We start from the raw sequence: 70,983 nt of genomic DNA, 5'->3' as shown, positions 1-70,983 counted from the left end.
AAAAACTCATTCTCTCCCTTTTAGTGGCAATAGCATCCCCCGGTGAGAGCTCAGTGCTGCGGTTCCCAGGCCCTTGTCAATGCAGGGGCATCAGAAACACAATGTGAGGCTCTTGTGAGGCTTCACATGATCCTCTTCTCAGCTGTTGCATTGGTCTCTTTAATTTCCTTCTTTTCATCCTCTCATGCCAGTATAAGAAGACGCACCATGTGTCTCTCCCTGGTTCCCCACCAATTTGCTCCTGGATATCAAGGGTTAGCACAGCAGCTCAGAGGCATTTCCAGCTGTGGGCCATGCGTGGTATGGTGCTGTCTCGGCCATCAGAGAACTGCCAGCATCATGCCAACAGCACTTTCTTCAAGCCAGGCTCATGCTGCCTGGATCAGCCTCTCCATTACACTCAGCAGAGCAGTGTTGGGACCCACCTCCACTGCAAGGCAGCATCTGTCCCACCTGCAGTACAGCAGGCAGCCTTCCCCAGCCATAGCCAACCTGACCACTTGCAGAGTCAGCTGCTTGCAGAGCTGAACAAACACTCAGGCTGGCACATTCCTGATAAGGCTCTTTTTTATTCTGCAAAACAATGTCGCACTTCTTATCTGACATAAATCCATAGTGTTGCTCCAGTAGTTTTCCAAAGCAGCAATTTAACCCCAGACGTGTTGGTGTGCACTTGGGTAACTATATCTGGAGCTGCCTCCAGCTCTGCAAGGTCTGTAGGTGTTACAGGTGCTCTGTCTCAGCAAGGTTAGTGGGATTAGATGCATCATCCTCCCATGAGATGGTAGCTCAGTCCTGGAATATAAATCAGCCTCTTCTCTAGGCTGATATGTCACTTTTTTCACATGACTCCCAGAGAATGGTGCATTGCTTTACACCACATTTCCCCTGTGACTGACCGAAGCATTAGCAGTTGCAGCTGGTCTTTGTAGCACTTCTGTTTGTGGCCAAATTATTACTGAGTATGGTGTCCAGATTATGACCACATGTCACATCAAGCCTGAGCAGCACCACCAACAGAGCCTGGAAATGGTGGGTCTTACGGTGGCTCCCCCTGCCTCTCCCCTACCTCTCAGCAAAATTGAAGAATGAAAGCCCAGGATTAACCCTTTCCACCCTGTCACTTTCCTGTAGAACCAGGCCAGGTAACGAAAAGGCCACTGCTAGATGACCAAAGCAGAGAGAAAGTGCCAGCCTTGAGGACAGTCCAGGGAGATGCTGTCCTGCCTGAATGCTTGCTCAGATCAGGAAACCCTTCTGAAGGACAGATCTTACAGTGGGGACCATTATGGCACTTCACAGGTGATTAATGAGCCTAATGCTTGTCCCACTTCTACACAGAGTGGAAACAACCTGGATGGCTGTGCTGTTTGTCCCCACCAGTCCCCCCATCCCTAAGCCTACAAGCATCATGGGCGAATACCTGGGCTGGGCACAGTGGAGAAGGTGAACAGTTTCACACCATGGTCACTGAGGTGAGCGTAAGGGGCAGTGACATCTGCAGTAGCATTGCCACACTTGGCCACCCAGCTCAGGGGAATGGGCAAGGGGAGCAGCGTGGGGCCACACTGGCTCTGCTCGTAGACCCATAGCCACTCAGGCACTGACTCCTGGCAGGGGCAGAGGGGGACATACCCAGGCTGGAGGAAAGGAAGTGATGACCATGATGCCATGGTCAACATTTGCAGACTAAGCCCAGGAACCTTCTCAAATCCTGACACATCCCATAGCAACCATCTGGAGGCAGACCTTGCTGCTGGAGAGAAAACCTGCTCATCCCCCAGGCTATGGTAGAGAAATGGGAATTTCCCAGGGTCGAGGACAAAAGGATGTATGAGGACCCTGAACATCAGCATTGTGCATAGGGCTGGGGCAAATCTCAGGCCTGATCTCTGCATGTCTAATGGAAAGAGATGCCTCCCCGCACAGGCTGTTCCACTGCAGCGGCAACAAACTCAAATGCACGCCGAGGGAGGCACGCAGATGCCAGCATAATTAGCCACAAAATAGACTTTTCAGTATCACACAATGACAAAGAAAAATAAAAAAGGCCTGCGTGCTGATAATTCCTCAGCGCGCCTCGGTGACAAGGAACTGGGACAGACCTGAGCTTCCATTGAGCCAGAGGAAAATGTATTTTTAAAAAGCAGATTATCTGGTTAAACAGAGGGCAGGGGGCTGAGCCAAGAGATAATGGGGGTGTCTGTGACAGCTTTATTAGGAAGTGCCTAATGTCGGAGTGATTTCACGGGGGATCTCAAAGCGGCAGGCTGACTCCGGGGGCTGCAGTCTCCACCACGGAGCCTCAGCGGCACTGTCAGATGGGCTTAGACTGCAACTGGCCCCAGCTTTTTGCTGCAGGAGACAATGGAAGCAGGAGGGATGCTTTGCAGCAGGTCGCCAGCCCGTGCATACTCCTGGGGTATCACCTGAGGGATGGTATGGGCAAGCTCTGTATTCGTTACCCGTTGTTATTGGTAGGATCAGCTTTGTTAACCTGAAAAGAGGGGCGTGCTTGGAAACACGGGGCAGTGCCATTGCCTCTACCATCAGTACTAGCAGCCCTGGCCCTGATAGCTCCTGTGCTCAGCAGACACAGGGTACAACCCTTCCCGTGCCTCACAGCTGCTTTCCAGGGTGTTCTCACGTCCCAGCTCTCCTTGTCTTTTTTTCAGGGTTTCCTCACTGCTCCTGTTTAATTCCTTGCCGTGTCATATTCTCATATGGTGCAAAGACCCCTGCAAAGCTGCCAGGGCATCCGTGCAGCCCATTCCAGCTGAGGATGGTCCCCATCACATCCCCAGGACATTCTGTATCCAGGCCCTGCAGAGAAATACCACCTCCAGCTCTCGGGGTTCTGATGCCCACTCTGGCAGCATAGCATGCCCCACATGAGCATCTTCTGGCACTGACCCCTGCGGTTCTGGGCTCCCAGAGGTTTGGGAATGCACGCCTCCAGGGTGCACAGGATACATGTGTGTGCACCGGGCATGTATTTTCGTTTTGCAGGCTCTTCTGCCAGGGCAAGGGCCCAACCTGGCATCAGTGTTGGGTGGAGCACTAGCGGGGTACTCACCACTAAGAAACCTGAACTGGGAGCATTCCATTCCCAGGGATGAGCGAGCAATGCGGGATGCCAGAGAGCATTCGCGAAACAAGGCTTTGCCAGTGTGACTCCTGGCCTAGGTCTCTGGGAGCAGCTGTAATCAGGTACAGGGGGCACATGAACCAGTCTCTAATCCCATATTTTACATGAGCTGAACAGGTCCTGATCAGCTTGCCTGGGGCTTATGGCAGGATTGACAGCTGCTCCCATGCTGGCTGGATGCCCCGGCCAGCCAGAGCAGCCCTAAGTGGCTCCTGTCATCCGGACCAGGGCTTCCCTGTGAGAGGAGGACAAGCTCAGATGCTGGGACTGGCGCTTAAATGCACCCGGCCATGGCTCTGTCCACGGGCATCAGACAGAGGATGTAAATCCGGGTCTCTGGGAACAAAAGGCTGTGGCGCCTCTGCCCCCAAAGCTGCCAGCTCAGCGTGAGAGGACTCCCCAAGGCGCAGGGGAGCCAGCAATGAAGCTGTCTCTGACAAGGGAAACTAAAGATGTAAGAGGGAGCATGAAATCACGGGTGACAACCATAACAGGGGCAGCTCCAGACATAAGAGGGGGAGCAGGAGCTGTGCTGCATCCACCCGGGAGGCTCTGCTGCCTTTGTACAGAGCAGTGCATGTGGTGGTGGGGTGGAGGGCCAGCGTATGAGATGAAGACAGTCCCTGCATTGGCCCTGCTGCCTGGTAGTGCTCTGTCCCCCGTCTTTCACCAGCACCAGGACTGGGTGACATCTTGCCCCAATCCTGGCCATGCTGCAGCTTGCAGACTCCAGCCACTGGAGCTCGCCATCTACTGCTGTGACCCCGAAGGAAATGCATTGAGCTACAAAGGGGATCGCAGCACCCAGGGTGCAGGATTGCAGGGGGGCAGTTGTTGATAGACAAGCCCAAAACCTGTCCGCCATTTTCCCATGCTGCAAGAGTTCATCTTCCCTGGGCTGCCGGCCTGGGCAGTCAACTTGGACAGAAAACGCTTGCTAATTTCCCCGTGAAAGTGTTTTCTGTACCATTATCAATTTAACCTGGATTGCCTGAGCCATTACACTGTTTTGTCAAAACCCCTGGAGCTGCGGCGTGCGCTGCTTGTGCTGGAAGGGATGCTGCCCCGCAGCCCCCCATCACCTCCTCCCACCTCCCAGCTCCACATTTCCCCTTTGTGCGCCTCTGCACAAGGGCGCCAGAATTTAGCCACCCTCTTTCAACTTTTCCCCTCTCTCCTTTCCCCCCCTCTGTAACAAATCAGTGAAAAGAGGGAAGAGAAGAGGCTCCAATGACAGATGGAGCTGGCGCTATCATCTCTCTTAACTGTCACCGAGAAAATCACACGGCAGCCACTGAAATTCAAATTAGAGTTTTGCTGAAGCTGCTAAAACTCATCAAAAGATATCTTTGAAGTCCACTGGCAGGCTGGTCATTTCTTTTAAATTAGTCCCTGTTGAAAATGAAATTGCAGGGAGTTGGTGTATTAGCATATTGGAGTGCGAGAGACAGCATAATACTGCCTTTCCAGGGAGCAGAGACAGTTTGCTCCTGCACAAAGACCGCACTCAATTCGGGCTCTTATTGCATTAGGATAAATGAACGAGTCATTTCAAAGCTCCCCATTAAGGGGGACGGGCTGGCACTCGGAGAGAACACGGCAAAGACAGGTCAGTGCTGTTTTGTGCCCTCAGAGCCAACCTCCTGGCCGCAGCATCTCAAGCCCATGCAAATGAGGAGCTGCCTTGTTAGCAGAGCCAGCTTGATGACGAGAGGAGAGGGGCTCTCTCCAGTTCCAGTCCAGGGACTGGTGGTTCCCAGAGTTGATGTGATGTTCAGGACGTGCAGCTCATCACAGCCCTCTGAGGTGGATGCAGAGCCAGGATCAGTCCCATGAAAGCAGGTCCAGTTCCCTGAACACTGGCTTTTTCCATGCTGTGCTTACTTCTAGCACCTTCCAGACAGACTGGAGTCAGCATCCCACTGCCCCAGAGGTAGCTGAGCCCCGAGGAAGGGTCCTGAAGACCCCCAGACCATCCTTGGGAAGCTGTAATGGAGCCAGCGGGAGCCCAGGACAGACCACCTCTGATCATTTGGCACTGGTCTGAAAAAGAGGGTCGGTCCTGGTAGTGGTTCCTCCTAACCTGAACCCCATGTCTCTTGCATCTCAAAGGTGCCTGTCAGAGATGAGCACAGGCATTCATGGCCTCCAAGGTCCTCATGAGCCAAAGAGCATGGTGGGACTAAGGGAAGTGCACTGAGATACTGGAAAGCAGTGGCTGGTCACAGTGGGGTGGTGGCCAGTGGCTCCAAGAACAGCTGTAGCATCTCCCATTAGTGAATATTTCTCCACATGGACAAAACTGGGTTGACATCCAGCTTCAGTTCAGTCTAACCCAGGCATTTGCCCAGAAATAATGCCCCTTAGGATGAATACCAAACCTCTTTTCTTCTCCCAGGCTTTGCACCACACCATCCTCCCCTCTTCTGAGGGGCTGAGCACAGCATTGCTGCCTACCCAGGAAGCAGGCAGCCCCTGTTGGCTCTTTCCCCAGCCATACTACCCCAGAGCATCCGGTTTCCTCTGCCTGCCCTGAATCTCTAAGTAGAGGTTTCCCTGTCAGCCCAAAACCTTGAGATGTCAGCTGCTTTTGGATAGAGCTGTTTCTTTCATTACCAAGCTGATGTGATGGGATTTTGAGTGGCACTAGTTACACTCCTGTGTCTTTACACATAACATCTTTGAGCCAAGAGCTATCAGCTGCAGATTTTGTATGGTTCTGAGAGGGGTTGGGAGTGGGTCAGAGACAGGAATTGTGGCCAGTTCCCCCCTTGAACTGCAGGAGAAGACAGAGCAGAACTTGCCCCAGAGCATGTAACCTGTGATGTTTTCCTGGACTAGTGCAAATTGCACCAGCACAGACGGAGAGATGAGCTCCCGCCATCGTCAGCACACATGGCACTTGCTGAGCAGAGACTTTTTGCTGCAGGTTTTGTTAGAAAGGTTGCTACAGTCCAGGGCTGAATGTCGCTTTCAAATTGTTAGCTGCTTACTGTGGATTTGCCCTGGATTTCTGACAAGAGGGCACTAGGAGTCACGGATCCAATCTAACAAATACACCCTCAAGCTTCATAGTGAGAAGGTTTTTTTCTCCACCATATTGGTTAGTTTGTGGCATTTAGCTGCATTTCCCAGCCTTGGTTGGGTCCAGCACCAAAGTGTCTGGATCGGGTGGGGACTCCCTGGGGGTCATGCAGACTGTGCTGTGTATAGCCCACCACCCCAATTTCCCAGGCAAGGGAAGCTGATGCCAGGGTTATGAGCACGTGTTTCTGCTGTGCAACTCAAAATGCACTGGGCAGGAGGAGAGTCTGAAGCAGCAACTGAAGTTTGCCAAGAGTCATCAGCCTCCATCTTGGAAGAAGAAGCAGTGCCCAGGGATCACTGGGCACATCCACCGCTGTTGCTTTTGGCAAGCAGGTGGCCAGCTGGTGGTATCACATCCTGGTCACCTTGGGCAAGGCACTGATGGAGCTGAAGCTTCAAACCTCTGATCCTGGTTTTCAGTGTTTCACCTCGTCCCCTTGCATTCCCCAGAAACCATTGCTTTGGCTGCCAGCAGCCTGGATGGGAAAGCAGTAGTACAGCCAGAAAACCATGCCAGAAACAAATTTTCTCACCCTCTCTTAGATGATGCCAGAGGCTGGGATGCTGCAGGCTCCGATTGCTTTGCTTTTCCCCTGGCAGCTCACCGTCCCTCTGCAGGCACTGGCAGTGCCAGTGGTGTGAGCCCTGGGCAAGGGCAGCAGCATCCTGCCCCAACTGGGGCATACACCTCCATCGCTCACCCCGAGCACCAAAACCCACCAGGCATCGATAACGATAGCTGCCATGCTCCTTATTACTGCCATTGTAACGCTCGGCTTCCAGGACACCAGCTGCAACAGGAGAGGAGGAGGCAATGCAGGGGCCTCTGTTCCTGTATCAAACACACAGAGGATTGCTCCTTTCATCTGCGGCATGCGATGAGAGAAGCACCTGGTGCCTCCTCTGATCCATCCCTGCCCTGCTGCCTTCTGTCTTGGCAAACACACCCTGGCCCGGCCATCCAGCCGGGGTGTTAATTGGAGAGTGGAGAGGACGGCAGGGAAAGGGAGAGCCCAGACTCGGCAAGGCACAGCCACCGTCATTAACTTTTCATTGCGTCTGCCACTTCCTCTTAGGGAAAAAGGCTTTAAACATCACCATTTTCTGCTTTAATGACCTAAGAGGCAGCCACGTGCCAAGCACTCCTTGCATTGCAAATCCAAGCCAGGGGAGGTTTCCAGCTCAGCCCTTGCACATGGGGATTGCAAGAGCACAGGATTCCACCAGCTGGGGTGTCAGATCCCCAAATATTGGCTTGTACTGAGCCCAGAGAGCATCATGTGTCATGGGAGTCCCTTTTCAAGACATTTCCTCAGCGATTTGGCAAGTTTGTGAGAAAGTTGCGATCGTTTCCCTGCGGGATCACCTGGGGTCAGGAAGTGGGCTGGAGGAGGGAGCAGGGACTGCGTGTCCCAGACACAGACAGTGTCAGTCCAGGGACCAGTGTGATGGCTACAATGTCCCACTCATTGAGAAGTATTCTTGAGACTTCCCCATTTAAACATGCTTGGTTTTGCCAGAAAAGATCCCATTGATAAGCTCAAAATGCAGGAAACTGATGTAAAAACCTCAGTGGGAGACTGCGTGAATGGGAAGGGGATTTTATTTAATGCCATTTCCAAGATGACCTCAACCATTCGCCCCCAGCACCCACATGAGTGTTCAAGTGGTCTGGCCAGGATCACTTGTTCATGACAGAGGGGACATGAGCCATCAGTCAATGACCTTCTCTCCAGCACTAGTGATAACAAACTGGCTTTAACACCTTCTGGGAGGTAATGGTGATTACAGGGTGATGTGTCCCCTCAGGATCTTGCTTACTTCAGCTCTCACAGATCATGGGGCAGGTTGCTGCCTATTTCTTTATCAGTGTTTCTTTGTGTCCTCATTCTGCATGTCTATGGCTACAGCCTTCCTTCTGGAGGTCTTTCCCAGATCTAGCTCAACTAACCTCCTCTGCTGCAGGCTGTTCCCCAGGGAAGGCAGTTTTGCAGGACAGGTATGGAGGGAGAAGCCCAGGTCATGAGCTGTTTGCAGGTGGGGGTCTGCTCTGTGCCCCATGGGGAAGGAAGAACTAGGCTGAATTTCTGCAGACCAGTGAAGATTTACCATCTGCTACTTCAAGGGGACCTTCAGACCAACATGCACAACCTCTAGAGAGCATCCCTTCAATGTCTTGCTCAAAGAAAGGGTTTGTCAGAGACACATAGTTTCACAGTGTTCATGAAAATCTTTATTTGGGTTTGGCATCAGCCTTGGTGTCTGGTAGTGAATAACCCAGGGTCCACTGGGGCAGCTTTAGAGGCAGAAATTGTGTGACTGCACCATGAATGCAGATACATAACTAGAAAACAAAGATCTCTTTAATGCTACCCAGGAAAGGAGCCACATTCTCCGGAAGGATTAATAGCAAGAGTAGCTCAGTCTGTGCTGCGCAGAGGGAATCACGTGCTCGCCTCTCTCTGCTGGGGGTCTGACATTTTGTCTGCATAGGGACAGTTGGGTCTGGCTTGACGGATGGCCTTGCAGCAAGCTCCCAGAGCTCCATATCTCTTTGGGTTGGATCCCCGTAACGAAGTCTGACAGCAGCACTCAGATCTGCTCTCCTGCTCAGCATTATGTTAATGAGGGGGCAGATGAAAAAAGAAAACTACATATATCTTATTTGCCCACTCAAGAGATAAATAAACAACCCACTAATACAAGCGAGCAGAGTTTGGAAAGGCTGGTGCAGAACCTGATGCCATGTAGATAGGCTGGTGCAGCATGTCACAACTCTTCTCACATGTACTGGGTCACTGTTTTCCTTCCAAAAGCAGAACTAACATCTGCAAACAGCACGGGCTCAGCAAACATGCCCCAGTCCCCACAAGCACATGAAGGACTGTGAGCAAGTTTTGTATCTCCAACGAGAAGAGGAATCACCATTTACCTGTCAAAGCACAGACTAGCTCTGAAGGAAGAGATCCTGAGATTCTCCAATCTGACGGCGTCCCAAGGGGATACTTACAAATTTGGAGACTCCTGAATCTTATTTTCTTCCAAGGAGGTATTTTTGTCCAAGCCAGCCACTTCATAGTAATGGCTTTGAGATTAGCAAATTCACAGCACTTGCTGTGAAAAAAAAAAATTTAAATAAAAATCACTGTCCAGCCCCAGTCATCCTCCCGCATCCTTGATCCCACTGAAGATATTGAAGCCTATCAAATCCAGCAGGCACAAAGCATGAGCTGGAAGGATCCACACCTCTACCACGTGCCCGTGGTGAGCTCACCAAGCATCTCTTCATCTTCCAAATCGCTGGACACAACACCATCTTGGTCTTCTCCTTCCTGTTCTGGCACTGCTGAGGGTTACCTCAGCCATCCTCATGGTCTGGCTTTCCGGGGCAGGAGTTGCTGGGTGCAGCCACGAGCCTTAGCCCTGTCCCTGCTGCACCTGCCAGGGATGGAGACCTTGGTGGCCCTTGATGCAGCCAACATGCGAGCAGACTGCTAATGCCAGAGGCTGTTCACAAGAACACATCCCTCAAGCGGTGACAGGGCCAATCAATACGGTGGCTGCTCTTTAGCAATCCCCGGCAGGGAGCAACAGCCCTCCCAGCACTATCTGCCAGGCAGGCAGGCAGCAGCTCATCTGCAGGATGGATTAGGGACAGACTGACAACGGGTGGCTCTTCCCCCACCACCGCCACCCACACATACAAATTGCAGCTGCAGAAATAGATGGGGATGAGGCACAGGGACCAGGTCACACATCCCGTGCACGCAGATTTACACCCAGCTCAAGGATGTGTTGGAGGACAGCATTGGTTTTCACAGGGCCCCCCTGATCCTGAGGCCCCACGGGGCAGCATGTGCTCCCTGGACACTGCACAGCACAGTGGGACAACCCACAGCTGCAGCTGTGCCGGGCCAGCCAAGCAGCCCTGGACACAAGGCATGATGCCTCCAGCATCCATCCATGCGAGTTGTGTGCGATCCCACTGATAGCGGGAGGCAGATGAACACCAGGAAGGTGAACATCATGGTCAGGAGCAAGAAAAAGTTGTAGCTCAGCACCCTGGGTTTAAATTGGCTTAACCTGTCTTGCTGCAGAGCCCAAACCAACGAACCCCTTACAACAAACCAAAGTTACAGAGGTGCAGCCAGCTGGGTCAGACTTTGGTCCCAGAAAGTCCCGTGTCCATCCCATTGTGCAATGGATCTGGGTAACTCCAGCACTCTGGCTGCACCCTGGTTCCTCAAAAGGCCCTTCGGGATGGTGCCACCTCTCCACAGCACTTGCTCTTTGTCTCCATGGACCACATGCACCTCTCCTGCCCCTGGCTGCACAAATGCTTGGTACCCAGCTCTTCTCCACCCAAAATCCCTGTGTGCCACTGAGCTGTGCTGGTTCAGAGACGTGGATCTTCCCTGGGGCATGTGATCAGGGCCAGCAGCAGGGCCCTGAAGGACTATGCATGGCCAAGGGGAGCCCAAGCAGCCCAGCAATCTTGCTGCTGCCCTGTCCCTGGGGCTCCCGTGGGCAAGATCTTCAAAGGGACCAGGGAAGAAAGGAAAGATCACAGGTCCCGCTGGAGCAAAGGACCAAGGGCTTGACACAGCGTCTGTGGGACTGTCAGCGTACTCAATCAACCACTCATGAAGCAGAGATGAACCAGGGAAGGCAGCCAAGCCTGTCCCAAGAGAGCCCATCCCTGCTCAAGAGCAGAAGCACATCGGAGCCTCTTTGTTGTCTGCTGATGGGAGGGAACATGACGGCCCCATGGAGGTGCCACTGCCAGTGCAGAGCTTGCTAGGACATGATGCAGAGCTGCACAGTGGGACAACATCGGCACAGTGGTAGAGGGACAAGATGACTGGTATGGCCAGGACAGCAGTGGGAGCTTGCAATGGTGCTGTTTTCACCAGTGCTGTGCTCCCAGGACAAACATTGCAGCGTGGAGACAGAGTGTCGGGAAGGTGCAGTCTCTGACCAAGTGAAAGTCTCTTCCTTGGTGGGAGAGATGGGGACGAGATGGGGTAGAGGGTGAACCAAAGAAGTGGGACCAGCTCTGGAGACTGGGAGAAATAGCTGCAGATGCTAAATGTTGGAATGCATCTCGCAGTACAAGCGAAATCCCAACCCAGCACCAATACGCAACAGAAAATACGCTCCTGCCATTGCTGTTGCCGGGTGCAGGCAGGAAGCAGCAGCGACAGCACGAAGAGGTGCCCAGAGCAGGTCCTGCTGAGGAACAGCCTTCAAACTGATAAGAGGCTGCAAATAATGCCTGAGACCTCTTCTGTGGCTCTTAGCAATCATAAAATTGTTATTATTTAACAAAGATCCACAGCTTTTCCATATGCCACAGGCCATCCCGGTGTTCGTTTAAGGGATCTGCTGCTGCAGACCTGCTTCAAGTATCAGGTGAAAATGCCATTAGACGGGACAGTTAAACTGCACCTACATGACTCCCTCCAGCATCCGTGAGCCATCAGAAGCAAAATGTGTTGATTCTGGTGAAACTGAAGAAAATAGTTTAAATGCAACAGAGGTCCCTTGCACAACCCAAGACAGAAGAGAGAGTTTTGGACACCAGGTTTCCAGGCCACCTTCAGCTCGAGAGGCAGAGGCATCTTCCAGATCCAGAGTGATGCTGGATCTCAGCCCCTTTGGGCAGGGAAGAGGGAGAGCAACATGCATTAAGCCATGCAGCAGTTATCATTTGACCCTCACTAGCTGGGTACTGTATGTCCCCCTCATCATTTTACAGAGACAAAGAGAGGAGACTGTCTCTTTCTCCTGAAAGATAAATGTCTCCAGACTGGAGCCACTCGACAGGTCCACTGAAATTCATCAGTTCTGACTTGAAATGAAAGCTGTAATAAATCTCCCCATTGAATAGGAGATCAAAGGCAGATCATTAGAGCTCTTGGATTACACAGTGAGAGTGCACTTCCATCAGCTGCAATGCTGCTGATTCCTCCATGTCCAGAATGACCCCTTCGATGGTAGAGCTTTGACTGTAAAGAAAGGGACAATTTCCCTTGGAAGAGGTCTGGGCTGCGCCCCTCTCCTCTGCCCACCTCTTCCCTGACTGCTCTCAGACAGCTCTGTACAGCTTGCGGCCACGTCCTTGGCACCCACGCTGGTACAAGCTGCTGCACAGCATGGAAGAGGACATTGCTCCACCACAGAAGACAGAACAGAAGAGCTTGGGGTTGGCCCAGCCCTCAGGGGAAGCTCTGCCCCACATTACAAACCTCCTGCATCTTCTTCCCAGAGAAGGAAAATCCTCCCCAAGCTGAGCTCCCAGCTCAGTTTCTCTCCTTTAATTAAAGACAGACCTCGAGCTGCAAGGTAGAGCCTTGCAACATTTCAGTGGGACCATGTGTCTGTATCACCTCTGGCTCTGGAGAGATCTGTAAGAATATTGTGCTGATTTTCCACTCTGCTCTGTGGTGAGTCTCAGTGAAGAGTCTACTGACCTGCGGCCACCAGGGACCAGGAGCAATCCCTATCTCAGCCTCTCCAAACCCATTTGTGGGTAGCAGCCTACGATATGGCCATGGTCTCCATGGGCTGCAAGTTGTCCCCCTTTCCTAAATCTGTGATGGCTAACGCCTTCTCTCTGTTTGGCCCATGAGATCCTAAACTCAGCCAGTCCCCTGGGCTTCCTCCTTGCCTCATTTCAACCTCAGTAGCCTTCCAAGTTGGCATCCACTTGTGGGTGCAGGGGCAGGTTGTGTAGAAGGAGCAGGTAAAGGAGGCTTCAGACCACAGGTGGTGACATTCTATCAGCCATACAGATGCTTGTCCACCCTTCCTGGCGCCTTGGTCCTGCCAGGGATGATCTTCTCCCAGTCTAATGCTGATCTGGTGAGACAGTTGTGTCTGAGCCAGCTGGAGGAATGCTGGAGAGCAGATACATCAGGGTCAACCCTGATTCTCTAAATGATTTTATTTCTCTAACAGCATAAGGCGAGTTGGTTTTTCCAAATGCCCTGGCCTGTGGGCCAACAGATTTTCACCAGAACAAGCTGGCAAACATCATCTGACATCCCTTGCTCAGCACAAGTGGGACCCACCACTTTGCTTCAGGTCTGGGTGCAGCAGAGCTGGGACCGGGCTCATGGGCTGCCTGCCCAGCAGTGCCTGGAGAGCCGAGGAATACATCTGAGGGACTGGTCCGCGCAGAAGCCACACAGAGGAGTGAGGTTTATCTCCGTGCAAAACGTGTCGCACTTGACAGAGTGAATTTCATTCCTGGAGAGATATTTTTTTTTCCCACTGAGACCAGGTTTGCTGAGCTTAGCTCTGAAATGAGGGACCATAATAAGTCCATTAGCTTCAGAGGTGTTATCCTGAGCATACAGTTCGACCTGTGATCCCCCATTTTACAAAGGGCTAAACGCAGAGAGGATATAGCAGTGGAAGTGAGAGACCCTCTGCCATTTCACACACAGGAGGACTTGGCTGTGATGTGAAAATCAGTACTGGGGGTGAAAGCAGGGTTACATGGGACTTGTTTCACTGTCTGAAGTACGTGGTACTGGCCATCAAGCTTCTCACATTATAGCTGCCTTTCAGTACTGCAGGACGGGGTATGGGGTGTCTTACAATAAAGGGTGTCTGGAGACAGAGGGTACACGTGTTGGGGGTGTCCCATGATGTGGGGAGTACTGCAGTTGGGTGCCCTGTGATATACCCAACAACACCCAGTGTCCTCAGATACAGGGAACCCCACAGCGTGGGATGTCCTGAGGATGTGGGTGTTGCTACAGGACACCCATCACCCTGAAAAGAGGCACTTTGGCTTCATTTTTACTCGGTACCAGCCTGGCTGCCTGCAGAGAAATGTCTGCAGCTGGGAAAAAAGCAACAAAAGGGGGTCCCAGTGCTGAGGCTTCGATAATGAAGAAACAGCCCTGCAATTTGTAGCTGAGCTTACAGTTTTGGAAGTCCATCTCACAGCTTTTGAAGTGCAAACCGGCACAACACCCCCCGCATTGACCAGCTCACTGCCGAGAAAAGCCCACAGCCTTTTGTGTCACCTCCATCGCAGGAGGTTTCCTGGACCCCTGAGCAAAGCCCCCACTGGACACTCGTACAGATGAAACTGCGGAGCAAGATCAAACGTGAACCATTCCCCAGGCTCCCCCCTGCCTCCTCCAGCTGCCCAGATAATCCCCCAGACTGAAAGGGAACCTGAACCCTGAGTGGTTTTGTGCAACGGGAAACAGAGCTGAGCCCCCAAACCCTCTTTGTGCTGGGATAATGGTCATGGTGCCTCACATCCCTGCGCTGTCCCGCTCCCCACCGGCACTGGCCGGGAAGATGAGCTCTGGAGCTGTCACTGCTCAGAGCTTCAATCCGGCATAAACCAAACTTTTTGTTTAAGGTAGTAGTGAAAAAAAAAGAAAAAGAAAAAAAAAGCAGCATATGTCTTTGATCTTGAATAAAGCTTTTATCACAGAGCCTTCAGTCCCGGTGAGCAAAGGGGATTATCTTTCTCTCGCACAAAAGTTCACCTCCTGGTGCAGGTCACAGGAGGAAGATTTCAGTGGAGTGGGAGGCGTTTTCTCTGGGGCATTCACCCCAGGTCCGGCAGGCAGCCACTCCCAGGGAAAGCTTTTTATGAGCTAACCTACTGCCTCAAATCTTTTCAGATGCAAAGGGAAGAGGGAAAAAAAACTCTCCAAAAGAAAGAAGCGGGTGCAAACTCTCTGACAATCTCTGCCAGCCTCATTTAGCAGGAGAGACCTCAGCCCAGCATCCTGCCGGCTACCCTAACTACCAGCAAACAACCAGGACTCAAGGAAGTCACTTGAGGCTGTGTCCTGACCCAAACCCCATCCTGCAAGCAGCCAGAGGATGGGCTGAATTTAGTCTTGTGCGGGGTTTGGTCTGGATCTGGTGGCTGGCTCTCGCCATGAAGCCACTCCCTATGCAGGGCAGGCTGGAGCCACCAGGGTCATCTCTTTCCCCATCGATTGTTTAATCCAAAAGATGGTTGTTGCCCACACCACGGGTAATTGCTCTCATTACCGACGCACTGGGCAGTCTCCCTGCCTTTACCTCCTCTGCCCATGCATCAGGGAAGGATTTACCTACGCCTGGGATCTGGCAAGCATCACGAGTGTACTGAAGCCTGCCCCGGGGGGGTACACAGGCATGGCAGGGCTGCCCAAGGTGCAGCACCCACCTCTGCTCTCCTGCCACAGCTGGGAGCCGCAGGGAACAGAGCGCTGGTGGCCACCTCCGCGGCTGCAGCCGGGAAGGAAGGGTGCGAGGTGGGGAGTGACGACATTAATCGAAGTGACAAATACGCCTTGACATCAATTATGTTGCTTTCTTGTTCAGCCAAGAAGTAATTAACTTAAGTGAAGCAATTAGGTAAACTTATCAAGTGAGGTTTGCAGTACCTTAAGCAAACAGCTAATTGGGCTGTGAAAGGAATGGGCATAAAAGGGGATGGGGATAACACCCCCAAAAGGGACCTGGGGGTCCCCGGGGGCTGAGGCTGCCTCAGCCATCAATTCAAGGGGCAGATCCTGCAATGGGAAGGTCTGGAGTGAAACATCCCTCCTCATCCCTCCTCTCCTTCGTACTTCTGAAACACCCTGCGTCCTGAGCAGGTTGCACTCCCCCATCACTGTCCCTCCTGCTTGCCTCAGGACACAGGCAAAAGGGAAAGGTAGAGCCCCAGGGGTCTCCTAAGAGCAGAGGTAAGAAATAAAGCGATCGATGGGGAATCCCACTGTGTACAAGAATTCAGATAAACAGGTCTCAAAAGTGTTTGCTGATAATAGCAGGTGAGGCAGAGGATGGAGACATGCTCAGTGATGCTGGATTCCCTGCAGGGACAGCAAAGACACGACTGTGTCACACTCCCAGCCTCCTACACCAGAGGAGCAAGAGAAGGGGTTGGGACGGTCTGTCGGGAGAGATGGTCACAGGGCAGTGTCCCGTGGGGAGGTGGGATGGCAGCATGGAGAGACGTGATGGGATAGGAGCCCCCATGGCCCAGAAATGCTCCTTGGAAGCCCCCCTGCTCCCAGGACTCATCACGTTATAAGAGACTCAAAACTCTGCAAAAGCTGCCTCAAGAAGAATGACAGAGGGTCAGAGCAGCGGAGCCAGGCGCCAGCCTCCTGTCATGCGTGGAGACGGATGCCGTCCCCCCCGGGCCAGCGCCACCTCCTCAGGCAGCGGGTGCATCCAGGCACCAGGCTGGGTTACAGTCACTTTTCAAAGACTTGTAAGATTTTTTTTTCTCCATGGTGCAACTAGCCGATTTTCCTATCTTTCAAGTCAATGAACTACTAAATTTTCAGATTTAATTTTCAGATTTCAGCAGAAACCATGGCACAAGACGCTTTTAAAGTTTGCTAAGGTGTCGAATCAAAATGCAATACTATAAATCATTAATGCACCCCTGTGTCGCAATGAAGCTGGAATATTTTAATCACTGAATAATGAAGTCAATACTCACAAATCTCAGCTGTCATTAAAAGATCTGCAAGCCTCTGTGCATCCAGCGGGAGAGAAAATCTTGCAAGTGGACTGTATTTACCCACTGGAAGCGCAGCGGCGGTGGGACACGAGGGGCTGGTTTTTGCAGCCCTGTTTTGTGACGGGCAGAGAGTTAGCATCCTTTGAGGTACCTGCTTTTTAAGCAGCATGATTGCTAAAAGAAAAGAAGTCAAGCTAACCTGCTGCATGGTTCCTGAGTAGGAATAATGGTGACCTCAGTGCGTTGCAGCCTGGACGAGTGAGGGGTTTTCAAAGTGAACGCTACCAGGCTGCTTGTCTTGGTACCATGGGTACCAAGTCCCGCTGACGACAGACTGGAGCTGGAATGCAGAGCAGACAGATCAGGAATGTCCTGTCTGTGAGGCCAGATACCACCCTGGAGCTGGAGAGGCCCTGGAAATGGCAGCATGGAGAAAATCAGAAAGGGCAGATCTAGAAGACAGTGAACAGAAGGCAGAAGGGCAAAGTTAAAACAACTCTGCAAATGCTGGGACATGCCTGCAGGCAACAAGAGACGCAGTGTCCCCTGCACAGATGGAGCATGTGGCTTGGAGCCGCAGCAACTGCGTGGAGGGGGGGCATGGTTGGCCCTGCCAGGGGAAAGGGTGACATGCATCAAGCATTACTGAGTAAGACCAGCTTCGTCGAAGAAAGGAAACCACTTGAAGAACATTGGGCTGGCAAACAGCCACGGCCAGCCCGGAGGCTGGACACAAAGACAGAGGTGCTGATATCTCTGCCTGCCCCCAGTTAGGGTGTTCACCATGATGCACCGCTCATGTATGTGGTCCCACTGCTTGTAGGACCTTCCTTGTGGTGTCTTGAGCTGTGACAACAAGCCTGAGTCTCCAAAACTGCGATACTGGCAGGATGGGGCTGCCATGCTTGTGGAAAGAGCAAGGTCAGATTAATATCACAGGGACAAGAGAGCAGTGTGGTCCAGGATGGAGGGACCCGTCATTTTGGTACTGCCAGAGCTGGGTCAGAATTGCATTCACAGTAAGATACAGCTGATGGGACCTGTGGGATGTGCAAGTCAGAGACTGCACCTTCAGATCTTCACAAAGGTAGGAGCAGTTGTAACAGTGCTGCTGTGGGGCTACTGCAGTGGCACAGAGCTGCCAAATGGCCACCTGAACCACAGAAAACCTCCCTGGCTCTGGAAAGAGCAGGTCAAAGTACCATAACCCAGTCTTTCTGGGTCCACAGCATAACTGGGAGCCAGATATTCTTCCCCGAGGAGGTAGGTGAGACAAATTTTCCACCCTGAGTTGTCCTGCTCCATCCTATCTTGGCACTACGATTGCACTGAAGCCCACACCAAAGGTGTCTTGGGTTTGGTCCACTTTTTCTCTAGCAGAAACATGGACGCAGCACTCTTAAGTTTTGGGTTTGCTTAATACTGCTCTGTGCCACAGTAGGGCTACCCAGACAAAGCCATGGACTCAATCCTTGGAGGAAAAATTGGAGAGATCTGCAAAAAAATTGCAATCACAGAATTGTTGAGGTTACACAGGAATTTTGGAGATCATCTAGTTCAAACTGCCTCTGCTCAAATCCTTGCTGTGTCTTTTCCCTCCCAACATCACAAAGCACTTAGAGATGCCACACTGGTGTAGATGGTTCACACGGCAGGGTTCCACAGCACACAGAGGCACAGCAGGACATTCAGACAGCATCCTTCTCTGGGTGCCCATCAGATAGGACTCCTGCTTCACCGTGTTTGAGGCCATGACTTCACAGGTGGAACATCCTGGAGAACGTATGTCCAGAGATGCTCCCCTGGACAGGAGGGGCTTGGAACAAGTCCTGCCAACCAACCCCTAAATTAATTTCAACCTGGACAACACTCATAGGCTTTGCAGCAGTGTAACAGGGTTTGGCACTCCAACAGGGATGACCAAAACATTTACTTAAAAGTTGAGGGGGCTACAGTGCTCCTAAGGGCTTTCTTTGCCCATCAGGCTGTTGCAGAAGTGTCTGTGGGGGTGGCAGAGGATTTTCACCTTTGGAGCATGAGACAGGTCGCTTCTGAAGAGAGGACTCTAAGCGACCTGGACCAGTGTGGCAAATCCCATTTCTTCATTGATTTTCTTGAAGGATACTCTGGAGGAAGCTGGGTGTATATATTCATGTGAGCAAGGGATATTAGAGACTCGTGCAGTGAGATTATAACCAACACCGAAGGTCGTTCTCTCCCAAACCCCTCTTTTCACACGTTAACAACTTAAAAAAAAAAAAGAATTCTTTGTGCTGGAGATGTCTCAGGCTTCATCACAGAGGAGAGGTTTTTTTAGGGAAAACTGAGACGAAATCTCCGTGGATGTGTACTGCATTATCTGAGCTTGGGAAAAAAAAAAAAAAAAGCTGGGGGGAAAGCGCTCCCTGGTAATGCTGTTTGTCATAATCCTCTTCTTCCATCATCCTGCCCAGCAACAGCTGCTCTGCTCTGCCACTGCCCCTCCTACAAGACCCCCCTGCACTCATCCTTTTCCTCTGGAGCCATCTAGAGCAGAGCAGGTGGGTGGACCAGGGCACCCACACATGCCTGTGAGATGCCCTCCTAGACCACCCCTTGGGCAGGCAGCTGAAAGACCCTGGGCCACCCCTTCTGCCCCGTTGCCTCCAGGGGAGAGTTTCCAGGCTGATTCCCCTGTGCTTAGCACCAGCAGGGCCAGCCAGCGACACCAGGACAAGGCAGGACGCCTCCGTCTCAGCTGACAATTCTTCTGGCCACACTCACACAGGGTTGGGAGGGGAAACCTGGTCCTGGTCTGCCCAGTCCATGCAGCCCCGTGTACAGAGCGTGGAGGAAGAGCCACAGAGAGAGCTCGCTGAAGGCAGGGAGGAACAGCACAGCGGGCAGGGCCAGAAGAAAATGAAGCAACCCACCAATAAGCAGAGAACTGCCCCAAACAAATGATACCAGGGGATGGGGATGGCTCCCCACAGTGCAGGAAGGGAGACCCCCCCCGCCAGCCCTCATCACAGGGACTCCAAGCCAAATGGCTTCTGCTGGGCTCCAGCCCCTGAGGGTTCTTTGGGGTCTCCAGATCACCAGCAGTGTGTTTTTCCCCCTGAAACACCACCCAGCAGGCCCACAGCGTGGTGTGGTGGGATCAGGGAGCACTGGAGATGCTGATGTCTGAGCCAGTGTCCCAAGGGTTGGGTAAATCCTACAGCCCTGCTGGATCCCCGCTGAGTATCACATCTCCCTGACCCCAGATGCTTTCAGACTCTTTCTGCTTCCCATTGCGGCAGACAGCCCAGCTCCTTTTACATTGAAACCAACACCAATTAGTCCCCCCTCAAATTACAGGTCTGAGCAATCCCTGCTCCAGCCCAGGGGAAGTGATTGTTCCCAACAGACCTCACCCTGTGAGCACCAGGCATGAGCACAGCCCCAGGAATGGACTTGTGACACAGAAAAAGGAAATTGTGTTCGATCGCTTTGGCAAGGTGAGCTGCCTTCTCCCGGAGGGGAAGAGGAGCTCAAGGTCCCTGTCTGGGGCTGCAGAGCTTTGGCGGGGGAAGGCAGCCAGGCAGGCTGCAGAGGCTGTCCCAGGGCCGCGTCCCACGGCTGCACGGGCATGCGGCCGCGGGGGGATACGGCTGACATGCAGAGGAGGGCAGGGACCCTGGTCACCCCGACGCTTCCCAGAGCCACTCCAAGATGCTCAAAATAATCTCTCAGGCCTTTGCAATTCTTCGCCAAGTGCTGAATCATCCTTCTGCAGTGTTTGCATTAGGCATGCAGGAGCGGTAGAGCCTTTTGCAGTGAGAAATGAGAAGGGGGGGACAGGTACTGACACACGAGGAAGGAGAAATATAAGCAGTAAGGTGCTCCCTGTGCTACCTGCCCTGCTGGCCCTCCTCAGACTAAGTGGAGGAGGGGACAGTGCCTGCCAAAGCTTGGCAGTCCCCTGCACACATCCCAGCGGGACACAGGTTGGACACACAGCAGGGCTGATGGTTTGGTTTCTTCAGTGTGAAAGTAAGTCACTGTGAACCCCCAAAGCAAGTCCTACCTGTCCTCATCCTCCACTAGAGCTGTAGGCAGACCCAACCCCAACTGTGCAAAGCTCCTGGGATCCCACATCCCATCATCTACCCCAGGGTGCCATCAGCTGCATCAAGTCCTGGTCAGCCGTATCACCAGCGCTCTGAACCAGCCCATCAAGCGAACAGCAATGCTTCCCCTCTAAAGAAAAGCCCTCTTGAACCACTGGGAAATGGATGAGTAAAAGTGGTTTATTTATTTAGACTTTCAATAAAACTTTGACAGTATCCTGCACTGGGGGATTTAAAATCTTGCAACCTACCCTGGTTACGCACAAGGACACCAGAACTTTTGTGTGTTTAATAGATCTACTGAGATGTGGCAGATAGCAGAGGATTATCTGGGTTAGTCGATGAGAGAGGCTGTAGGGAGCTGCAGAGGGAATTCACTGCTAACAGAGACCAGTTTCGCTGCAAGGGAAACTTAGTGTTGATAAATGGAAGTTCACGCACGCCATAGGGATCATCTGACCTACTCCTGCGTATCGCCGAATTCGCTATCATCTATAACCACGCTGGAAAAAGCCCCGTGTGTCACTGGACAGCTCAGTAACAACAGCTATTAAATGCTCAGAGACAAAAGAAACAACTTAAGGTTTGAAGTGCAATGGGCTAAACAAATGTAATATTATTATGGTATTAAGTGTCAACTGACAGGGCGGTCCTGCACTAAATACTGTCTCAGCTGTAGCCTCTGAGCTGAAAGAAATGAAAACACCACAAGCTGGATAAAGGGAATGACCCACGTGTTTGTAATTGCCAAGGGGTCCTTCCAGCCATCCCACCCATCTTCCCCCCAGCACAGAGCCCTCCTTGCAACTCCTGCAGAAGGCCAGAACAGGAGTTACTTACCAGCAACTGGAGACTTTCTGGATGTGCATCCACGTGTAGTCTCTAGAGACAGCAAAGCCCTGCGTGGGGCTCAGCACACGGCAGGTGTCTGTCGAGATGCACCATCTCCATGGGATGAGCTTTGGGGAAGGTGCTCTGGGTGATGACAGACCCAGTGAAGGTGGGTGGAGGGCTGGGGTGAACGTGCAGGGAGACCTTGTCCAGGTGAAGCACAGCAGAGTGGAGGGATGACGGTGGCTGGCAAGGACTGGAGTTCAACTCTTCCCTACCAAAGTGCTGGCTGAGAAGGCCAGCACCATGGAGTAGGTGGCATATGGCCTCGGCCTCCTTGGGCAGAGAAAGCCAGATTCACATGTCAGGGAAAGCCATCATCATGCCTGGTAGCAGGTTCAGCACAGCTGGAGGGGCACAGATTATCTCCACAGGCAGTTTGAAACCTGAGGCAGAGCTCTGCTCACCTTATTACAGCCAAGAGGAGGAGAGCAAACTCCCTCTCTGGCAGGAAGCCTCCAGTGGCCAGAAGACCTGCGTACCGAGATGATTTTGCACGGCACCAAGCTAGATCTAACCTATCTGGACAGACCCATTTGCTGGTAGCTACTCTGTGCTCCAAGTGAGGATGTGCACAACAGACCCATGCTGGCCAGCTCTCCCCATCTGCAGGAGGCTCTCAGGCCAGTGGGAGAAGATCTGGGAAGCACAGAAAAGAACACAAGCAGGCAGCCTGCCCAGACCAGGATTCCCATATGCTGCAGGGCTCTAAATATCCCTGATCCAGGGGATGAAGGAAATACCGGCCAACAAACCTGACCCTGAGTTTCCTGGGAACAAGACAGGGACTGTTTGCTCCTATTAGAAGTGAAAGGTCACTCAATGCTGGGCATCTCGAGGGTGTCCAAGGGGGGAAGGGAAATAGGGCTAATCTGTACAGATGGAACCTTACTAGTGTTGATGCCCTTCAGCACTTTGCCTTTGCTGGAGTACAGAGATGAGAGTGAACGCAGTCCCCCAGCACAGGGCGGGGTGAAGGCTGCCACCAGCTCACCCCGCCACACCGAGCAGTCAGAGCTCCTTCGCTCTCATGCAATAAGGCAGATTTTCCAGCTCTTGACTTGTGCTGGTAGTTGTCTCCTGCACAGCCTTCAGTTTGTCATTTACTTGTCACACACTGCTGTGGGTGAGCAGCTGTATAGGAATGACATCTAGTTGCAGCAATGCTCAGAGCAGGGGGCAGCAGCAAACACCTCCTGCCTTCTGCCAAAAGCAGCTACTAAAGCCCCCAGACGTTGCTCACGGCTCCACACGCCCCCGGTTACAACCAGCAGACATCAGGATGCTTTCAGACATCCTGACCTCAGTCCCCTCCTCTCTCTGCACGGCCAGCGTCGCCTCTTCCCAGACACGCAGCCTGACATTTAGCGATGCTAAGACGCACGCAGCTCGCCTGCGCCCGCATGCCAGGCAATTTGGATCCCCACTGCTCCTTATTGTTCCTTCAACCTCTGTCTCACCAGCATGCTTTGCTGGCAAGGACTTTCTGTTTCCTTGCAGGTCACAGAAACAGGTGCCATGGTCCGACCCGTAGGTGCCTCCCAGCCCCACTCCCGTTTGTAGATGAGAGCTATATATAATAACTTACAGCAGGCGCTACACAGCATCCATGTATCTCGTATTAAATGGACTAAGAGCTACATTTTATCAGGTTTGCTTAAATATGATTAGAAACCGGGGCAGGTTTGTGGCTTTGAGTGATCATAAATGGTGCAGGGAGGGCAAAGTGAGAGCTTCTGCTTGAGGTCGTCATCGTGTGCGAAAGGCTGGCTGCAGACCCGATGAAAGAAAATACTGTTTTAATGCAGGAAATTAGGAATCGTGGTGACTTACTGCAACAAGGCATCGCACAGCTGACTGTGCTGGGGGATTAGACGCATTAACTGATGCTGGAGGGGCAGCCGAGCCCCCTCTATTAGCCAGCCTGCTCCTCCCCATTACAAAAGGTTACTGAGCCCATCTCCCAGGGAAGCACCTCGGCTCTCACTGTCTGCAGCAAACCACCACTGTTCAGGAGAGGGAATTCCCTCTGGCTGCTGAAGCGTCTCATCTCCGCCCTGCGAAACGCCGCTCAGCATTTGCTGAGCTGGAGGCTGTTGAAAACATCGCTTCCATTTTCCAGGGCTTGAATTCGCTGGGGACGTGCTAGCAGCCTGCCAGACCGATAATGAAATCTGCCAAGACATCAGCATCAGCCAGGGTGCAGGGGCTGCCAGGGCTTGCCCAGCTCACACGGAGGGTTTTCAGACTGCGGGTACCTGCTCTCCTCCCCCTCTTCCCCGGGAGAGGCTTCAAGCAGTGTCCAAGCTCCTCCGTGCTCCCACCACCTCCTTCCCTCGCTCCTGAGCAAGGCAGCAGCATCTCTGCACCTAATCACAGACAGGTTGAATTTAAAAAAAAAAACCCCAACCAAACCAAAACCAAAGCCCAGAGCACAGAATTTGCATATGCTGTGTTAAAATAACACCTTGGGGCTGGCAAGACTACACTTTGCATTGGAAAATGCCAAGTGAGGACTGCTCACAGCCGTTGCCATACCCAGCGGCCCCCTGCCTTTTTCTAAAGGATCCTTCATTGAGAAGGACAGACACCAGGTCAGAATGAAAGCCACACAGAAAACAGACATTTCCTAACAGTCACAAGCTTAGTCCTGCGCCCTAAATGGCACCAATTAATGCATGGAGATATAGAAATCATTAACTGATCTAACGTCCTCCATGGGATGTTACTCCCCAGGCTCCTGTTACAGGCATTCTGCCCTTTTTCCAAAAGCATCTGGCACCTGCAACAGGAGGACACAGCAAAGGGCAGGACAGTCCCATGCTCCAGGCTGGCCTGACAATAGCTTCTCTGCTTCCTCACAGAGGACAGCACCAAGGTCAAGAGGGACACAGGACCCCACAAACCCCAATGGGTCACCCAGCACCTGGGAGAAGACCTGCAAAAAAATCACATTTTCAGAAACAAGAAATCACATTTTCCTTCCAATCAATTGCTTCACATGACACTCTGTAGCTCCGTCTTTCATTCTCCATGTTTTATTTTTACAGAGGAAAAAAAAGAATACGCAGCATAAGAAGCAGTCACTAGTGATCAGCATCTTCAGCATTTTGCACACCAGACCAGGATGTGCCCTGGGAAATGCATCTTCCCTCCGGGTAGGACAGAGGTGTTGCTAACATTGCAATTTGCTCTGACGTGCATATTTCATCCATCAAGAAGGAACTGAAATGGGGGGATCCGAGTTATTATCTCCTTATAATGACACAGGAGATGCCTTGATGGTCTCTGTACAGCTGCAGAGCTCTCATTGAGTGTATACTTCTGGCAGGACTCTGCTGAGGATACATCCACGCAGACTCTTGCAGGGCACAAAGGCAGGAGAGACGGCCCTAAAGAGGAGATGTAAGCCTGAACTGTGCCTGATGTGTGATCCACACCATCCCCCTTCAACTGTGACAACACTCAGTCAACAGGGACCTAACAGATCAAAACCGAAATGCATCACTTGCATGCTCTCCCCTAGCTAAGCTTCCCCCTGCCTTATAAGAGGGCTATAAATAAGGCCCCTTCTCCCTAAACCCTGCTAAACCTTTACTCTTCCTCCAAAGTTTTTCAGAAACAAAGGGAGATCAGCTTCACCTCGCACTCCCTGAAGGTACTGGCTCCCAGATGAAGGCTCGGACATCTACAAAGCATCGCCTGGACAATCCATCCCCTGCTCCAGAGCACTCACGCAGCCTGTGCAGGATTTCCATAGCTCCCAGGCCCCAGTGAGCCAGAAAAGGGGGAACAGCTTCCATCTCCACCAGCCTGCAGGACAAAATCTGCTGCTTACCTCCCAACACATCTGCTCGGAGACCATCAAGACGTACTTGCTTGTTCTGTCATTACCCCAAGTGCCGTGCACTGCTCTCCTGTGTCCAGGCAGGCATGAGATGGTCTCCAGCAGTTCCCCCTCTGTTCTCCCCCTGGCCAAAAGGGCTCCCAGGTTTTTTCACTGCTTCACCTCAGGAACAGATGTATTTTACCCTCTCCACAGGTGGCCACAGCCCCGTTTCAGGCTCTTCTTTAAGCAGCGATATCCAGGGTTTGGAGGTGTCCTGTCCTGGGCTTGGAGTTGCGCTTCAGCTTTGCGGTGGCTCAAGGGTCTCCTGCCAGCCCAGGAGCTGGGGAAGGCCTGAGAGGCTAAGAGGAGCTCCAGCAAAGGTGCAGAGGCACCTGGCCATTAGCACTAATCCTCAAGACCTTGAGCACCATCTCCTGGTCATTCCTGGATTCAGTGGCAACTTAACCTCACGCTTCATTTCACCATCACCACAGAGCCTGGGGGACAAACCCTGCATGCAACTGAGGAAGAGAAAGGTGGGAGCCCTTCAAGACACGTGCGACTCTTCAACAAGGTCATATGCTTGCTGCCACACGCACACACACAAAATGCCATGCAGAATATTAGCTCCACCAAGCCCCTCTCCTGGGAGCACCCCTTGCTGTTCACTTCTTCTCTCCAGGTTGCAACAGGAACAAACTCTTTTACTGACACAACCACCTGGGTACGCTCCTGTGTGCCCATCTCTGCCTGGTGGCTGTGAGCAGCCAGCACAAGATACTGCTGGAAAACTCCAATCTGTTCATCTCCTGCACACCCATGGCTCTGGGTAGCGTGATAAAACGGGCGCTGCTCGCTGCAGGGTCTCGGGTTGCGAGATGCGCTGGGATCGCTGCTCGGTATGTAAATATCGCAGTGGCAGAGTTCAACCTTTTGGCATGAGGGAAAGGAAGATAAATGCTACCAGTCCCCTCAGAGCCACAGGAACCCTGCATCTATCTAATTGCACTTCATAATGGATTCAGCAAACCATTAATTATCAGATTATATTTTAGGAAACTGCAGATAAAAAGCTTTATGAAATTTAGCCTTAAAGGGGCCAGTGCACTGCAGTGAAGCTGTTGCATCGTGCTGGCACCAGAGAAGCAAACTTTACAGTAGGTATGTGAACACATTTTACAAAGCAATTCCCCCAGTGCCGCGGGGAACATCTACGTGCACTCACAGCAGCTATTGCACACTCAGACAGAAATACCTCCATTAGTGCCAACCCACTGATAGCAGTAACGAGGGGCCCTGGCACACAGGCACAGCTCCTTCTCCTTCCTCAGATGTGGCAGCTTCAGCCTGTTCTCAGGGAATTAGAGGAGGGGTGGGAGATCTCTGGGCTGTTTGCTCACAAAGGGGATGTGGATGCATAGACCTGCCTGTGACCCTTCTTAACGGAGAGCCACAGCAAAAACATGGATGGGATCAGATCTGTGCTACACAAGGTATTACCTAAACAGCTCTTAAGCCATTTAGCACAACTCCCAAGAAGTCTCTGCTTGAGCAGAGAGGCCAAATGTCAGCTCCGCGCTGGAGGACTTTTCCAGCTGGCACAACAGGCAGCACGATGGTACGGGGGGAGAGCAACAGAAAAAGCAAAGCAGCCCTTACTCACCCTGCAGAGTAGCAGATACCTGCAAGCACATCACTGATTCAGCCATAAAAATCTCAACTTCTTTGGTTTCACATACCCCTACCACCCCAATTTCATCCTGCACTAGTCTCCTCTGTTCACAGAAGTGGAGGAACACACGTGAACACACCCCATTCCCATCTTTTCCTTCGCTTCTTTATTTCTCTTGAGCTAGGAGGGATGAGTGGTCCAGTTCACATGAGCTGGCAACTGCTGTCTGCAAGGAGACTTCCCAGGCCCTTGTGAATGTCTACAAACCTCTCCTGTCCTTGGCCATGCTGTGCCTGCTGCATGCCATTTCTTCTGCAGCATCACATACCCGGGGTTGCTTTCCCAAAGAAACCCTGAAACTCCCTGCTGGAGCAGCACCTTGAGGTCCAGCTCCCAAATGATTCTAGTGGATACCAGGTGCCATGCACGGGCACCCACTGCTTTCACTTGGTTTCTTCACAAATCAGAGTGACTTTGTCATCAAACAAGTCCTCCATAGTCACTGCCATCAGCTCAGAGCCTGTTTGGCTCACTTGGGATTCAGGCAACGTCACAAAGACTTGGGAGCCAGCGAGTTGGGTGTCATCAAAAGAGATGATGTGCTCTGCTGCTCCTTGCTCTGATGTCTGAATCACCTGTGTGGAAGACGACCCGAGAGTCAGACACTTACAGCACCACTTTCCCCACGAGCACTTTGCTACCCACATCTGCCCCAGCCCCAGCTCTGGTGATAACATTTAGCTTCATGTCAGAGGTCTGCAATTACAATAGGCGTGAGACTAATGGGAAACACCAAACCACACACACTGATGATGCAAAAGAGAAGACAGGAGAGTAATTTAAATATTTCTCTCCACAAAATTGCTATAATTAGCTCCATAAGCAGTCACAGACAAGGAACACTGTGATTATCCACTGGAGGAAGGCCAGCCCAGGGAATCTTGCACACTGGGCTCCCTCATTCAAGGAGCTGTTCTCCACTGATGGCTGAAACATTGAAAAGAAAGAGTCTGGGTTCAAGCCTAGCATTTGGCCTCCAACACAACAGCTATAATCTCACAGGGTATGTCATCTGGGTTTTAATAGACTCTGAGTAACCAGGCACTTCTGCACACACTGTCAGTCCCTCCCCCTCGGCTCCTGAAAGCGGCTCCTGAGCTGCTTCCCGTCCAGTGAGCCTGCCTCACACCAGCACAGAAATCCCAGAGCACTGTGGGCTGGGGGGCCTGCATCCTGGACCCCTCTAAGAAGGGGGAATCAGGGAGCAGAAGGGGTGACAGGAGACACAGGGTGGATTTGGGAAGAATAAGAGGGTTGGAGCGGGAGGATGGATGAACAACGGCGGGGGCTGTGGCACAGAGCAGTCTTTACCTGCACAATCTGGGCCGTGGTGGCTTGGGAGAAGACCACCTTGGGATGCTCAGTGCTGTAGTGTCCCTCCAGCTCGCCCTGGGAGGGGAAGAGCTCCCCACAGAGCTCACAGGTGAAGGTGCTCTCCATCTGCTTGAAGTGCTCGCTGGTGACATGGTTCTGCAGGGCCCCTGGGAAGCGGAAGGATGCTGAGCAGTACAAGCAGCAAAACGGGTGGGAGCCTGTGGGGAGAAGCACTGCCCTGAGCCTGGGCTGCCATGGCCAGAGCCTGCCCAAGGGCACAAGGAGCTGCAAACAGCCACGATGTGCTGGGCTGAAACCCACCAGGGCCTCGGGGCATGGCATGTACCAGTGTCCCTTCTCCTGGCTACACCACTGTCTGTCAAACCGGCTGTGGCTGTTCAGATCTCTGTCAGCTCTAGTATTCAGAAACCAGGTTGGTGTATCTGCTTGTAGCTGCAGCCGTCCCTTCTTGCGGACATCTCTTCCTCCTGTTCCCTTACACCACCCAGCGCTGCTCCTTGTTGGAGGAGTTGCTTGCACCTCTCGATTCAGCTATTGCAAACCCATTATCCACCCCAGGGGCTCTCTCCTCTCAGAGAAGGCTATGTCTAGGTCTTCTCCTTCCTCACTCTCCAGGCTGGTGTTGGCTGCCCCCTCCAACATCTCCTGACCCATCTCCTCTCCTGCTATTCCATGCACAGCCCTGGGGGCCCACCACTCATAGCAAGTCTGGTCTGCCAGTGCACTCCACCCCCACAGCACTGCTTCAGCCTGCCCGCTTACCAGAGGGCCCTTGACATGGTCTCCCCCAGCCCAGGTCCCTCTCTGATCTTTCTGGTGCTAACCTCCCTTTTTCTTCAGCCTCCTACTAGCTCTACCCTCCACAAACCCCAATGCTCGGGGTTCAGTTCCTTGTTTCTCTATGCTGATGTCTCCTCACCTGCACTTCGCTTTCTTCTCTGCTGTAACAAGCAAATCCAGATCCCTCCTTGACTCCAGTGGCCCCAGAAGCTTAACAAACATATTCCAGCCTCACCAAAACCAGTGCTTTTTCAGTTCACCCGTATTTTCTGTTTCTTCACACTCTGCTTCCTTACCGTGTCCGTGTTCACTCTCCCGCTTACAGCTCAGACATCACTCACTGAGAGGAGCAGTCACCGCTCACAAGGTAACGTGAACAACAGTAAATGTAACAGACCTGAGTGCCTGCACTTCATGTGGACCTGCAGGAGAGCCAGCGTGGGGAAGAGCTCCTTGCACATCTCACACTCGTGGAACTTCACATCTGCAAACAAGGCCAAGAACAGCAAGCGTGCACCCAAGGTCTTCTACAAGAGATCTGCACCAGAGCTATGTTAATATTTCAGCAACACCACACATGCACACAAACACGAGGGGCATCTTTGGAGATAAGGAGAGGCCAAGAGCAAGTGAGCTGCAAGACACTGAGACTTGCCAGAAGAGACTGATACAGGATACAAAGAATCTACTGTGATCTGCAGGTAAATGGGATGTGCAACCTTGTCCTATCAGTTATTATATCTCTCCCAGCAGTCACCACGTGGTTTTGTTCACTGACGAATGGACTGTTACCTGTGTGCTCTGCCTTGACGTGCTTTCGGTGAGCAGCAGTGCTGGAAAAGGTTTTGTCACAGGAGTTGCACTGCAGGGAGGAGAACTTGGAGGAGCGGTGGTTCTGAGCTGCAAAGACATCAGGGTGGTGGGTCCGGTTGTGATACCATAAACCTGACAACTGCTGCAATGATAAGGATCAAATCATGGTTACAATTCAAAGCTGTTCCAGGGGCATCATGACAGTAAGAAACCGTGTGGAAAGCAACAGGAACAGTGGGGCTGTGCCCAGCAGGTACAAGATCTGCTCATCCTCCCACAGGACAGGAGCTAACACCTCACTTCTGTTTCTCCGTTGCCCCCAAAGAACTGAACGCTGCTGACTCACTCACTGCAGATCCCCGTTTGGCATTGAATTCCTGTTCCCTTGTAGGAATGTGCTCCCACATGCACTCCCACCAAGGCATGCCATTTGCAACATGAGTATTTTTATTCCTGGGAGCTGGAAGCTTAGGTGAAAGAGATTTGTGAGGGTGCAGACGGGCAGGTACGCAGCCCTTTGCGGTCATAGCCCATCTCTCTCCACGGACCTGCCCTTTCCCTATAGGCCCTGCCTCCTCTGTGCAATTTTTCCCTCTGCTGACCACAAACTGCTGCACTCAGCGCGCACGGCCAGGAGAGACATCCCAGTGCAGGAGCGGGCAACAGCAACCTCTGGCACGTGAAACCAAATCCCTGCTGCACCAGCTCACCTGGTAAGCTTTGTCACAGATCTCACAGCTGAAGGGCTTTCCTCCGACATGGGTCACTACGTGGCGCTCCAGGAGCGACGGGGCGCTGAAGACTTTGGCGCAGGTGGGGCAGGGGTGGTACTCCCGGGAGTGGGCTTCGTGGACATGCTTGCGGTGCTCCTGCAGGGTGGCAAAGCTCATCCGGCACTTCTTGCAGTCGTAGGGATCTTCGATGCCTGCCGCCCAGAAGTGCAGCAAAAACCACAGGAGGCAAAGAAATCAAGGAAAAAAAGAAAAGAATTAAGAGGGAAATTCACAGAGGGAGGAAAGAAAAGGGAAAGAAATGCTTGTTACTTCCCAAACGAAAACTAGCAGTGGAGCTTTGGCTCTGCATACAGATGTTGCTGCTCCTGCTGACCTACAGCTTCCTGCAGTGAGTTCCCAGCAGTCTGCAGTTTGCTGGAAGCCATCCCTGCCATTTGCTTTGGGATAACCCTACTCATAGCATTAAACCACTAGAGAGCTGTCGCTCTTCTTGGGAGGGAAAAATCCCACCACGAGACACCCAGCCAGCCTGCAGACACCGTTAACACCCACCCAAGCTTTCACTGGCACAGACGGGCCTGCCATGACCCTGCAGAAGCCACGCCGCGCAGGCTGGGCTGCCCAAGAGAGAGGCAGCTGGCCACACTCACTGTGGAAGGTCCGGAGGTGGATGGAGAGCCCGTTGGCCTGGCGAAAGCCTTTCCCACACTCCCGGCAGACGTACGGTTTGTCCCCTGTGTGAGTGCGAACGTGGCGCGACAGCTCGATGGACTGGGCGAACACGGCGTCGCAGTACTGGCAGGCGTACATCTTCCCTGCAGGGACACCCAGGGTGAGCGCCTGCACCTAACGGGACAGGAGCTCTGTCTGGGCTATGCCTGATTTCGAAGGGAGAGGGAACAGACTGCAAAGCGGACAGGCTGTTCTGGGGTAGCCAGAGCATCTCAGCGCAGGGTCAAAAAGGTCCTGGAGGTGCTGGAGAAAACCACACCTGCACAGGGAGTATTAAATTACCACGGACCTCAAGTACACGGAGATACTACAGACTTCTAGAGGTACTACATGCTGGTTAAAAATTAATTGCCCAACTGCATCACACTCGTGCAACAGTGGGAAATACACCCGAGCGTATTTATTACAAACGCAGTGATGCATCCTCTGTGCCTGTGAGCTGGCAGAGGCCTAAGCCCCAGTACTGCACGGGGCTGAGTGCAGGGGCGGGAGAAGCACTGACGTGAAAAACAACATGAAATTCAGCCAGAGGGAGGGACGGGAGAAAGCAGGTTAAGCAGAGGGAGAAGGGCACACTGCAGGAGTCTAGACAGAGAGGAGCTACTCAGGGAGAAAAACAAAGAAGGAGGATGAAGAGGAAGATCCCCTTAATGGAGAGCAAACTGCTAAATGGGCGGCTAATCGGAGGACCTGGAGAAGGGGATGGGGAAAGGCAGATGGGGAATGGCAGGCAGAGCCACGCAGGTGAAGGAGATCTGGGAGCAGCCCAGCGCTCTCCCAGAGGATGGGGAAGCATCCAGGGGGCAGATAAAGGAACTAGGCACAAAGGGATGGATGGATGGAGCAAGCTAAGCCCATGGCCAGGCTCCCGCGGGGAAGGCTCACCCTCAGCATGCTTCTTTTTGGTGTGGTAGGCGAGGGCTGAGGCCTGCATGAAGGTCATCAGGCAGTGCTTGCACATGAAGGGCCGGTCCCCCGTGTGCAGTCGCAGGTGGTTCTTCAGCGTGGAGTTGGCCGCGAACTTGGCCCCGCACTCCTTGCAGGAGAAGGGCTTCTCATCAAAGTGCTCGGTCAGCTTGTGGTACTGCATCCCTGGGGAGGCAGGCAGGACACGGAGGTGGCATTGGTGCCTGACCCTGCTGCAGAGGCACCACTCCATCCAGCCTGGATGTCCACCAGCCCACCCGTGACACTGGGGCTCCACCAGTGTCCTCCAGCCCGGAGGTCCACCAGGATATCATGAGCTGCCACAGGGAGGGCAAAGAGATTCAACGTCTCTTACTCATCCTGGTAAACCAGCCACAGAACTGGAACAGCTTGATTATTTTTGGAGGCTTTTAAATTTGACAGTAGCCCCACTTTTCCTTGATGAGCCATGTGGAAAACCAATTAGGGAAGAACTAATCAGAAAGTGGTTGCGCTCAGTGGGGCAGCAGAAATGAGCTGAGCTGCATTTCTCACACATGGCGCTTGCAGAGCTGCAGGGAGGAGGAGGAGGAGGAGATTTCAGCCTATCACTTTATTATGTTGTCCAGACTTCTGTCCAAACACCCCTTCTCCCACCCTGCTCCCACAAACCCTACCTGAGGCGTGAGCAAACTCTCGGCCACAGATGTCACACGCCACAGGGAGCCGCTTCTTCTTCTTCTTGGTGGTCCCCGCCACCCCATGGACCTCCAGCTGATGCTTCTCCAGCTCCTTCTTCGTTGATTTGACCTCGCTGCACTCTTTACACTGGATTTGCTTTCCTCTGGCCACCCGACAACGTTTCATGTGCACCTTCAGGCGACAGTAGAAGTGGAAGGTCTTATCACAGGCTTTGCAAACAAAACTCTTCTTGGAAGAAGCTTTTTCTTGGGGTTCCGTTGGTTCCTTGGCACCAGCACCTCCTGCCTTGTCCTCATCTTTGTCCAGAGCTTCAACTTGGGATTCACTGTTCACCTTCCACTTCCTGATCCCAGGTTTCTCCCCATTTCCCTCAATCAAGAGACCTATAGAAAGAGCAATTCCTGTTTCGGTGGTGACTAGTAGGACTGTGCACCAGCCCCTTGGTCTCCCATCTCCTGAATTTTCCTACACAGAGAGTTGTTCCTTCACAGCAATAACAGACACACATTGGACACGCGGCCCCATCACAATGGTGGCACATGGCTCTGCGTGGTACGACGCATGAAAGAGTGGTCCTTGAATTTCTCCACCCACACATACCAGGGGCTGGATGCCATGGCAAGAGCCAGGGCCAAATTTTCTAAAGATCTTGCTCGTCAAGCAGGAACAACTGTTGCTTCCAAACATCTGCCTCCTGCTCAGACAGAGGCAGGTATTTGGAAGCAACAGTTATGTACGCTTAAATGTCTGAAGATCTGAGCCTCAGGTATGATACTGTCTAAGTCTACCATTGAGAGTGGATATCCAGCCATTAATTACAAGAAATCTCAGGAACACTTCCTATATGCAAACTCTCTGAAAGGGAACAGATAATCTTGCTACGATCCTTTTGAGTCTTCTGGTTAGGGCCCTGAGGTATTTTAAATCGCTCATTACATTCATTCCTTAAAAAGTCTAACGCTTTTCTGAGTCCCTGTAACACCATCATCTCAAAAAGCACAAGCTGGAAAATTCACCTAGGATCTCAATCTACAGAAAAGACCCACAGGGAATGTACATAGGGAAGAAATCAAAATACAAACAGATATATTTGGCTTCTTTGCTATAATGAGAACCATGCAACTGTGTGGCCATGGAAACAAGTGCAGACTTCTCCTTTTGCCAATGCACAGGAAATTCAGCCTGTGCTTGCAAAACTTGTTTTCTGCCTTCCTCACTATGGGAAGAGCTCAGCAAAGTGTCCCCCTGCACAGCGCTACTGCCCTGGATCTCCAACCAACTAGAAACCAGATGACATATTCCAACAGACTTGGAAATCTTAAGACGTCAAGTGGTGACTCACCAAGGGAGAAAAACAGACTGGAAGACTGGTTTCCAGTTTGTCCTGCTCTGTCAAAATAGCAATACACACCTTTCACCTCTGAGGTCTTTTCCCACATCCCTACAACCCAACACTCTCAGTTTTTCTGACCCCACTGAAGAAGTATCTTTAAACCTCCCAGAAACGTTGAATGTCAAAAAGTCATCTTGCTGGGCAGGAGGAACATGGATGAAGATATGAGCACTAAGGAAACCAGGACTGGAAATGTCTAGAAAAAGTGCCATGATGAAGTGGAGTTTTGCCACAGACCCCAGTGCACCAAGAGCTGGCTCATGGTCCTCCTGTCTGTGAAAATATTGATCAGGATTACAAACTTTTAGCCTAGACAACAGCACAAGACTATAATGGTATAAAGGCAGAGGGAGGTCTCAACTGCAGTCCACCTTCATGGGGAAATGCATAAAGAGGCTCCAGGAACAGCTCTCCATCACCAGGGGGATGCTACTACTCCCTGAGAAGAGTTTTGAAAGAAAGCTGAAGCAGATCACATGAAATCAATGGCTAGGTACCTGCACCCTGTCCCGTGCCAGTGTAATATATACATCCTGGACGGCAGGAGAAACCTTGCCTGATGGTGAAATACACCCTTGAAAAGTTTTCAAAGTCTGGCTACCATGAGACGGGAGAAAGGAGGCATGCTAAACTGCACAACACAAAACTGATGGGACAGAAAGGGAGGCGTCAGGTTGCTGAACTTGCAGGTTTCTTTAACGGTATCAAGTACCACGGTGTGGTGGGGGTCTGAGACCACATGGCCGCTGCCCCTCCCCCACAAAGGGAGTGAAATACAAAGCCCCAAGACTGAAATAAGGAAAGGTTTAATACAACAATGCAATAGCAACACAACCAACAACAACAATAACAGTAATAGTGATAGCAATGAACAGAGCAAAATAGCTACCAAATACAGCAGTGGGAAGCACGATGTACAAAACCAAGAGTGCACCACGCTCCCACGCCAGGAAAATGTGACCTGCCAGGATGTGACGTGGCATGGTATCTGAATAACCCGGCTAGAGCTCCCCCCCACTGCTGGGGAAACTTAACCCTATCCTGGTTAAACCAGGACACACGGGCTGGCTGCTGTCTGGACAGAAGAGGGAACATGTGGCACTACATCGTCAGAGTAGCAATTCCTTTCCACTTGGCAGCCAGGATGTCTCTCAGAGACCCTGCTATGGGTGAAGACAAGATTTCATACCTCATTAGACCAGCATTGAGCAACGGCCATTATCCAGTCAACTTCCATCCTTGCAGATGCAGGAAGCTTGGAGGTGAACCTGAGCGCTCTCATAGGAAATAAAACCAGACTGAAGAAGTGATTGCACATCAAGTTTGAGGGGGTGGTAACTTCAGATGCCTTGGCCATGCCCCTGGCTGAGCCTCTTGGGAGCAGACAGAGCCTGAAGGTAAATGTACACCAGAAAGGTCCCAGACAGGAATTCCCGACTGCAGGGTCCTCTGGGACTCTGGGCTTTGTGTCACTTTCCATTCTCTGGTCACAAAGACATTCAGCACTGGAAGAAAAGCCCTGCTGTTACTTATGGCATATTTCACACCAAGATCTCTTTCTCTTTTATAAGCGGTCCGCTGAGTCTGTAATCCTGCTGGCTGCTCTACCCTCCCCGTAGAACTCCAGAAGAAGAAGATCTCCTGGTGTGTGACCATCCCATCTCTCAGTTCTTCACCTTAAGGTGGAAGAAAATTTCACCTACCCCTTTGCATCTTGAAAGTCATTCTGATGTTTGCTGGCACACACAGTGGCTTCTAATGCAGAACTTTTACAGGGGAGAATGGCATTTTGCTCGCAGACCCTCCAATTTAATGATTCCAGAGGCTGACTCAAGCCTAAGTTAGATGCTGTCTTTTTTAAACACAAGACTATGTAGAGGAAAAGCCTTTTGCTGGAGTTGACACATTTCTGAGATCTGAAAGTGAGGCATATCTTGACAAACATGATCTCCCAAGAAGTGACTGTACAAAGACCTGGAAAGCAGCTGGCTAGAGAGGAGGTTATGGAGTTGGCTGGAAAAGCCAAACCAGCTGCCAACACTGAAACTGCTCTGAGTACAGAAGGGACCCAAGGAGAAACCCACAGATTTCATATTGTACCTCTACCAAAGAAACCAGTCTATTACTTTGATGGCAACGGATGCAGACAGTTTCCTCCACAAGGATGTCTAGTGCTTTCCAAGTGCTTCAGCTCACCTAAATTAAGTATCAGAATCTTTTTCCTTTTTTTTTTTTTTTGTGTTAGAGATGTAAAACCTGATGCTCTCAAGTGGAAATGCAAACTGTACGCATCTCCATGCGGCACATATGTTCTTCAGAGATCTAAGATCTCTGTTTCAAGTGGAAGCTCACATCCCTCAAACACGAGGCCTGCAGTTATCATTCATATCGCATGCCAAGAGCCACATGGCTGTTGATCCATAAAGCCACCTGCAACATTTAGGGCTGGTAAGCAGTGATATCAGAGCTGAGGAGACTGGCCTAGAAATTAAGATACAGAAGTTCAGTGTAAGGATCTGTAGGATGCCAAAAAGGGGCTGGTAACTGGCAATCCTCCTCAGAATACTTCATACAGAATATATGTCTTTGCCAAGTAAATACCATTTTTCCAGGGCTCTTGTTTTTGATGTTGCTTCTTGCTTGATTTTGTCTCAACCTTGGCTTGAAGCCCTGTGAAGACACTTAGTAACAGCAGTCTGCTCTCTTTGATAGTGGTGCCAGAGAAGCACGCAGCTGCCAGAGCAATCTAGCTGACTCCCCAGGTCCCTTGCTGGAAAGCACTGCAAGGTGTCCAGGAGCTGAGGTGGGCTGCACATTCACAGGCTGCAATTGCTGTTGGCTTACCTCCCCCAGAGTCACCAGGGCATCAGCCCTGGTACATCCCATGGTCAGGCAGGGTCAAGGGGACTGAGACAAGTGCCTGCAGCATCAGGAGACAGAGAAGGAATGGCAGATAAGAAGGAATCACCTCTTTATTGGAAATCCTCATCAGAACCATGACCAGGTGAAAAAGCCAACTGGATTGGTGGCAGCTCTTGGTGGAGTTAGAAGAGAAGATCTAGATCTGAACGGGGCATGAACACTGCATCTGCAGCGCAGGACATCTCTCAGGGAGACCACTAAGTCCACTGTGCCAAGAAGGGGAGTAGAGCATGTGCTCTCACCCTCCGAGCCCTACAGCTAGAGCAGTCATCCACATCCTTGGCTGCTTCTACACCCGCACTGCTCCCAGTCACCCAGTCCCATCGACCACCCCAACAACATCTCCCCATTGCTCAAGAACACAGGCAAGCTAACGAACCGAGGGTGCAGAGAGTGACCTAGGAGCAGGTCACTGCCCCTTCCCAGCACAAGAGGAACACTGGCTTGGCCTGTGACTGTCAAACACGAAACAATGGCAAGTGTCAAAGCCAGGAGTCTTGCGTTCACTCATGAAGACCGACCATGGCCCTGACCCAAATTTTCAGACAGAGCAATTAAACCTTCTACCCCTAAAAAAATAAAGATGAGACATCAATAACAGGCTGCTTCCTCTAACTACCTAGCAATCTGTTAGTATTTCTACACTGCACCGTAAGCTAAGCAGCTCTGGCACTGCGAGTAAACAGGGATGGATTGAGCTGAACCAGCGCCTGTGCTCGGATAAAAAAAAAAAAAAAAAAAATCACACTGTGTACATCCCAGTGGGCTCTGCAGCCCGAAGAATCTGGATGCGCTGGGAAACACGATGCCATAAAAATGTATGTGAGCAAACAGAACAAGCAAGCCGCATCTGCATCCTTTTCAAGAGAATGCAAACCTGCAGTTAGCTTCCTGGCCCTCCATTATCTTTTTCATTAAAGCACCAAATTCTGTTAAGCATTCTTCCTTCAAATGACGGATGAAGAGATACAATTCGGCTCAGCTGGAAAGCATCCCACAGCTCCGGGCAGGGTCTCACATGCTTATTGCTATGCATTTGTTTCTGGAGTTCACCAAATTGCTATCTGCATACGTTTTGTTCGTACCTTTGCCAAACTAGTACAGTATGTACCGTTCCCCTACTGCTGTGGGACCCTCCCAGGGGATCATTTGCTCTGTAAAGTGTATATACATAGCAAGACCAAATTAAGGCACCATAAGAAAATTAACTCTGAAAATAGTCTGGGACTGCAAAGCGCACCGTCACGGTCATCTTCGCACAAGACAAGTGCACTCTGATATGACCTTTTTGCAATCAGCCTGTGAAGTATCCACACATACACATATAAAGTCAAGGGATTGTAATAGAAGTCCAAATTAATACAGATCCAACAGTACAGAAAGAGCCAAAGAAACTCCAGAGCTTAAGGATAATAATTCTAAGAAATTACAAAATTCTGATATAAATTGCATAATTAAGTCACATAAACGCCTCCAGAGCAAGGGCTGGGGCGGAGAAATGCAAACGCAGTTAAGGAATACCAGTGCGGGGTCAGTTACGGTCTCCACAATGCTCATAACATACAAAACTTTAACATGGTGAGTTTTACCAGCAGGAGAAATGCACACTCCAGCGCTTGGATCCAGAGGTCACCCCTGTGAATCCTCCTGACATCTGGCCAGGGGTAGTTCTTTGAAATGACCTCAGGCCACCAGGACACTGAGGTCCACTGCCAAACTGCCCAAGCCTCCCAAACCATCTGTAAAAGATCACAGAAGGATGAAAGCCGGTGCTTTTCTTACCCACATGCCCCAGCTCCTGCATCACTGGCTGCAGGTCTGGGAAGGACTCATGGACGTTGCACAGCAGCTGACAGATCTTGATGGCTGGAACAGACTTCTCCTGGGCTGTGCTCAGAGCTGCTTTCAAGGAGGCCTCTGAACTTTCCTTCTGAGCAGAAATACTCAGTAGCTGGAAGAGGAAGAAAAAAATATCACATGACAGAGATCTTGGGCTGTGAAAGGTCGGGATGGTCTGGGAGCGAGGGCACATCTTTGTTTCATCTCTACTGCTGGGAACCTGCTTTGAGAAACCAGAAAAGAAATCCCTTTCCATACAGGTCTTTGCCCCTCCACTGATGTATGTGCATGAGCTGAGAGAATTTCAGGATTAAAAAAAAAGTTACAAAAAATTAAATTCTCAGACTTTCTGTTTTGGTATTAGCTCACTTAAAACCAAAAAAATTGGTTCCTCAATGCCCTACAACATTACAAGCTTACCTAACTCATAAACCTGTGTTTCACACACAACTCTGAGCTTTTCTCTCCCTTCCAAATCCAAACCTGCTTCAGTCAGTCACTGCAAGGAAAAGCAAAGCAAGGATCTGTGCATGCCCATACATACCTCACCCTTCCAGATCTCCAGCAGCAGCTAACCAAAGCAGGAATGAGCAACCGCAGACTGCTTGGTGGAAAAGGCCAGCTTATTACTAATTAACAGAGTTAGTTTTCTAGGTCATTTTCCCTATCAAAGGAAAACAGGCAAGGCACTCTGGGACACTACACAATCATGGCATCCTCAGTGCTTTTTCTAGGAGTGTTTCATTCTCATATGTCCTGGAACATCCAACTTAAATAGAAACCCCCTCCCTGGCAGCTCTGCTTTCTCTAGGACTTCAGCACCCTTGCAGAGCTGAAACAGGTTTTGCTGTGTTTGAATACCCACATTTTCACCAACTGAGAATCTCGCTGGCAATTTCTTTTACCTAAAATCTCCTTCAGCATTTATATAAAACACTCAACACACTCTCACTTCAGCAGAGGGGCACCTCCAACTTTGGATGGCTTCCCCAACCTAAGTAACATCCCTTGATTTCAGTGCACGCTGAAATCCTTTGTGCCCTGAACCATGCCAGCTCCTCGTACCTCTTTTACTGCTTCTGTGAGTCCTGCCTCACCCGGAGCCAAGCCCTCCAGGTCCCCTCTCTGCTGGATGGCCTCCGAGATCAGCTTGCTGTGCCGCAGGATGATCTCGATGGCTGTGCTCTCGCTGGTGGCCACTGAAGATGAAAATAAAAAGGTATCTAAAAGCACAAAACTCAAGGAGAACAAATCTTAGCTTCGCTTAGCTTTGTCCAGTCCGCTCCTGAAGCTGAGCTGTTAACAGCTGGAGTGATTTCTTTAGGGCATAGGAAATGGAAAACACCTACAGGCAAGCTTTGGTTACACTAATTGCAGCCCTGACATCCAGCATAAAGACCTAGCAGACCTCACTTCTCACTGCTTGTCCAACTTTGGGTGAGAAGATAGGTTTTCCAAAGCACATTGCTGAAAAAGACAACAACAACCTCAAAAGGCTGGCGTGATTCTCCCAAGACTCAGGATTTCTTCTGTCCCCCAGCTGTAGACATTCCACTCTGCCTTTTGCAGAGAAACAGGCATTTCTAGGCAGAATTTGACTCATCTAGGGACAGTAAAAAGTGGCTGGATGCACCACGCACCACAAGTGCTGGTTTCTCCAGGCTGAACACAGAGGGGATGGAGGAGTTCAGATGGAGGCAGCTACGCCACAGGCATCTGACTGCAGGCAGGCAAACCCCACAGCTTTGTGCCCGCAGGGCCAGCACACACAGCCAGGCTCTGCCCAACCTCCCTCTCCTGCCCCACAAGATCACTAACCTGAGTGCTCCTCACATATGCATGCGATTTCGACAACGATTTTTGGGGAAAAGCACAGCTTAAGTTTTAAAGTAGGAAAACTCAAAGCTAGAGGCTGAGGCTCTGGGGAGGACAGGTTGGGGGCTGCACACAGACCTCTGATGAAACCCATGCTTTCAGTCTGATGGGCCTCCAGACGGTCATTAGTGCAGGATGGTGGCCAGCTCTCAAAAGGTTTGCTCATTAAAAACCTGAAGGCACAGAGCCACAAACAAAGCAGCCATGTTTGTAGACCAAAGTGCTTTTCCAACCAATGAACTGTTTCACCGAGGACATGGGTGTTGAGACCCACTGGAAGAAAAGAGGTTCCTGGCCAGGGAGAGGGCGAGGAGTTAGAAAGCAGCTCCTGCCAGCAGCGGGAGAAGCTCAGGAAGAGTGTGGGGGGGACACCAAGGCCATTACCTGCTTGGAAGAAAAACTCTGCGCCGGGTTGTCTCCGGATCTCCTCCATGAGCAGGTTCAGCGGTGCAAGTTCCCGCACAGCCAGCAGCAGCTGCCAAACAGCAGAGACCGACAGAGACCGCTCCTCCAGCGCTGCCGACACCAGCGAGGCGAAACCGCCACCTTCACGCTTCACAACCTGCTCCATCGCCTTGGAAAGACCCACAGCGAGGCACTAACAAGGGACACCATCCACCTGCCCTGCATCATGCTTAGACAGGACCGTGGCTTACCCCCGACCCAGCCTTCTCTTGCTCCCACCCTGCTAAAGACCTGGCTCACAGTACAACTCAAGCGGTGACCACTTGGAAGCCCGGCTCCTCACCCAACCACATCAGCCATTTCCTCAACTCACTCCAAAGCTGAGCATCTCTCCTCAATGCCCAAATCAGGCACTCTTACTTGTCAACCTTCAACTTCACACACAGAATCACAGAATCATCAAGGTTGGAAAAGACCTTGAAGATCATCTAGTCCAACCATATACGTTACCTGCTTCGCTCCCACTACAGGATACAAAGGAATCATTAAACCAATTCCCACTGAAGGCCTTCCCCAAACCAAGCCCGGTAGTAAATCAGATCCTCAGGACTTGACAGGGATCCCAGATGGGGATTAAAGCTCAGTATCTGCTTGTGCATGTGCAGGAGAGTGCTTACCTCTCTCTCAGCAGGAGCCAGGCTCTGTGCAGCAGAGATGCCCTGCAGCAGCGTCTGGGTGTCTGTGAGGAGCTCCACTAGATTTTCTCGGTATCGTCTCAACAGTTTGGCTCCATAATCCTCTGGGCTCCATTTGGCTGAATGCAAGTGAATGAAAATAAGAAGAGCTCAGCTTGCAGCATCTTCCCAAAGGGCTTCAGAGCTAGGGGAGAATGAAAAAGCCAAGGCAGCTGGTTTTCCCAGGGCCTTACGCTCAGTACACCTGGATTCACCTTCAAGCAGAGGATGAACACGACAAACCAAAACTTCTCCAAATCAAAGACAAAACAGAATATTTTCTGCCTATACATGCCTACAGAAATAGATCTCTGGCACCCAAATGCCTTTCAAGTCTCAGTCCTGGTCTGAGCCCCGAAGAGGAAAGTCTCAGTTCTCAGCCACGTTCAGCAGATAAACATGTGGCCTTGTCTGTGAAGACAATACCTCAAGATGTTCATCAACCTCTTCTCATGTCCTGGAATCAGAGACCCCAGTACTGACTCTTAATTGCAGTTTCATTGAAAGAGGTCTGTAAGTGAGAGTCTTTGATCCACTCCACCAAGGAGCTCTGCAACGTGCTTCATCTCAGCCGTGTATGACTATCAAACATACTAACATTTTACAAACACCCAGACGGTCCAAGGTAATCAAGAACTTAGCAGGCTGAGTTGTCCTTCGTGAAGGTTTAAGGAAACACAAACCACACTTGTGATTGCGAAGCAGCAGTACCACCCTCTTCTCTCCCTTACACTAAAAAAATGCAACTTTAACCTCATTCCTTCCTCCTCCTGTATCCAATTCCAAGCTGGGTCTCCTGAGGTTTGCCCTGATGAATCTGAGAAACAATGACTCTAGAGTAACACCACAACCCTTTAAAAACACCCCAGTATCAGGACACAATGGACTAATTCAGGAAAGAGGAACAGTGTTTATTCAGGATAACAAAGAGACTTGGGCAAAATATACTGTGTACCAAAAGTAATATACGATTGTACTTGTTGTCAGATTAGTTGATAAATAAAACTGAAAATTGCCAAATATATGTATCTGAAACGGATTTTTTTCACTGTTGGAGTTATTAAATTAGAGAAGATGCATAGTTATACTTTTGTAGGAGAAATCAAAACAAAAAACTGTAGTTCATCCAGACATCTGTGCGTGTTTTTTGTTTGTGTGCTTAGGTCTTTTAATCATCTTGGTTCAGTACCAAACAGAACCTATTTTTATTATTTGCACAGCACTACTTGGGAGAAAAGCAGCTAATACACACAGCCTGGTGAAAAGAAAGTACAGTTTCTGGGACTCAGAAGACATACAGTGCCAGGTAAGCTCTCCAGGATGGTGAAGAGGCAAGGGCAGGCTGTGGGAATTATCAACGGAAGATTCTGAGCTAACATGAAAAATTCCCTGGACAAAGACTTCTTGGAGACATGAGTGTACTCCCTGGCAAAGCTAAGGGAACCTCATTAAGCACTTGAGCTCCATAGGGTTTAGGTATGACTTGGATGTGCCCCACGTGGACCAGGGGATGGTTTACAAATGAAAGTATTTTCCTCTCTTCTCCCATCGGAATGTTTCTGATTTTATTACACAAATTTGAGTTGTTCTGAATGCACTCTCCAAGCCGTACCAGAACCAGAGCGTGCCCTGCACCACCGTACAAGACATCCTCCTTTCTGTCAGCAGGACAGCACAGGACATCAAAGGCTGCCATCAGTGGCTCAAATAATTCCCTCCCTCTTCATTTCCACGATAAGAAATATCTGCACTTCTGTTTGTTCAATCTGCAATTTGAGGAGATTCAGCTCTATGTAATTAAGGAATGCTCCTCCTTGGAATGGGTATTACCACTAGATAATTAACCATGTTGGGAGTCTGGTGTTTCAAGAAAGCAATCATGCTTAACAAATGACAAAGCAAACTGCCTGTCGGGAATGTTTGCTACAGAGGAAATTATCAGCATTATGAGCACAGTTTTGCTTTCTATTAAACACTCATTTACATTTCACTGCATGTTAATTTAGTTTTTAATTTTTATGTGACTTCAGAGCTGGTGAAATTCACGCCTCTATCTGACCTGCTCCAGGGTGCCCCTAAACCCACCCGAACTTGGAGGACTGTCCCACCAGTCAAAAGATGAGACAACAAACAATAAACCTCCCCAAAACAAAAAGGAGGAGGGGACTAGCCATCCCAGATAACGATGTCTAATGGGGACACTAAATGTGGGACTCCCATCAGCACTCTCCACTCCACACAGGACACCACGAATCAGTGACCGTGATGTGCAGAAGTGCAACCTGGATCAAGGACAGGAGCACAGCCCAACTAAATTTTCTCCACAATCTCCCTCAATCACAAGGAATTCACAAAGACAGCAGTCAGGTAAGACATCGTCTGTATTTAATGTCAAGAGATCTACAACTCTGGGGAAGTGTTACATATTTGCTTGCAAAGCCAGCAAGTACCATAAGTTAAAGTCACCAATGGACTTGAGTTTGGTAAAGACGCCTTCACCTGTGAAGCATTTATTATGTGAAAATTGTTCTATTTATTATGGAGACACATGCTGCTGCTGCTTTTAAGTGACTCAAAACCAAAAAGTAACTTGACACTGGAGGGAATAGTTCTTCAGTTTTCCAGAGATAACATCCTGGTTTCTACCCTATCAGTGTCAAACTCAAGGAAGGAGCCCAACAGGCTTCTGACCCACACTGCTCATTTCACTGCAAAGCAGAGGCCTTTTCACTGGCATAGTCCTCCTACCCCAGTGCTCCCAGACCATTCTTGTTTGAATAAAATGGCCATCTCATTCCCTTATGTGAAAGTAAGATTACAAAAGCATGCTGCAGTCCAGACAAGCATCCAAACTTCCTCAAAATTCCCTGGTCTGAGCCCCCAGGCTCTGAAGTTTAGTCTGCCCATACCTTTGCCATCAGAGATGTTTGCTGTTGCCACCAAGTTGTCTAGCAGAAGGTGGAGGCCAGGGAATGATGCTTTCACAGCCCGCAGAAGTTTGACCAAGCTTTCTGCTCTCAGAGTTTTCTCTTCATCCACCTTCCTGAGCAGATTGTCCACGGCTTCCCTCTGAGAGCTGTCTTCACAGCAATCCAAAACTACCTGCGACAAAGAAACAGCCAAGAACCTGTCTGTGAGAGCCTTCTACAAACTCTTGGATCTGAATAGAGATTGGAGAAATAGGAACAGTACCACAGTTCACAGTACTGCAATAAATCCATATTCACTGCTTCCACTAATTTGATTAACTAGGAGGTGTTATGGTGTGCTAGTTACAGGAACATCTAAACATGTCCCAGGTGTGTCTGACACGTGTCACCTTGAAAACTACCCTGGTAGATTCTTCCACCAAGCCCAGCTCTTGAAAGTGGCTGACAAGCAAAAAAAAATTTATTCAAAGGAAAAAAAATAGACTTAAAGACAGGGTTCAAAACAATATTTCATTTAATATTTTTAGATAATACTTTTTAAATTGGCAGACTCTTTTCCCTTGTCTCCCCAATTTTTCTGCTTCTCATCAAAAGACAGAGATGGACAGAAAAAATAAAAGACTTGCTATTTAAATAAGCATCCTATTAATTGAATGATTATTTCTATTATGAGGCCACATGAGAAATCTCTTATGTGAGGTGCAATCACTGCAGCTTGGAAAAGCTCTAGTATGTCAGTATAATACCTACAAGGCTCCTACAACAGAAAGCCAGTTGACAAATACAGGTTGACCTCCTCTCTGCAAACGCTGTGTTCCTGAGCATTTGAAACGTAGGACTGGCAGAAACTCTGCAGGTCACCAGCCCAGTTTCCTGCTGTCATAAGCACTGCACTACACAGTCCCATGAATAAAATTATTAAGATCTGTCCTAAAACTAGTTACATTTTTTCTCCCTTTCCCCTGGTTGGAAAGCTCTTCCAGTCTCATTCCCCTGTTGATTCTTCTAATTTTCAGCTTAAATTTATTCATGGCCAGTGTATACCCATTTGTTCATGTGCCAACATTATCTTTTAGCTTAAAAAGCCTTCTAAACTCTCTGAGGTGTTTACCCTACCCTTCCTCTCCATTTTCTTTATAAGAGCATGATCATATTCCCTCTCAGTCTTCATTCCACTTGTCTAAATAAGGCAGCTGCTCTTGTAAAACAGCTTCTCCATTCCCCTGATCTTATGTCTGCAGCTGTCTCTGCTTCGATATAAATTCATCTTTTTTGAAGAAGACTAGAACTGCACACAGAAATTTCAGATGAGGTCTTAATTCTTAGTTCTCATTACTGCATCTAAACGCACGCCCTTCACTGTACACTACCACGTCATTCAATTCTCACTACTTAGCTCTGCAGCCGTGTAATTCTTCTCCCCCTTGCAGATCCTCCTCTGTGTGGACAAAAGATCGCGGTTTTGCTCATCAGCAAGTTTTGCTAAGCATGCTTTGATATTTTTGCGTCAATAACATTAGTGTGCATATCAAGTGCATGCCAAGAATCTCACTGGTAACGTTGCCTCAACCCGTCAGTCCTGCCTTCAGCACAATCTGTAGTTATCTCCCAATAACATACATCCTTTCTTAATATCACCGCTTTCTCTAGTTTAACAATTTCCTCACATGAAATTCAAATGCTTTGCTCAAGTTTAGATCAAGGCAGAAAAACCCATTTTTATCTCATCAAATAAAGATTCCAGGTCAGGCACTCACAATTTACTTGAACACCCTTCCTGCATTTTATCCCATTTTGGGGGGGGATAGCCCTCCAGCCTGTCCCAACACATACTCTTGTGCAACCCAGAGCTGCCTGCCTGGATCACTCTGCCACATGTCTGTCCTGGCCATGAATTGTAGGGACCACTCTCAACTTGGAAAATACAGCAATAAACCTTGTCGTTGCTCTCGCAGCCATGTGTGTCAGCTCCTCCAGCCTGCTGGGGGATGCCCTTTGAGTTGTGGTTTCACTTCAGCTGCAGGAAATTCCTGTTTCTGTATCTCTCCTGGATTTGTCCCTAGGCTCAGTCATGAGTTTGATGGTCATTCTTCTCATTGTTATTCTTCTTTACTTGATCAGACAAATGTTTGTTGCCTCAATATAGCCTGTGATGCCCAGCAGCCTGATGTACCACAGGACTCTCTTCATACCTCTAAAGCACATTTCTTTGCCTGCCGGACATTTCAGCCATTCCTTGCAGGTCCTAATACTCTTCCTCAAGTTATTGATTCACTCAGGTCTATAACCTCTCGTACAAATCCTTCTCTCTCGTTGAGGATGCAAACTTCAGATAGTTCTCCTACCTTTAACATAAAAGAAACTAATCCAACAGCTCCTCCTGTGCTCTTACAAGCAGCTGATCTCATTAATTAGTTTCTCTCATTACTAAAGATCTGTCCTTTTATAGCCAAAACTCTGTTATGGAACCTGTTGACATATCCTCCCATCTAATTCACACTGAGCTGACTCTGGATCACTCAGTCTGAAGCCCTCTTTTAAGAGGACACAAAAAGGGGTACCAGAGCAGCATCCTTTTGGGGAGCTCATGTTGTAACCTACCACTGCTCCCAGGCAAGTGTCAACAGGCACAGAAGTGATGTCCCTGGCAGTGGGAGACGCAGCATTGACATTTCAAGACTCATTTTGACAACACTAAGTGAGAAAGTCAGAAAACATCCCCAACTGGGGCTTTTCCATCCCCAGTTAAGATTGCTCCTACAACAGCCAGTAACCTTGCTTGTGCTGTCACTGATACCGGTCCTAACTCTGAAGCAATTGGCTTTGAGCATCAAGCTATGGAGGCACTGGAGCCAAAGGGAAGGGAAAGCGCATAGCTCAAAATACCCAAGTCCCCTCTAGAAGAGAGGCTGGAGAGAAGGAAAGGACAGATGTTTCTACCAGATACTCTGATGCTCTGGGTTCAGGGCTGTACTGTGGACTGGTTGCTCCGAACTCTGCAATGACCTAAGCTGTGGGACACCATGCATGAGAGGTTACCTGCTCTTCCTCTGTATCCAAGTTTATTTCTTTTAAGTGATAATCAGCATCAAATCCATCCCCCAAATCCTCCGCCCTACCTCCCCACATTACAGAAACACTAATAAAGCCACAAAGTTAAGCACCCAAAAAATAGAAATGGTAGGTAAAGTGTTCCCCAGAAAAAACAGGGATTTACAAAGAGGCTTCAAAACACATCAGGTACTGGTTTTCCAGCAAAGAAAATCAGACTTGCTCCATGCACAGCTTGGACCAAGCATAGAAAGAACCCGGTTGCCTAGAAAAAAGGCTGTTACATGTAAAACTTGTGCTTGTCTTGCTGAATAAATGTGTAGCTAATGAGGCAGTGACTGTGAGAAGAAAAAGGAAAACCTCTTCTTTATGAACCCTTGGAGAACTAGATCCTACCTCTGCCAGTCAAGAGCTCTAGTGCAAAGCTGGATGAATCAGGTAAGATGAAACCTTCAGAGGTGGCTACTAATTCCATGTTCTTTTTCCCAGTACTGCACCTGAGACACCAGAGATGTCAGCTGCACACATGCCACAGGCCCACCATTTTAATCAATTTAACTTCTGAAATAATTAAGCACTTCTCCACTTGTCTGAGGGGTGGGGCAGGGGAGGGCAGGGAAGAGAAAAAAAACTAAATAAAGCAAGCCTGGAAAAAAGGGAACGCCCCAAGGTCAGCCTACACTTAGCAATTTCTGCCTTATTTTCCTGTGGCACAGCAGGGGAAAAGCAATGCACCCAGCCTCAGGGGAGTGCTCCCCAAATCCATTTGTTATTTGCTGGGAACCTGCGGCCTAAAACAAGAGCATAAAGGGATCTGATAGAGAGGAGAAGGACTTTGTATTCGGAGCAGCGTTTGGAGGCTCTGCAGCAAATGGATCATACAGTGACTGAAGAAGATAAAAAGAAACACTGAATAACACTACCCTTTCACCAAAAGAGGCAGGAGTCCCGTAGTACATGATGATGCAATTAAAGGCTGTATCCTGTGCCCAAGGAGCATAATAGTGATGGCAGAAAAGGTTTGTTGTTTTTGTGATTTTTTTTTTTCAATGGGAAGGACAAAGAAAATGGATGCATTTTTACTACCTAATTCCATGAAGACAAAAAGAAAAGTGCAGGGAAAAGGTACAGCCTTTAAAAGAAAGGCCGCACTGCAACATGAACAGGCATATATGAAAAATCCTCATCTCCCCACTGCTGATGCAGCTTTCACGGCTAGGAGCTCAGCTCCAGGCACCCTGCACGGGTCTCTGCTGACAGCCACAACATCCCCAGCAGATGCTGAGTCCTTTGCTGCATTCACGTCTTGCTCTCTCCTCTCACTTCCACATTCCAGGCTCAGCCATGCTGTTTTCAGAGGGGAGAATTCATCAGCTGCCACACCCTAGCCCACAAGGACAAGGCAGATGCCTCTGTTGGCAGCACCTTCTCTGGCCCTCCTGCCCCGAGCTGTGCCCATGCTCAGGGATGCTCTACACCAGACGCTTGGTCAGGGACTGCATGCAAGTGAGCAGGGCATTAGTGGAAGGACTTATGAGATGGGCAGAGATCCTCAGCCCACCTGTCGTGGCTCTGGTCAGGCTCACTCAGACAGAAAGCAGACATCATTCATGCCACTGAGCACAACAGTGCTTTCCACTCACTATAATGCCGCGTCAGGGGAACTAACTGATGTGACAAGCTAGGACAGGAGGTCTGCGAGCTGCGTACGGAGCGCAGCATGCTGGGGCACCCTGCAAGTTTCAGCTGCGCAGGCAGGGTATAGCTAGCTCCCCCCAACACAAAGGAAAGCAGGTTATACACGATATTTTGTCCTTTATGGCTTCTGCAAATCAGTACGCATAATGTAATTGCTTACGGGAAAGCAACAGTCCTCCCCACCAACTGCTGCATTCAACACATCAAAAAAAATAAAAAAATAAAAAAATCAGTCAGTGGATGTGCTACTCCTGCAGGCAACTGTGTGATAAGAGTTAAAGAAAAGAGTTACAGCTGGGAGAGTCAGCTGAAAGGCAAACTGATGACCATGTACACAAGGAGGTAACTGGCAAGCACAGAGGTATTAGTGGTTCTGCTGAAACCAAACTCCACTACAGAGCCTTCTCTGGGCTCACAAAAAGATATTTTCAGGGCCTACAGGAAGTACCAGGCACCTCCTCTGCCCCAGGCTCCACTTGCAGGAGCAGCCTGACTCTGCGCCTGGCAGCGTTCCTCCTGGTCTTGAGGCTGCCTTCACAGCTCAGCTTTCACTGTTCCCACGGTTCCGCGCAGAAGGACCTGAGACAACACACGTGTGCAGTCAGTGCTGTACAAAAGGGAGGTGAAATTGCCAGGTGAGGCTAGCACATCCCTTGGCAAACCATGTGGTAAGACGTTTCCTTGCAGACACACCACACCCACCCCCTCGCCCACAGAGTTCTCCTTATTTCAGATTTTTTTTACCCGCTTCTCCGAGTCAGTCAGGAATCCCTCTTCTGCTGCCTCCAGGAACTCTACGATGGGGCTCAGCTGTGTCACGCTCTGGATCAGCTCCTCCCTGCGTCCCAGCAAGCGAGCGGTCAGCGTCTCTCCCTCGTCTGTGCTCTCTGGGGAGAGAAGGATTCAGAAACACAAGAGAAGAAACAAGTCAGTCTGAAGGAACTGACAGGCTCCTGAAGTGAGTGAGACTCTGTGAAAGATCTAAGTGAATAGCAAAGCTCATCCCAAGCACAAGCAGCAGAGGAAAACCACTTTACTATTCTCTTTAAACTCTATGAAAGGAAAACGTCTCATTTATCTAACAGAGCACAAAGCCATAAAGCAAGCTGGAGGTTAACACCAGGTTTGCAAGGCCACTGCTTTGTGTTAGACTCAAGTAAGAAAGGAGCTTTCAATCCTGAGGCTCAGCTGTGCTCTGACTCATGCTGGCTGTGCAGCCATCGATCCAGCCCTCCAGGCAGCGATGGGGAGAGCCCTGCACTGCCCACACCCCACTGCTGCGGGATGGAAAAGCTCCAGCATCTCGGCCAGCATATGATAAACCTCCTGCATCCCAGTAAGGATACAGGGCTTCTGGAGTCCTGCTTTGTCTGTGAGGTTGCGTGCTCACTTCACCAGAGGCTGCACCCGCTTCTGTACCTGTTTGCTGCAGGGTTTCTCCACTGCCCTCTTCCCTCTCTAGCAAAGCTGCTCTCAGCTTGGGATTCCCGTCTTGAAACAGCTTCAGTAAAGACACAAGGGTCTGAGCATCCAGGGTCTGAGCATCCTTCACTTTGCTCAGCAGTTTCTTGAACACCGACTGTTCCCCTGCCTCTGCCAGACAGGCAACCAGAGCCTACAACAGAACAGGCAGGCAAACACAGTGAAGGTTTTAATAACAGAGTCAACTGCCCTAGACAAACAGACGTGAAAAGCAGAATCCTGGGATTTTTGTTCAGGGGACAAAAAAATTAAACAAAACAAAAAAATAACCACATAGACACACATCACTGAACTCAAGCTCCAGTCTGCAGCCAGCAGCCCTGGGAAGGAGGCAGCAAGCCGTGACTGCCAGCCCTTATCTTTACAGCAAGTCCCACAAACCAGAGCTGAATCATCTTTTCATTTCTCCCCCTATCAGCCAAATGCCAGTAAGTCTAAGAGACCTAATAAAACATGGTCTAATTACTTTGGAAACCCACGGCTAGGGCAGGGGACACTAGATTTCACTGCAGAACAAGGATAGATCACTTCACAGAAAGCAAAGAGCATTTTAAATGGACTTTCAGGAATCTCCAGCCTCAAGTCACAATGGAGTTACGTCTCCTAGCAAAAGCTTTGGAGAGGAGGCACGCAAACTCCGACTGTTGTGGGCTCTCAGCACACCTGGCAATCACACCCAGAGCTCCAAAACCCACTCCAGTGACCCGAAACAGCAACCAGAGGCAAACATGCCTGCGCAGTTATGGAAATAAAAGGAAAAGAAATAAGCTGTAACTCTTGCTCCCATTTCCCCGGAGCCCTTTAACGCTGTAAATATTGCCCCTAAAGACACACGCTTCCCAGCTCTCCAGGAGAGATGCCAGCCTTTCAGAGCAGGCGTCCTTTATTAGAGACTCCAGGGATGCTATAAAAGTACCTTTGAAGTGGAGAGCTTAGCCCAGCTCCAGAGAGAGCGGCCATTTTCTGCTGTCATTGTCATTTTTATTTCTATGATAAAAAGACTGAATGCAACTGCTTGGGGCCGCACCAGGGGGATGGTGGACTTGCTTTTCCTAGCAGGTGTAAATGCTCATATATTAGGGCAGCGTGACAGTGCAGTGACCTATTGCAAAGAGTATCCACAGAGGGGAAGCTGCAGGAGTCCCAGCTCTTACCCGCTAACGGCATTTTTCCTGCTGAACAGAGAGACGTGGACATGAAGGACTCTGTTATAAAGGAAGAAAGGAGTTGCTGCAGACGTGCTGAAGAACAAGCTTAAAGGTATTTTTTTAATACAAACATTAATTTGTAATGAGACTTGATAACCAGATCATGTTTGTTCTTAAGGTTTGCATGCCTCGCCCCTTCCAGATCAAAATGATCCTGTAAAACGCAAAATATCTTGACTCTCACCATCCTAAAGGTGCTCAGCACCCTGCCAAATACATGTTTTTACTAATAGAGATGAAAAGTAACTGGCATTGTCACAATATTTTTTTTCTTTTTATTTTTTCAAATTAAAATCAGCACAGCATTGCTACCCAGAGCTCCAGATAACATCCCTTCCTCAGTGCATGGATTTGGTTAATGGAAATGAGTTTTCAGAAACTGAAAGGCTCTGCTATTTATAGTCTCTCTCCGGAAGACCTTTCCTCGGACACGTTGCTCAGTGGGAACAGCCGCCTTTCAGCAGTGTTTTGAAAGAGCACACAGCACATTTTAGACTTACTTTGAAGCACTAACAATTCCCCAAGATCCTGGAAAAAAAAATGAGAAATACTGGTATTAGCTGGAACCCCAGCTTCCACTTAGTCATCGTGTGCCCACACATTAGAGCCTGATCCATTATGCTTCCAAAACCCTTCATGGCCAAATTGGCACAAATTAGCACACATCCAACTTCCAGACTGGAGCAAGAGATGCTCTCTGAGCAGGGAAACTGAGTCACCAAGACTTGGCTTAAGCTTAAGCTGTGCCAACAAATAGGTTCAATGTCCACTGAGAAGCTTGGTCCCAGTTGGGGGTGCCAGTTCTGGTGGCCACAGCACTCCTCAGTTCCCCGGCAGTCACACACCATGGAACAGCCCTCCCAGTTCATCTCAAACCTCCCCATTTCCAAGGCAAGCTCTGAACAGGAATCCCCACAGGAGGCAGGTCTCCTATCTCCATATGATCTCCAGATTTTCCACATTTTTCCAGATTTCCTAATACATTCAATTCCTACACTGCTGTCTTCCTTCACCCCACCACAGAACCTCTTGCTCTGTCCCTTCGCTCCTTACTATCTTCTGCTCCTTCCAAGATCTTCTGCCGCTTTTGATGGGAAGATGCACGATGCTGCTCATGCAGAGCCACAACCTGCTTTTGAAACGGGCAGGAGCTGTGTCAGCACTGTGTCCTCCCAGCCAGGCACTAATCTCCCTCCTCACACCAATCCACAACACTCCTAGGAAGACAGTGCCTCTGGGACCTCCACCTCCCCCTCCAGCATGATGGTGAGATTAAGTTTTTCTGGGTGGGGACAGGGCTGCTCCAAGAACAGCTGGTGGCTGGCCCTGCAAGAAGCAGTCCTGAGCCTGGGCTGGGCTCAACTCAACGGGTGTGCCATGCTGGGACACGTCCTGTGACCCAGAGAGGACCTCAACCAGATGGACAAGTAATGTACATTCCACCAGGGAGTGCAATGGCCCGAAACAGAGACTGTGCAGGGCACCCTGAGGATTTCACCCAGGGATGTGGGGAGAGAACAAGGGCAGGTCAGTGCAGCCACTAGCCCAGCTAGCCACTAGCCTCTTCCCTGCAGGTGGGCAAGCAGGGTTATGGATTTTCATGCCTTATCCATGCTTCTGCTCCCGGTGTGAGAGCACATCTCAGCAAAAAGGCACTTCAGTGACTATTACTGAGAGATCTCCCACAAGCATTGGCTTTAGAGCGAACACAAGCACCCAAAGGGTGGTGGGGAGGGATCTGCAAGAGACAGGCTGGAAAGCCACGGGGTCTAGGGTGACAGAAGCTAGCTCCCTTCAGACACCTCCCTCACAAGGGAGGCACATTCAGTTAGAATACTCACCCCTGAACGTGGTAACTCCTGTGCCAGCACCTCAATGCCTCCTCCATTCCCTGAGGAGAGCTGCACTGGCCATTCAGGGAGCTGCAAAGTCCCTAACCACAGGAAGCTGGTCACCACAGGGAAACTTCCAGAAGCATAACCACCAGTCCTCTGTGAACACAAACTGCTTTGCGTTTTTCTACTGATTAATTTTTGATGTGCGTAAGGGGAAGCAAACATAAAAAAAGCCATTGGAAACCTGCGTGGACAGAGCTGCTGCCCACAAGAGTCAGTGGCACAGACAGCACAGGGACTGGCTCTACACATCTGGACCACAGAGAAGCTCGCAGGCTATGGCCGTGTCGTGAAGTCTGTCAGCTATCACTGTGCATACAATAATCAGAGAAAACTAGGTTCCCATTTCTGGTTCAGATATCTGAAGTGCTTTTTTTTTCAAGCCTGCATTTGTATGTGATTGCTGAGGGATACCCCAGCACCAGGAAGGCTCTGTGGAGAATGCTGACCACTGCTTGCTCCACATAATGGGAGCAAAAGTTCAGTCCAAACTTCCACACAACTACACTAGAATGGGGGCAAAAAGTTCTCCAGCTCGGCCACCACAAAATAAAACCCTCACAACCCATCAGTTCTCATCAGGATGCAGAAGATAACGGGAAACTTCTTTCTTCTGCCGCATCCAGAAATCCCTGCAGCTGCAAATGAAGGACAACAATAACTGGACAGGCCCACAGACAACGGTAATGATCCATAAGCACGGTGACATTTATTTTTACATGGGAGAATCAACGCTCCCCCACTTCATCTGAACCCAGTAGTAGAAGGAACAAATGAGCTGTGCAATAATTTGAATTGAGTTTCTCTAAGAGAGCACAGGAAGATAAGACTTGACACCAACAAAGCTCTTCTACGCTTCCCCAAATTACTGCAATTTCAGTCTTGTTCTCATTTCCAAGCAGGTTTCATCCAAGCCAGAACCAAATTAGATAGGAATAGTTTATGTCAGATACACAGACTCTAAAACAAAAACAAGAATCACATCTCCCTAAACAGAAAAGCAACTCATCCACATTTTTCAGCCCAGGGAGCAGAATGTAACATCAGACTTGGAGAGAAGCAATAATTCTCATAAAAGCAAGCCCTGCACCACAAACCTTCCTGGGGAAAAACTCCATGACCTAACAAATCTCCACTGGAAGTAGCAGGAAATAAGGCAGCAAGACCAGAGGGGAGCAGAACAAAGGCACCCATGCAGGGATGAGCTCATGAGCAAGGGAATAGAAATACAGAGGCTACGTCCAAGGCAAAATCCCTCGGTAACCAGAGGAGCCTGAACACCAGGACAGCCTCGCTGTCAACAGGGAGGCTTGCAAACCCCCACAAACACCCGCAAGCCCCCATACTGCCCAGACTTTGTCTTCCAAAACACACTGCTGCTTGCCCGTAGAGATAAGCCACCCACAAAAAGCTCCTGAGCAGAAGGAAGCGTGCATGAGGGATGGGAGATCTCCCCTGCAGCAGGGCAAGCACACGCAGCAAGACTGCTCAGTGCAAAGAAATGGCATCTCATAGGCTTCCAGGCTTTTACTTGCCCCGAGGCACCCAAGAGACTTCAAGCAAATGACTAGTGAAATAATACAAAAAAGGGGGAGGGAAAAATTAAAGGAGAGAGGAAAAAAGTAAAATCCACTGACGTCTACCACTGGCACAATCTCAGCCTTAATTACGCATCCTAAGCTGGGCTCTTTGGAGCTGAACTTGCACTTTAAAGCATGACTTAAAAAACACACTGCTGTGCTTCCCCCGAAGAAAACACTGGGCTCTTGTGGGAAAAAGCTGCTCCGTCTGCCGGAAACAGAGCCCAGGCTCGGTGCTGGTGCCCACAGGTTCTGCTTGTCTCAGAGGGGAGCTCAGAGAGGGACAGATCTGGCTGGGCCCTTGCTTACAACAGACTGCAGTCTGTGCCCCCCACTGCCCTGGGGCTGACACTTTTCATGCTTGTCACAGCTGAGAAGCGATTTTTCAGGAAGGCTTAAAGAAAATCCATTTCTCATTTATTCAGCATTTATTTATAGCTGCAGAAAAATTGTCCAGCTGCCATTTTGCGGTCAGACACCCAAACTGTCTCTGAGCTCCACAACCTCTCGCTTGGCTCCTGCTGCAACAGCTCATTTGGGAGCATAAAGGGCCAGGCTCGAGTCTGTGAACCTCACCTGCTGGGTCCTGGAGGTGCTGAGGAAACATGAATCAACAGCCACTGCAAAGCAATAGAAAATGGGGCTGTTAGGCAGAGCACAAACGAGGCCACACGCCTGCCTGAGCACTCTGCAGGTGCGGTTCTGCCCCGTGACCGTGGAGGCAGCACAAGCGGGCAAGGGAAGGCATGCCAGCACGGGTGATGCCTGCTGGCACGAGTGCATGGAGCTGCCAAATCCTTTCTGGCAGTGCTCATCCACATCACCCAGCACCCTCCCAAGCTCTGCTCCAATTGCCAAGGTGCAGAATAGGTAAAACCTTAAACCTGACCTATTTTTCTGATCAGGGCGACAAACAATCATACAAAAACCTAATCCTTCTTGGGGCACGCAGGCATGCTGAGAGCAACGCACTCACAGGTGCCTGTCAGCACAGTCAGGCTTGCTGCTACAAACACGAATTAGAACACACATCCCCCTCCTAAAGCCCTGTAGATGTTAAGTTCAACACCATCAGGAGGGTCAGCAGGTAAAAGAACATGAGCCTCCCTCCGCGAACATTCAAAGGCTCATCAAAAAAGAAACCTGCACTCCCCAACTCAAGGGAATTCTCCCTGCTGTCATACAGGTTTTTGTCTAATAAACAGGTTACCTTGGGTTTTTAAAAGCAGAATGCCACCACAGCCAGAATGTCCCATGTCTCATGGTCATAATGGTACTGGAGGGACCAAGTGACTCAAATCCAGACAGCTTCCCAGCCAGCAAACACATGGGAACCTACAGAGCACCGCAGCCCCCCGACCCAGGGAATAGCATTTCTTGGCTTCAAAGGCTCAGCTAACCACAGAGCCACTGAAGAGCCAGCCATAAAACAGTTGCATTCTCATTTTTACACACACAGAAAAGGTACACAGGGCGGTTCATGCACCCTGGTATGAAAAACGCTCAATCAGAAACACCCAGATGAGGAGAGCAAGTCCAGTTCCACCCTCACTCCGTAGTGCCACAGCTTTTTTCCCAGACCCTGCGATCGCGCAGCAGTGTGCAGCCAGCATGAGTGCCCACATGGACCCACCGCAATCATTTCCAAGTTCCGCATCCTCCTGCACCACGGCCACACCAATACGGACATAACCTGCTGTTTCTGTGGTGGCTTCCAGCTGGTGTGTACAGCTGGTACCAGGCTACCATTGTTCAGAGCCCAGAGTATCCTTCAGCATTAACCAAGCACCAGACTCAAATATCCCCTCTGACAGTAACTCCAGCACCATTCACCAACGACAACTGCTTTTAAAGTGGCACAACACCAGCAGAAGTGCCACAGGGTGGCACCCGTAGCCCTCCCGTAACGCTCCCCACGAGCGGGCTGCCATACACAGAGCCGAGCAGATGCTCCACAGCAAGCCCTCGCTGAGGGCTCGGGAAGTCTATTTTGGGATCTCATATGTCAGTCATCTACAAGTCGATACAGTTCCCAAAGCAAATGCCATAAACAGAAGAGAAATCAGCGCTGGAGCTCTCCTACAACACAATGTCTTCAGGGTAGGACATACACTTCTTTACCTACACGCATGAGCAGCTTGCTCTCACAGATGCTTCTCTCCAGGGTATTGTTCAGGTGAGCACGTGTTGCCCTTCAAACAACCAGGCACCAGCGCCCCAGTTGCCCATGAAATGATTTCCTAAACAGGGCACAAACTATTCCAGCCTTCAGCAGGGTGAAGAAAAAATCTGTATCATTGACCCAAGTAAACACACCTACCTCCTTTTGAGAGGCATCAATTTCTCTGCACTCTTCTAGTCTTTTCAGCACAGCTCGGGCATCAGAAAGGGCCTCAGAGAAAACACTTTCATATCGAAGAAAGAAATGCAGTTTACAGCTTTTGCTCTCTGCTTCTGTGTGAGAAACAAGATGAGTTATTTGCTAATTGAAGGGATTCACAGAAAGCCTGATGTGATTGAAAGGCATCAGTTTGTAACCAGCACATTGGCTATAATAGGGAAACTGTGACTCACAAATCCCTTCTAAAGATATCACGCAGCCTGGAGGGAAAACCAACAGTTTATTTAACACCAGTTATAAATGGAACATTTATTTTAAACCCAGTACAGCCTCTGTTTTCCTCCCATGCTGAACAGGAGTTTAAAGGATAAGGTAGCATTAGCAGGCAACTCTGTTCACTTACTGTGATAAAGATTGCCTTATCAACCTCATGTCCTGCACTAATGCAGATCCCACTGTACGTCAGATGCAATCAGGTGCACAGGTAAGAAAAGTTTTGCTCACTACAGCTCTGGTAAAGTGGTGAGCATGAAGCAACTGCAAAGGCCAAAGGAGAGTATTGCAAGGTGCCAAAGAAAGTCCCTGCAGAAAAACTGTACATCTTGGTGCTGCTGCCAACCCAGGGCAAACTAAAAAGAACAAACACAAAAGGAAAAGATCCCCCATAACAGGAAAACGTGAGTCAACGTGGTTGCAAATAAGAGGCAATGCTGTGCCCAGACCTGTGAAGTCTCACCTAAATCCCTCACTCCTTTCTCCTCTGGAGGCTCAGCAAGCTCCTCTTCCGCACAGCCACCCTGCTCATCACGGGCAGGCTGGTCAGGACGAGAGCCTGAATCCTCCTGGAGGGATCTGGAGTCACTCGACATCGCGTCCTGGCGAACCCAGGTGTGATTCACAGTAAGTTCCTGGCCAGGAGGAGAAACATCTGCTTCTATTTCTGCTTCTACAGCACCAGGAAAAGGGGAAACTCTCCGAGGGAGGATAATATCTGTTTCTCCTTCACCAGGTTTTTCAGACTGGGGCAGGTTATTAGCTTCAGCACGGTTTCCAGATGAGTCTGCTGCCTGGCTGGAGACTTCTCTCACTACCTGGCCCTGAGTAGAACAGCTGATGAGGTCCCTGAGGAGGTTTTTGCAACTAACAGCCACATCAAACATCTGCAGACTATCTGCCACGGAGATAACTTTGGTGAAATTGTGTTTCCCCAGTGGGAGTTTGCCACTGTATATCATCTCCAGCAAGAGTGCAAACTCCTCAGGGGTCACCACAGAAGCGTCGATGGAGATGGTGTCTGTGCTGTCCAACAGGGATTTAAAAAGCAGGCTGGCAGCAGCCAAAACCACCTTGTGTGCTCTAAAATGAACATTCCCAATGAAGATGGTGCAATCGCAGAACTGCTTCTCTTTGCAGAGAGCGTACAGCTGCTGCAGCAGCTGCTTGCTGTAACTGGGAAGCTCCATGGCACCAGGGTCTACTGGCCTCCTCTTGGTATGGTCTCCACACCGCTTTCACAAAGCCCAGCTAGTGAAAAAAAATAAAGGATCCTGTTAGCACTTTGCTCAGATAGTAGCCAGACAGAAAGAAAGAGTAAGCAAAAATTACTTTTCAGTTTACACCTCCTAGTAGTTTACTATGCCGCAGTTCAGTGGTTACAGCAAGAGGCCCCATTCTGAACTCACACTCCCCAAATTCAGCAACTTACCCTAGAGGAGCTGGAGAGTCTAGACACTGTTCAAATACAAGTACTTCACAAAGAGCTGAGGAATGAGTAGTGAGTCCCAGGAGCTACAAGAAGGGAGAAGCGACTCCCTGATGTGCCTCCTGCCACAGAGCTCAAGGAGGTGTGAATGCTCTTGAGATCAGGCACTGCAGTGCCAGGCTCTCCCTGCCTCCAGAAGCCAGAGCTGATACTGAATTCAGAAGCTGGTTTCTGAAAGGGCAGGTGGGGAAGCAGCGCAGGAAGACCTCTTCAGACCACCTACCAAACAGAGGAGAATCTGAGCTGTTGGTTTTGACCTGCGAAGCACTAAGTGGTTTGGGACCAGTTCATTTTCTCCCCACATCACTGCTAAGATCAGCAGAGGCACACGAGCATTAGACAGAGGCCTGCTTGCAGCCCAGGGCCTTCAGCACCTCCCTTCTCAGCACACCACGGTCCTAACTCATCAATTTACAAGTCTTTACCCCCAAGCTGTAATTTCTTGCTGAAGTCCACAGCCCTAATCCCATCTACCAGAGCCTCACTTTTACTTTTCTCCCCACCCCACTGCAGGAGTGAGAATAGATAGGACATCTGCCAACAGAATTTTTATCAGCGGGATATCTGGAGTTTTTATGTAAGCTAGACAAGATAAAGATGTTACTGCCTTGTCTACACACTAGGATGCCTAACACTGGTCCTGGCAATGATGCTGAAACAAAACAGCGTGAGCGCTAGGGGAAGAGCACCTGGATGGACACGATTTACATGACCTTCAACTGCTTAACATCTTCACACTCAGCTTCCTACTCTCTTGTAGAGAACAGGAGTAATATTGCCTGTCATCAGGGCATGAGCTTTAATGAGCCAATGCTCATACACCGACTTGAGGCACTGCCTCACACAAAAGCAGGCTCGGAGCAACTCCCAGCTTACACCAAATTGCAAGTTGCAAGCAGACACTGGGTGCAGGTTGAGCTGGCATCTCGCCTCGCTCCCACAAGGCACCAACCTCTCTGGAGTTCAGACTTTGTGGGAAGCGGGACATCCTGCCCACAGGCAGGCAGGACTCCAGCTGTCCTTCTGCATGGCACTGCCTGCGGTGGCTGTGGGAAGACAGGAGGGAGCCAAGAGACATCACTTCATACCAAAACTACAGACGGCTGAGCAACTGGTTGGTGGATACCACCTATGCAGGAGAGCTCTCCTGCTCAGCCAAGAGCTCTCCCATGCTTTAAAGATGAAGTACTATGTAACTTGCTTTTCAATCAGCAGGATAAGATCACAGATGGTTTTGACATCACCTCAAAGCAGAGGTGTCATGCTCCCCATCTGAATACCTTTGAAGCAAGAACACAGGGTAGGGGGGGTCCTTTTATGGAGGGCAAGGAAACCTAAGTAGCTGTGTGGCAGTTTGACCTTGGCTAAATGCCAGGTACCCACCAAGTCGCTCTATCACTTCCCCCCCTTCCCCCTTTTCTCTCAACAGGGCAAAGAGGGGAAAGAAAATAAGATAGGAAAAAAAAAAAAAACAACAAAACAACCAACCCTTGTGGGTAAAACAAAAGCAGCTTTAATATAAGCAAAGCGAAGCCAGACCCAGTACGAGCTGCTGATACCCCACCCTCCAGCCTCCCAGGAACTAGAGCTTCTCTGGGCACATCGCTGCCAAAGGCTGGCTGGTCTGCAGCTCACCTCTGCTATTGCGCAAGTACCAGAGCTCCCCCCTCACCCGTGCACAGGGCTGGCCACCTGCACTTCCACCCTCTTAAACACCCAGGCTCTGTTATCCTCCCACGCTGTTGTAAACCACGAGCAACCAAGCTGCCATCAGTGGAGTTGCTGCTGGTCGTGGGAGAAGAGAGAGACACGTTTCTTTTGCCAGGCTCAACGTAATAGCAGTTTCAGTCCACCCACTCCTTCCCTGCAGCTGAAGGACTTCCAGTATCTGAGATTAAATTGGGTCTGCTGGTTAAATAATAATAGCTGTGGCTCTTCCTACAAAAGGGCAAGAAGGAAGAAGCATTGATGTCCTGGAAGAGATGTGTGCTCACTTTGCCATGAATAGCCTTCTGCATAAAACCTATTGCTTCTATCATGGCAAGCTGGAAGAAGCAGCAGCACCGTCTGCTCCCTCTATTCCTGGCAAGAATATAGAAGACATATTTGCCCATGACAGCTCAAAACAGTAAAGCTCTAAGCAGCCTAGCAGCACGTCCCTTTTATTACAGCAACTCAGAGCACTGGAAAATGTGTCCTGAGCAATTAGATCAGCCATATTTGTTTCAATACATTTTACTTCTTTAATTATGGGGACCCAAAGATCCAGTACTGCCAAGGAGAACAGACATTTTTTAATGAGGGGTGATGGCCAAGACCATCCTCAAGGCAATTGCCCCCTACTTAGAACACGCTTCAGGGTTTTATTCAAAGCTTACGGCCAGAAGGGATCACCACCAGCAATCTGATTTCTCATCCGTCACTGCCTCCTAGATTTCCGGACTCAGTAACTTGGGTTTGGCTAAAGCTTCTCCTCCAGCAAGGTTCCCAGTCATGATAAGAACTGCTTTTTAGGGGGAGGAGCCTCCACCACCATAGTTATTCTAACTGTTAAATTACAGGTCTTGTTTCTTACCCGAATTTTTCTGGCTTCATTTCCCAGTCATCTTTGAGACAGCTTTTGGGAGATTTGGCTGGAGGACTGAGCTGAACTGAGAATCTCTCTGAGAGCAGGTGACTAATACTTCAGCAGCAATGAGTGCTTACAGAGCACGAGCCATCTGCCTCTGCGAGCACCACTGGTAAGAAAAAAACAGTTACTTTTTCAGCTTAAAGCTGCTTCTCCACACCCTCTTTGGAGCCAGGATCACTGGGGTTTTTTATGAATTTCAAACTTAAGGTAAGTGGGCTGCTTCTGGGGTCTCTGACACCTGAGAAACAGCAGCACTGCCCTATGACAGAATACCATCTCACTTGAGTCAGAAGGGGGGACAGAGGAGACAGATATTTGCTCAGCTTAGCTACTCTCCAGATGGGCTTTGCAAAAGAAGAATGAATCTTTTGAGAAACATCAAAGGACATCTTAAGCCTCGTCCCGCCAGCTTCTCAGGGAGAACACCAAGGTGGCTTAGGAGTTTTCATTCCACTGACTTCCAGTGAGACTGCAGAGTCAATCAATTTGAGTCACATTTTCAAAAGTGTCTAATATTCCCAAGGCTCTGCTCAACCACATGTTGATAAATGTCCTCCTGTTCATCCTTAAGCAGCAGTTATCATCTGGGACTGCTCTCAGGTCACCCACTTCAGCAAAGAAGCCCCTTCTTCTCAACCTCCCAAGTACAGGAGGTCCAGAACAGGTCTGCACCAAACGTTACCCTCCACCATCCAGTTACAGCTCTTTCCTCCTTTCCCCAGGTATTTCTGTCCCATACACCTCCACAGTTCAAGAGGATCATGTCTTTTTCTTTAAGCTACATTAGAATAGGAAAATGATATGTTGATAGCAACAACGCTTCTTCACAGAGGAGGAGGAAACAGGAATACCCAATTCTACCTACATGACTGAATGGGAGTTTCCAAATTAAATTACTTCATTATTCACACAATTACTTCAAACCAGATTCAACGGATTCAAAAGCCATCCACATCACTAGGTTCATCAAAAGATAACTGTAATTTAGGACTGAGCACTTTAGCAGTTAGAGCCTACAGAGATAGGTGCTCCAAAGATGCCCAGATGACACCATCCCTCCCTTAGAGTCACGAGGCTGCCGCAGTACCTCACATCATCAGAAACTCCATCACAAGGCACAGAGCAAATTTTAATGCCACCATGGCCTTAGCAAAAGGATTCTGTATAACTCTCATTGTCATAATTAAGGGCTTTTACAAGGTGCTGGTCAACACACCTGCTGGCATTAATAAAATAACACCAAAAGCTACTTCCTGCATTGATTAGTAGCATCTCAGTGGCCAGTTGAAGATGTGTTCCATGCCTGAAATTCTTCTTTGGGATGCACATGGAGCAGGCTTTTCTTAGCTTTCAAAAAAAATTTTAAAAAACCCCAACAACTATTGCTGCCCTGCCAAGAAATTAAACAATACCATCACACGGCTTTCTAAAAGCACAAACCCACAGCCTTGTGCTCCCTCTGCTGACAGCACCGCGCAGTGCAATGCACAGACGGGTAATAAAACTTACTAAAAGCAACCTGCATTCGCGGTGCAAAAGTAGAAGACAGCAATTCCTACACAAGCTCTAAAAAGCTAAAATAAAGCAGGCAGAAAGAACTAACGTGGACAGAAAGCGTTAAGCAAAATGGAAGAATCCAACTTCTCTGTCTCAAGTAAATGCCACTTCTGTTAGAGCTGACTGGAGGGTCTCAGAGGAGCAGCCCAACAACCCGCCTGTTCCCTGCACTCTCCGCTTTCTGCTCACAGGAGCTACAATCCAAAGTGGCCATTGCAGTTAGCGCAGGGCCCAGCCCACGAAGGCTCCCTGCCCTTGTGAGAGGAGCTCACACCATCACTGCCCGTTTTGCACTTACTCAAAGGCTCATTTCACAAGACTCACGTACATCAGTAGATGCAGCCGGACAGAAAGCTGAGATTTGTTCTCTCCTGTTCCTTGGACCTGCAGTCCCTCGGGTGCAATAACAGCCTCCAAGCTATGGGCAACTTTCTGTTTTTAGCTCTGAGGAGTTAAGGACAGTGACAGCCTTAAATCAGAATCTGAATACTTTTTGTGTGTGTTTACTAGTTTCCTGTTTTCTTGTTACTAAGATGATGACCTTACAAAGAGGGTTATTGCAAAGCCAGAAAATCATGTGCTGCAATTCAATTTTCGTACCTCTCCCACCAAAAGTAATTCAGTCTTTGAAGTGTTGAAGGAGGCTGAGGGGTCATTACCTTTCTCTGGGGTGCTCCAAAGAGCCAGAGCAAGCAGCTCTCCCAGAAGATAATGTAAAATCCAGTACAAGGAGCCAGGGCACACCAATTTGTTTTTCAATCTATTTTATTTCAGTTCAGAGCATCAGTGCAGACAGATAACAGAGGAAAATAAGCAACACTTTGACTAAATGCAGTGCTCCACAGTCTCCAAAGGCAGCAGAATATACCGCTCAAAAAACATGCAACACTTTGGCTATCTCTTCTCCACTGATGCTCTGAATGGAAATATAATAGACTGAAAAACGAATAGGTATGCTCCAACTCTTAACAGCACGTTTTCCATTACTCTTCTAAGCGAGGACTGCTGTCTATCCCTCCTGGAATAGGGCTGTCCCAACAAAAAGATGAAATCATGCAGTGGAAAACCAGCATAAACCCAAAGCAACAGCCAAAGTTTGCTCCAGTCGCTGCTCATCCACGTCTCATTTCACCCAACAGTGAAAGTGGTATTTGTATTTTACAGGTTCCCATAACATCCTCAAAAAACAAAAGTTGGACATCTGAACTCCGGTTTGTCAGGTAGGTTTACATCAGAGAAGACTGCATGTTGTCATTTATTAGTGGTTTAAAAAAAAGAAACCACACTGCTTTGACCAGTTTTTTCAATCCGTTTCGCTGTCAGCAGAAATGCAGAAGACATTTGTTCCTGCACCTACGACCAGACAAGGCACAATGCACCTGTAAGGTGCCTTGATTAAAGGCTTCTTCAAGCACACAGGGTTAAAAAAAAAAGTTTTAAAATGACACTTCTCAAGTGTGGTCAGCCCAAAATGGGGACTGGTTCCCTCAGACTTGTTAGTAAACTACAAAGAATTACCCTGAATTTATTGAGACAGTCAGACTGGAGGGACTTGGACTTCCACCACTGTCACCTCCTGCTTTAGGCCAGCAGAGAGGCACCACCAGAGCCCCGAAACTCCATTAAAGCAAAAGGACCTACAACAACTCTTCAAATGTGTGTGCAGCTGCTTTAAAACACAGACAGAGAAGGATGCTGCAATGTAAAAGCCTAACAGCATTTACCCCAGGAAGCCAACTCTATCTCCTGGAAAACTTCTGTAACTGCTGAGCTACAGTCTGGGCAACAACAGGCGCATTTTCAGCACCTTCTTTAAGGGGTATGTCATGACAGTTAACTCAAAATATACTGGAAAGAGAGATGAAACAAGAGCAAACAAGCTGGCCACAGAGGGTGGGGTGGTCAGCCGGGAGAGGACCTCTGTTCTGGTCCGTACTCCAACAGGCTATTCCTGTACCACCCAATCCTCGTACCGGGGTGCGAAACCCAAATTCCTCCTCAAAGGCAGGACACTTGGTCCATCTTAACCAAAACCCTGCAGAATCATGCTCCCTTATGACTTCATGGGCCAATAAACCAGGTGTGCCAGCCTTCCTTTCCACCATAGAAGAAATTACCCCTGAGACTCGCCTACAAACCTGTCCCTCTCTGGGGAGGAGGTGGGTTTTATTGAGCAGGACCCACCATGGCACATTCCCGTAACACATCAACCAGCAAACAGGCTGCTACAGAAAGGGGCAGCCCTGCTCCTCCCTTCTCCCAGCTCCTCTGCAGCAGCTCTGTCGAGCTGGTGATCACACAAGGAACTGGATCAGAGTGCTGATTTCTCTGCTTAGTGCAAAAAACCTATTTATTTGTCTCTTGATGAGCCAGTCTTCTAACTGATCATCTCAATGAACAGACATGAGTAGTGGTCCAAAGCAAAGGAGCGGAATCTGTAGCAAAAAAGGCATGGAAGAGCAAGGTAATTCCCTTCCCTGTCTAAAATGTTTTCTAGAAGGTTCACAACTTCTGCCCAAGCAGGGGACACCACCCAAAGAGCCCCTAAAGCACATCTAGTGACAAACTCTTTGGGGGTTAGTAGTACCCAGCTGGCAGGCTCTGACTCACTGCTAAAGCCAAAATTCTGGTGGAAGCGTCTTTGATTTTCAGCGTAGGTTACAAAAGGAAAGACTCCTGCCATGTTTTCCACAGCAGCGATGCAGTGAACCAGCTCCCTTCGGCAGAAGGGACACATGCAGTGTTTTAAATGAGAGGGACGACAGTCCTTCAATTTTCTGCCCCCCCCCGTGGAGCACCTATCAAGCACACCTCGTTTTAATACAGCACTCCCGTGGGGGATCCACCTCCCGGCCAGGCTGTAAGCGAGGGCAGCCCGCAGGCTCCCTTCAACCTCCTCGCCCGCCTGCGAAGGCTTCGCGGGAGCCGGCCCCTCCCTGCTCCCGTTCCCCTGCCCCCCGGGACGAGGCAAACCGCCCCACTCCCGGCGCGGGCCCAGCGGGGCCCCCCCGCGCGGGTTTGGCACCGATGTGGGGAAGCGAGGCCGGCCCCCGGCGGGGGAGGCCGGAGCTGGGGACAGCCCGGCGGGGATGGAAGGGAGAGGGGGAGCTGCCCGCTGAGACCCTCCGGGGAGCCGCAGCGGACGGGCCGAGCGAGGCGGGTCGGGCCCGGCCGCCCCCTCAGCGCGGCCCCCGGCCCGGCCCGGCCGGCGCCCCGTCGCCATGGTTACCTTTATTGGGAGCGGCGCGGCGGACACGACGCGCGGCGGCAGCAGCCGCCACCGCGGGAACAATAAAGCTTCAACAACAGCCGCCCCACCCCCCTCCGCGGCGCTGGGCCGCGCGCCGCCATCTTGAGGCGGCAGCGGGCCGGCTCCCGCGGCACGTGACGAAGGGGTGGGGGGGGGCAGGAGCGCGAGCGGCTGGCGGCTGCTGGGCATGCGCAGTTCCCGCGCGCGCGGCCCCTCCCCCCCCGCCACTGCTCACGGGGCCGCCCAGAGGGAGCGAGTGGCCATGGCCGCCGCGGCGGCTGCTCCCGCCCCGCCTCCCCCGCGCCCGGCTGCCTCAGGCGCCCTCGGAGTCCCCTCGGTTCATAGACCATCACCCTCCTGGGGTAGAGCCGGGGCGCGTTTCCTGAGGAGGGCGGGGGTGGCTGCGGGGGGCCAGTCGGGCTGAGGCGGGGGGGTCTCCGGTGAGAGCGAACTCTGCTTGTGGATCACCTGCCCTTAGGCTGGGCCAGGGGGAGGAAAGATCTGGGCCGTGCTGGCCTTCCAGAGCCAAGATGATGGGATTTGGAGGCGCTGGCTGTGGGAGCGGGGCAGCTCAGAGGGACACAGTCCTGGCAGTGGGTCCCGATCATCCTTCTGCCCCCTCAGCCGTTTGCCCAGCTGCTAGCCCTTGGTTTCGCAACACACCGCTGGCATGGCTGCCTGCTCCCTCCTGGCAGCCATCTCAATATTGTAGTGGTCACCTACACCTTCCCTAGCCACCCCGAGGGCAGCCTCGCCAGCCAGCCTGCAGCCCAGCGCACAGCCCCGCCACAGGCTGGGGAGGCCACCTGGGTCACCAGGTCTGGAAAGTGAGTTGGGGGGGTTGCTGGTAATCCTGCAGGGACCCCCTGGGTCTGTGGCTGTCTCCTGGAAAAACAAGGGCAATGGAGCCGGCAGGTACTGAGGGCCATGCTTTTGAAGGTCCTGTGTACGTATGCTGTGCATTAGCCTGCGTACAGCAGGACGAGGGGTAGGAGCAGGCTGTCCTCCCTGAGCCTGCGCGCAGGCAGCCTGCTCTTGGGGCAGAGCAATAAGACCCCAATTTGTATTTCTGTACAGACACGCACTGGCGTAGCAGGAGTGCTCCTTGTTCCTCCCCAAGACCTTGGTCTGTTTACGTTCCCTGTCTCTCTGTCAGTAACCTGACCCAGCCCACAGCTCAGACAGGGCCTCTGGGTGCATTTCATTTCAGCAGGCTCTGAGAGCTTCCAGATGGCCCCAGTAAGCGGAACTGCCCCTGCCATCAAACAGCCAGTGCAGGGAACAGTCAGAGGCCACCGAGTGTCCCTGCTGGCCTCGCTAAATCACAGCTGTGCTCGGATCATGCCCTGGCCGGAGAAGACGTGATCCCTCTCCTGTGTGTTAACGTCAATGGGGCGTTTTCTGCTTTCTGTACAGTTGCACAGTGCCAATGTGCACACCTGAAAGCTGCTCTGTGCACAGCTCCGACAGTGCTCTGGGGAAGTTTTGTCTGATTCGTGTCATTGTGATTCGTGTCATTGTGCAAGCAGAAAGATTTGGGCTGTATTCTGCATGAGAAAAAAAAAAATCGCCAGACAGTGCAGAGAGTAGCAGGTTCAGGCACTGCCATTTGTATTCCCAGGCCTGGAAGGGGGCTATCTGCTGCCATCTATTGATGGATTGAGGAAGAGACCTAATGAGCCGACTCATCTGCTAATTTTGGGAGAAGTGCATGGAGGTGGGGAGAGTAATACCCTCGGCTATGTAACTTTGAGACCAGGCTGTGTGTGACTCGGTAGAGAGCAGCAGGCAGGCAGGCAGGGCCTGGGATTGTGGGTCCTGGCGACTGTCAAGCCCTCCGCAGGGATGCAGATGAAATTCTGGGGCTGGCGTGTGGTCAGGCAGATCAGCTTGCAAACAAATGGGTATTAATTAGAAACCCACAACGTCATGATGAGACCTGCTCTGCTCTGGGGCCTCTGCGCTCTGCCAGGGAAATGCCTTTTGGCCGGGATCATCAGCCATGAGTGGCACAGCCAGATATTCTGGCCAGTAGAATAGAAATGGCATTGCAGCAGCAGGTTTGAAGGTCACTTTTGGTGAATGCAGGAGAAGCAGGACAGGCCGTTTTCTTGCAGAGGTGTAGAGAGAGGTTCCTGGGGACCTGCTCAGACTATGGTCCGTTGCTGCTCTCCTGCAACTAGTTGTCTCTGTTACAGCTGTCAATTCCCACTCCACCAGTTTTCTCCTAAGTGTTCCTATTTATGTGCTGAAGAGTTCCCTGTGAAAAAGCGCTGGACCCAGATCCGGTTATTTTTATCCTCAGGCCAGTGATGATCAAAGCGAGTTGATGCTGAAGCCCTGAGAAGTCACTCGTGTCTGTTGCTCTGTGGCTGCTGACAGCAGCTGGCCTGAAGATGATGACCAGGCTGTGTCAGATGAGAAACCTGCTCCCCATCTGCCTCAGAGAGAGGCTGGCACTTGCCAAGAAGCATCGGTGAGAAGGGCAGCGAGTGCTGCCCACCACACTAGAAAGACCATCCTCATCGCCAACAGATCTGCACTTGCTGGCAGGGTCATCACATGCTGTCTGAGGCAGTGATGTATCACAGCAGAGTAGGAGATGTGCTTTGCAGTAGGTACCTTCTCCAGAGCAGCAGAATCTTTCCTGCAAAGCCTAGGATGGCAGAGAAGAGCCTCAATGTCTCTGGTACCTTGAGTATTGGCCCTTGGGGAAGAAACTTGCGGGTCCGGCACTAAAAGGGGTCTAGTGGGGCATGAAGTTTTGGCTCCATGTTTGTGAGCCTGCCTGTGTAGTGTCTGGTTTGGCTTTGTGTTATGGTAATGCAACAGATGGCCTAGCTGGAAGGGACTGCAAAGCCAACTCCCCCTCACTGTTCTTTCCTTGCATTTGAAATCCATAGATGATTTTCTGAGAAGCAATTCCTGCATACATCTAGGGAAACTAGTTTCCCTAGTGGTGGTCTTGGCAGTTCTAGGTTTAGGGTTGGACTTGATGATCTTAAAGGTCTTTTCCAACCTAAATGGTTCTACTTCCAGCAAACACCTGGAGTAGGCATTTTTTCACCAGAATTAGAGAGAGGAAAAAGCTGAATGCCCATCACTGCCCAGATCAAGGCAGCACAGTAAAAGGTGATAAAAGGGTGGC

The 70,983-nt window shown here is 50.3% G+C and overlaps 1 protein-coding gene across 15 annotated transcripts; it reads right to left on the bottom strand.

The window, feature by feature from the left end:
• Positions 1 to 24,740: 24,740 nt before the first annotated feature.
• Positions 24,741 to 67,928, bottom strand: ZBTB40 (zinc finger and BTB domain containing 40). 15 transcript variants are annotated; one of them, XM_074848422.1, is made up of 21 exons: positions 67,815 to 67,905; positions 62,972 to 63,134; positions 60,340 to 60,615; positions 59,371 to 60,158; positions 58,614 to 58,747; positions 51,548 to 51,743; positions 50,873 to 51,015; positions 45,359 to 45,551; positions 42,393 to 42,529; positions 41,695 to 41,884; positions 41,389 to 41,601; positions 40,501 to 40,634; positions 39,379 to 39,547; positions 33,257 to 33,664; positions 32,559 to 32,765; positions 31,592 to 31,756; positions 30,918 to 31,132; positions 30,187 to 30,349; positions 29,792 to 29,878; positions 28,591 to 28,811; positions 24,741 to 27,854 (listed from the first exon to the last, which is right to left on the bottom strand). In XM_074848422.1, the coding sequence occupies exons 4-21, from the start codon at positions 60,095 to 60,097 to the stop codon at positions 27,663 to 27,665; spliced, it is 3,894 nt and encodes a 1,297-aa protein (XP_074704523.1). In that variant the 5' UTR covers positions 60,098 to 60,158; positions 60,340 to 60,615; positions 62,972 to 63,134; positions 67,815 to 67,905; the 3' UTR covers positions 24,741 to 27,662. The 15 variants fall into 15 exon arrangements, 12 of the variants coding, with proteins under 12 accessions (XP_074704523.1, XP_074704522.1, XP_074704526.1 ...); XM_074848421.1 differs by lacking the exon at positions 60,340 to 60,615; XM_074848425.1 differs by lacking the exon at positions 60,340 to 60,615 and having other exon boundaries at positions 30,187 to 30,346.
• Positions 67,929 to 70,983: the final 3,055 nt, after the last annotated feature.

Source organism: Strix aluco, chromosome 22 (genome assembly GCF_031877795.1).
Source record: "Strix aluco isolate bStrAlu1 chromosome 22, bStrAlu1.hap1, whole genome shotgun sequence".
NCBI classification, from domain to species: Eukaryota; Metazoa; Chordata; class Aves; order Strigiformes; family Strigidae; genus Strix; species Strix aluco.
This window is presented reverse-complemented; position numbering and strand designations above follow the sequence as displayed.

Bases quoted from the DNA above. Each gene is read 5' to 3' on its own strand.
- ZBTB40 (XM_074848424.1), bottom strand. From the start codon at position 60,097: ATGGAGCTTCCCAGTTACAGCAAGCAGCTGCTGCAGCAGCTGTACGCT. The intron at 33,665-39,378 runs GTAAGAAAAGCA...CTCTTTCTATAG, and splicing joins GCAGGAGCTGGGGCATGTGG to GTCTCTTGATTGAGGGAAAT. The intron at 31,757-32,558 runs GTGAGCCTTCCC...GTGTCCCTGCAG, and splicing joins CAAAAAGAAGCATGCTGAGG to GGAAGATGTACGCCTGCCAG.